The sequence below is a fragment of the Notamacropus eugenii genome, chromosome 6 (genome assembly GCF_028372415.1).
Source record: "Notamacropus eugenii isolate mMacEug1 chromosome 6, mMacEug1.pri_v2, whole genome shotgun sequence".
NCBI lineage: Eukaryota > Metazoa > Chordata > Mammalia > Diprotodontia > Macropodidae > Notamacropus > Notamacropus eugenii.
Window position 1 is genome coordinate 222,809,642 of NC_092877.1, and position 72,089 is coordinate 222,881,730.

The following is a 72,089-nucleotide window of genomic DNA, read 5'->3' on the forward strand; positions in this document are numbered from 1 at the left end:
GGAGACCAATTAGGAGGGTCATATGATCATAGATTTTGAACTAGAAGAGATCTTACAGATCATCTAGTTCCATCTGCTCAATTTACAGATAGAGAAACTGAGGCCTAAAGTCAGAGGCAGTAAACAGCACATCTGGGATTCCAAGTCAGGGATTCTAATTCCAAACTTGATGTTCTTTCCATCACACCATGCAAGTTCAAAGGAAAGGTAATAAGGGCATACACTAGCTTGGGGGAATGAAGAGGAGCAGATGGATGAAAAAGATAATTGTGAAAGTGGAATTTGTGAAGTTGTTGGATTCATGTGATGAGGAAGAGGGAAGAAGAAAATATAACTGAGGTTTTCAGTCTGAGTTGAGTTTAGGAAGATGGTGGTTCCATGAACAAAAATAAGTATGTTGGGAGGAATGAATAAGTTTAGGGGAAGACATTGATTTGAGCTTTGAGCATATTGAATTTGTGGTGGTGACAAGGTATCCAAGCGAAGAGATCTAGGTGGAGTTGTTAATGTGGCCCTGGAGTTTAGGACTGAATTACCTATACTGATGAATTCATAGGTTTAGACCAAAAATATATTATTTATGTAATAGTAATAATTGGTGTTTGGGAGCTGATAAGCTCTCTAGGGGAGAGAAGAGAACCTAGACCAGAGCTCTGGGGAACACCAACAGTTGGTTGTGACTTACTTGGTTTTTGTAAGGTGTATGAGTGTTCAAGGAGCACTAGTACCACTGGTATGAGGACTTCCTGAGGCCTTTTCAGGGTTGCTCATCCAACTTTTGTGCCCAGTTGGCTTTCAACTCTCACCTGTCACTCCAAGAAACTGTAGCATGTGCAGTGGCCCCAACACACCCTACTAAACAGATGGACGAAACCAGGTTGAGGGGTAACTGATGGGTCACAAACCCAAAGAGTTGAGGATTAGGGGGTTCTATCCCAAGCCTGTCAAGACTTCCTTGGTAGAATTGGTGGATGAAAACTAGGTGTTCCAATAGCCATGACACTGAAGCAGATACTATGGAGCAATTAGAGCTTGAGCAGACATCCACTGTATGCCAGTTGTCCTGACTTGCATCTTGCCACTGGACTTCAGTGATTCTAGAAGAGAGAGTGAGGCCGATGACTTTGTGCAACAAATCTAATTCAAGCAAGAGTCAAGAAATCACCCTGTGATGTCATTGATCATTTTCAAAAACAAAGGGCAAACAACTTGTTCCTTGTCCACCTTTCTGCATACGCATGCTTTACATGTTATACTATGAAATGAATTACAAATGGAAACACCTGTGCCAATGCACACCTGGAGAGTGACTCAGGTAGTTTTCATAGAAGCTACTTGGTGATCTTTCTCAGAGATTATAACCTGTTATTATTATTGTTACCATTATTTTACCTTCATGTAGCACCTACTATGTGCCAGACACTGCTAAATACTTTACAGAATGAGCTCATTTGATCTTTGCAACAACCTTGGGAGGTAGGTACCATTATTGTCCCCATTTTATAGTTGAGGAATTTGAGGCAAGCAGAGAGGTTAAATAGCTTGCCCAAGGTCACACAGCTTTTAAGTGTGTAGATTTTCCTGATTCAAGGTCCAGTATTTTATCCATTGCACCACTTAGCTACCCTCAGCATTTCAGTGATCTGTGATAAGCAGCTCATAAAGAATTAGGAAGTCATTCATCAAGGAAACTGTAGGAGGTTGAGAATCCAAGCTGAGAAGATTATGAGGAAATTACTATGGACTACTTCTTATGTTTCTGAAAGGGAGCCACTAGAGAGATTCTGTCCATCAAAACTCTTGATGCTTCATGCCAACAAGTATTGTTTTCTCTTTCTCCTTTGCAAAAAGAATGAGATTACTTTTAACCAATGCCTCAGGTATTCAGTGGACCTTTTCTGGAGCTATACCATGGGCCTCAGTACCCCTGGCCAATCCTCAGTATTGATAAATTCTGTCTTCTTTTTCCTTGCTTCCTACCAAAAGATATTCTAGCAGGAGGAGGAGGGATCATAGGATCATAGATTTAGAGCTGGAAGAGCTCTTAGAGGCCATCTAATTCAATCCCCACATTTTACAGATGAAGAAATTTGAGAAAGGTGAAGGAATCTGTCAAAAGTCATACAACGACAGAGCTGGATGCAAACCCAGGTATAGTGACTCTAAATCTACGCCCTTTTTCTCTGCACAGGTGAAGAGTCCAGCCACAGCTAATAGTGTGGGAAATGCTGGAAGTATTTGGAGACAGAGACTTGTCTCGCTTGATTGTAGCATAGGGTACAGAATGGAGAAAAGTGTGAATAGGATTTGAAAGATAGGACAAAGTCCCCAGATTTGTTTTTAGTACAAGGTTTTGGTCTCTGAAAGGTCTGGTGAGAGAAAGGCAGGATTGCAGTCCCAGAGAACTGGAGAGAATTGGGTGGTATATTTTGAGAGAGATGCGAACAGCAAATGAAGTAGTGACTGAATACTAGAACTTGAGTATGTTTCTGGGGACTTGGTCACCATGTATGAATTGTATTGAGTTGCTAGAATTAAACTACAAATTCAAACTATGACTGCCATCAAGACTGACATGAGCTAGGGAGCCAAGTCCTTATATTTCTCTGGCTTAACAGGCAGATCAGTCATGCTTCATGAGAGAAGACACATTACCTCCTGAGTCACAGGCTGCCAATTCTACTTTGGGATAGCTTTGTTAAGAAGTTTTCCTGTGACATCCTCAGGCAACTTTTCCTTTTCGTAACATTGACCCATTGCTTCTGTTTTTGATTTCTGTTGCCAACATGTGAGGGTGGGGTACTGGGGCCTATGATATAGAAAAATCCCCAGATGGGTTTTATATTGCTCTAGATTGATAGAAACATTTTAAGGGACAAGAATAACTTTTGAGGATATTCTTAGATTACATTTTTTTGGAAGTCACATTAGGTTTCAATTAATGCCAGAGACATTTTGCATCATTTTCAGCTGTCATACTTTCTTTATTATTTACCACACATTTTTATTTTGTATTTTTAAAAAATAATCTAATTCAACATTTCCTATCAGAAGGCCAAATCATAAGTATATATTGTCTCGAAAACCCTCTTCTTATCACACATGGACCTAGGAACTTGAAGGAAAGGTTGGAGCCCTAGTCCTTATTCTTTCCTACTAGCACATTATTGCCTCTACACTTACTAGATTTGCTAATGGTCACCTTGTAAGGCAGAGATAGCCTGGTCCTGTGGTATGGGCCACAAGGAACCAAAGATAGTGTGAAGATGCATATGAAGGGATTTGATTGAAAGGGACAACTACTAATCATAAGAGTCTGAATGAAATGAATCAAACAAGTGAAGTTCACTTTTGTACTTTTAAGAAGCCAGTTTCGTTGGTATGGGTATTTCCTCTACTTGGACAGGTCATGGCCTCTCTACAACTTGGGAGACTGTCTTCAAGAGTTGCTTTGGTGGAAAAGTTTCTTGTCCTGCTGTTAATATGGGGATGAACCTCTCCAAATCTAGCTATCTTGTTCTTTATCAAAGAGACTTACAGGCCTATCACCACGACCATAATAGAAGCCTTTCCAATTTGGAAGAAACTATTGGAATTTACATTCTTCTGGTCATTTCCATTCTGCAATGAGGCATCATTTGGTGAAAAGAATCATGAGTATGAAAGAGTTAGTTATATGGCAGGCTTACCAGCTATTAATCTGAGATAAAATGCCTACCTGGAAAAAACCACGGACATGGACTTTGGTTTATTATTATTATTATTATCATATGTTATATAAATTATACATATATTATAATATATTATTGTGCAATAATGTCTGTTAAGTTATTATACAAAATAACTCTGATTTCAGGGAAAAGCAATTTGCAACACTTTTCCAATGGAGATGAGCAATCCTGCCACTGAGAGGGCTATGGTTGAGAGTGAGTCTGTTATATTATCTCCATGAAACACCAAAAAAAAGGAAAGATATTCTCTTAACAAGGGTATTCTACCCAAATTAACTCAAATGACTGGAACTCAATTGAAAAATTTAAAAAGTTTGCAGTGGCAACTACAGTTCCATCTACTTGGGAGGCTGAAGTTGGTGGACATCTTGAATTCAGAGTTCTACATTGCTACAGTAGGCTATTCGAGTCAGTTACCCTCATTAAGTTCTGTACCAATATGGTAAACATTCTGAGCTAGGGTGGGAGACCCACCAGTTTGCCTAAAGAAGGGTAAATTGGCCTAGATTCGAAAAGGAGAAAGAAGGTCAAAGCTCCTGTGCTGATCAATAATGGGATCAAGCCTGTGGGTAGCATCTCCTGCACTTCCAGTCTGCGTGAGATGGGAATGGAGTGGGTAGGGTGTAACAATAATAATGAAAAAAAAAGAAAATAAGAGAATTTCAAAACAAAGCATGAATTTAACCAGTCAACTTATCATTGCTAAATCTAAAGCCCTGTGTATCCAGTTACAAGTTGCTGATGAAAAAGAACAGATAGAGATACAAACTCCTTATTCTCAACTTAATCCCAACAGGTCACAACTTGAAGCCATGTCCTTTGAATAATGGGGATCTGGGGTCGGGGATGCCTAAGCTGCATGAAATATCTCAAAGACAAGGGGATGCATGGTGTTAAAGGGCAAGAGGACATGGGGGGAGAGAGTAAAGTGGAATCAGTATTAAGTATGATGAGCACAAGCAGAAGCAGCTACCAGATCCAGACCAAGTTCCACAGGCAAAAATCAGAAGTTAAAAGTAGACTTGGTGATGCATTGAAGATAGCTTTGGTTAGAAACTTAGTGTCATTAACCAACTACAGATATTTCCTAGCATCTAAGCTACTCACTGCCACTGCTGCTAGAATTTGGGGCCCCCATTATTAGTCCAAATGCTTGTTGAGGGAGATGTCACATGGGGTAGATGACCAATGTTAGCTAGGTTCAAGTACCATGGGTGGAATGTGAAAGTGGGGGGCAGTAGAGTTTGGGTGAGTCACTACTCAAGGGGAAGTTTCAGGTTTGCATGGGGGTGCCCTTGACACCCTCTCTTCCTTACTGGGACAGTAAGTACTCTTTGTCATTTTTCCTATGTCTGATCCAGTAGAGCCAATGCCTCCATTAGTAGGAGAATGTCCACTTTTGAGAACATAGCAATGATTGAGAGAGGACTCCTTTGTCTGGAGGCAATGGTTTTGGTCTCATTTGGTCTCATTCTGAAGAAGTTCAGTGTCTGGGATTCAATAGCTTTAGACTCAGTGTCAAACAAAACCTCAACCTGGAACCACTTGCTGAAACAATGAAAGACAGAACTGAGACAGCTTCTTCTGATCAGGCTCATACTCCTATGCAACATGGTCTGCTTGGGTATAAAATGGGCCCCTGATACCAGATTTCAGTCCTGGTTCTTAGACTTGCAGTCTACCTGAATGGATCCTTTCTTTTTAATTTTAGTTCAATCTTATTTTATTTTCAGTTCCAATTTTTCTTCCTTCCTCTACTCCTTCTCCACCTTCTGAGAAGGTAATAAAATGCTTAGTATACAATGTCATACAAAACATATTTTTGTATTAGTCATGTTCTAAAAATAAAATAAAAAGATAAAGAAAGGAGAAAAAAGAAATGCTTCCAAGTTCACTCTGAGTGCATCAGTTCATCTGGAGGTAGATAGCATTTTTCATCATGAGACCTTTGAAATTGTGGTAGAGCTGTATTGATCAGTTACTAAATCTTTCATAGTTTGCAGTGTTGCTGTCACTATGTAAATTTTTTCTCCTGAATCTGCCTGCTTCACTTTGTATCAGTGCATATAGGTCTTCTCAGGTTTTTCTGAAATCATACACCATAATTCCTTCAGTCATTTTCCAGTTGATGGGCATCCCCCTTTCCAGTTCTTTGCTACCACAAAAAATAAATATTGCTGTAAATATTTTCATATATATATATGTATATATATGTGTGTATATATATATATATATATATATATATATATATATATATATATATATATATATATATATATATACACACATATATATGTCTTTTTCCTTTAAAAAAAAAAACAGCTCTTTAGGGTATAGAGCTAGTAGCAGTATTTCTGGGTTAAAGGGTATGCACAGTTTTATATCCCTTTGGGCATAGTTCCAACTTGTTCTCTAGAATGGTTGGTCTAATTCATAGTTCCATCAATGTGCATCTGGGTACCTGCTTTCTTACATCCCCTCCAGAATTTGTCAGTTTTCTTTTCTGGCATGTTAGCCAATCTGACGGGTGTGAGGTGGTATAATTTAGAGTTGTTTTCTCCAATTTCTCCAATTATTATTAATGAGAACATTTTCTCATATGAATAATTATAGCTTTGATTTCTTCATCTGAAAACTGCCTGTTCAAATCCTTTGACCATTTATCAATTAAGGAATGGCTCTTATTTTTATAAATTTAGTTCAGTGACCTATATATTTGATATGAGACCTTTAACAGAGAAACTTTCTGTAATGATTATTTCCCAGATTTCTGCTTTCTTTCTAATCTTGTTTGCACTAGTTTTGTTACTGCAGAAAGAAGCTTTTAAATTTAATACAATCAAAATTATCTGTTTTATATTTCATAATGCTCTCTCTTGTTTGGTGATAAATTCTTCCCTTCCCCAGAGATCTGACAGGTAGACTATTGCTTGCACTTCTAATTTGCTTAAGGTATTACCCTTTATGTCTAAATGCTACACATTTTGACTTCATCTTGGTATATGGTGTGAGATGTTTCTCTACCTGTTTTGTGCCCTACTGTTTTGCAGTTTTCTCAACAGTTTCGTCAGATTGTGGGTTCTCATTCCAGAGGCTGGGGTCTTCCGATTTGTCAAACATTATGTAACTATGATCATTTACTACTACGTGTTGCGTGCCTAATCTATTCCACTGATCCACCCCTCTATTTGTTACCAGTACCACATCGTTTTGATTATTACTGCTTTAGAATATTTCATTTGTATTTTTTCATTAATTCCCTTGATATTCTTGACCTTTTGTACTTCTAGATGAATTTTGTTATTTTTTCTATCTTTATTAAATAGATCTTTTGGTAATTTGATTGGTATGGCACTGAACAGGTGAATTAGTTTACACAGAATTTTCATTTTTATTCTATTGGCTCAGCCTATCCATGAGCTATTGATATTTTCCCAATTATTTAGATCTGACTTTATTTGTGTGATAAGTGTTTTGTGTTCCTATAGTTCCTGAGTTTGTCTTGGCAGGTAGAGCCTCAAGTATTCTATATTGTTTACAGTAATTCTAAATGGAATTTTTCTTTCTGTTTCTTGCTTCTGGGTTTTGTTGGTTGTATAAAGAAATGCTGGTGATTTATGTGGGTTTATCTTATACCCTGCAACTGTGTTAAAGTTAATTATTTCGGGTTGTTTTTTTAGTTGATTCTCTAGGATTCTCTAAGTCATTATATCATCTGTAAAGACTGATTGTTTTGTTTCCTCATTGCCTATTCTAATTCCTTTGATTTTTTCTTTTTTTTATTGCTATAGCCAGCATTTCTAGTACTATATTGAATATTAGTGGCAATAAGGGGAATCCTTACTTCACCCCTGATCTTACTGATTGATGATGGTTTTAAATAGATAGTGCTTATTCTTTTAAGGAATATTCACTTTATTCTTATGCTCTCTGGTGTTTTTAATAGAAATGAGTGCTGTATTTTGTAAAAAGTTTTTTCATCATCTATTGAGATATTCATATGAGTTGTATTAGTTTTGCTCTTGATATGGTAAATCATGTTGACAGTTTTCCTAATATTGAACCAAATCTGCATTCCTAGTATAAACCCCATCTGGTCATAGTAGATGATCCCTATGATATATTGCTGTAATTGGCTTGCCAATATTTTATTGAAAAACTTCACATCAATATTAGGTAGGGAAATTGTTTTCTTTCTCTGTTTTAGCTCTTCCTGGTTTGGGTATAAGCACCATATTTGTGTCATAAAAGGTGTAGGACTTCTTCTTCACCTGTTTTCCCAAATAGTTTATATTGGAATTAAAATTAAAATTGGAAAAAAATTAAAATTTTTTGATGTTTGGTAGAATTCACTTGTGAGCCTATTTGGCCCTGGGGATTATTTCTTGGGGAACTCCTTCATGGATTGTTAAATTTCTTTTTCCAAGATGCGGTTATTTCAGCATTTTATTTCTTCATGTGTTAATCTGAGTAATTTATGTATTTTTTAAAAAATATCCATCAATTTCACTTAAATTGTCAATTTATTGGCCTATAATTGAGCAAAATATTTCTTAACGATTGTTTTAATTTTTTCTCCATTTGATAATGATCACACCCTTTTCATTTCTAATATTGGATATTTGACTGTCTTTAAAAAACTAAATTAACCAATGGTTTACCTACCTTATTGTTTTGGGCTTTTTTTTTAGAAAACCAGCTTCTAGTTTTATTTATTAGTTCAATAGTTTTGTTACTTTCAATTTTATTAATCTTACTTTTAGTTTCCAGGATTTCTAATTTGGTGCTCAGTTGCAGATTTTTAATCTGCTCTTTTTCTAGTTTTTTTTAGTTACATGCCCAATTCTCTCTTTCTCTGTTTTGTTGATGTAAGAGTGTAGAGATGAAAATTTCCCCTAAGTATTGCTGTATCCCATAAATTCTGATATGTTGCCTTACTGTTATAATTTTACTCATCAAAATTATTGACTATTTCTATGATTTGTTCTTTGACTCACATTCTTCAGGATTACACTATTTAGTTTCCAATTTAATTTTAACCTATCATTCCACTACCCTTTGTTAAGTGTAATTTTTTATTGTATTATGATCTGAAAAGAATACCTTTAATATTTCTGCCTTTCTACATTTGATTCTGAGATTCTTATACCCTCATACATGAACAATTTTTGTGTAGGTGCTGTGTGCTGCTGAGACAAAGGCTTATTCTTTTTTGTTCCCATTACATTTTCTGCAACATTCTGTCATATGTAAATTTTCTAATGTCCTATTGACCTCCTTAGCTTTTTTCTTATTTATTTTTAGGTTGGATTTATCAAGTTCTGAGAGGGGACAGTCGTGATCCTCCACTTGTATGATTTTGCTATCTATTTCTTCCTGTAGCTCATTTAACTTCTTTAAGAATTTGGATGCTAATCATTCTGTAGAGCAATTTGGAACTTACCTAAAGGTCTATAAAACCAGGTACGACATTTGACCTAGCAATACCACTACTAGCTCTATATCCCAAATGAGATAAAAAGCAAAAAGAAAAAGGACATATTCGTTAAAAAAAAGTGTTTATAGCATCTCTTTTCTGGGGATTAAGAGTTAGAAACTGAGGGGATGCCCATCAATTGGGAAATGGCTAAATAAGTTGTGGTCTGTGATTATGATGCAGTATTATTGAACTATAAGAAACGATGAGCAGGATGCTCTCAGAAAAACCTGGAAAGACTTGTATGGGCTGATGCAAAGTGAAATGTACTGTGTGCAAAGTAACAGCAATATTGTAAGATGATCATCTGTGAATGACTTAGTTATTCTCAGCAATGCAATGATCCAAGACAACTCTGAAGGACTTATGATGAAAAGTGCTATCTATCCCCAGAGAAAGAACTGATGGTGTGTGAATACAAATTGAGGTATAATTTGTTTTTAAAATTATTTTTGGTCCATGTTTTCTTTTACAATGTGACAATTATGCAAATGTTTTGCATGACTACACCTGTATAACCTATATTGGACTGTTTGCCTTCTCAGTGGGGTGGGGGGACTGTGGTGGTAAGGAAGGAAGGGAGATAATTTGGAACTCAAAGTTTTAAAAAATGTTAAAAATTGTTTTTACATGTAACTGGGGAAAAAATAACATTCTAAATAAATTAAAAATAAAAGTAGAAAAAGGAATTTGCTATACCACTTGGTGCATATATATTTACAAATAACATTATTGCATTGTCTCTGGTTTGTTCATGGTAGATATAGTTTCCTTCTTTATCTCTTTTAATTAAATCTGTTTTTGCTTTTGCTTTGTCTGAGATCAGGATTGCTGTCCCTCCTTTTTTTTTCTTACTTCAGCTGAAACATAATAGATTCTGCTCTAGTCTCTTACCTTTACTCTGTGTGTGTGTCTCTGTTTCAAGTGTGTATCTTGTAAACAACATATTGTAGAATTCTGACTTTTGATCCATTCTATTATCCACTTTGGTTTTATGGGAGAGTTCATACCATTCATATTCACAGTCATGATTACTAACTGCATGTTTTCCTTCATCCTATTTTCCCTCCTGTTTATTCTCTCCCCACTTCCTTCCTCACCAATGTTTTGTTTCTAATCTGCCCTCCCCCTGTCAGTGCCCCCCGCTTACTTAGTCTCCTCACTTCCTCAAACAAGATAGATTTCTATATTTAGTTAATTGTGTATATTATTCCCTTTTTGAGCCAATACTGATGGGAGTAAGGTTCAAGAAATGCCCATCACCCACCCACCCATCTTCCCCTCCACTGTAATAGGTCTTTCATGTGACTCTTCATGTCAAATAATTTGCCTCATTTTACCTCTACCTTTCTTCTGCACCCAGTGTATACCTCTCTCTCATCCCTCAATTAATTTTTTATGTAATTCCCTCAAATTCACCTTATACCCATACACTGTCTATGTGTACTTCTTCAAGTTGTACTATTAGTGATACAATTCTTAAGAATGACAAGTATCTTCTTCCCAAATGGGATATATTCAGTTTAGTGCTATTGAATCCCTTATGTTTTCTTTTTCCTTTTTACCTTTTAATGTTTCTCTTGAGTCTTGATGTTAGAGATCAAATTTTTGGTTTAATTCTGATCTTCTCCTTTCAAAAGCTTGAAATCTTTCTATTTCATTGAATAACCATTTTTCCCCTTGAGGTATTATACTTAATGTCACTAGGTAGGTGATTTGTGGTCATAGTCCTAGCTACTTTGCCTTCTAGACTATTACATGCCATGACCCCTGGTCCTTTAAAGCAGTTTCTAAGTCCTGCACAAGTCTGATTGTGGCTCACCAATATTTTAGTTGTTTCTTTCTGGTCCCTTGCACTATTTTTTCCCCTTGATGTGATAGTTCTTAAATTTGTATATAATGTTCCTTGGAGTTTTTGTTTTGGGATCTCTTTCCTGAGGTAATTGGTGGATTCTTTTAACATCTATTTTTCCCTCTAGTTCCAGGACTTTAAGGCAGCTTTCCTTGACAATTTCTTGAAAGATGCAGTACAGGTTCTCATTCTGATTATAGCTTTCAGGAAGTCCAATCATTCTGAGGTTATATCTCCTGGATCTGCTTTCCAGGTCAATTGTTTTTTCAAAAAGATATTTTATATTTTCTTCCATTGTTTTCATTCTTTTGATTTTGTTTCCTTGATTCTTGATGTCTCATAGAGTCATAAGCTTCTGCTTGCCCAATTTTAATTTTTAAAGAGTTGTTTTCCTCAGTTAGCTTTTGTACCTCCGTTTCTACTGGGCCTATTGTACTTTTTAAGGAGCTGTTTTCTTCAGTGGATTTTGTATCTCCTTTTACTTCTGGTCAGTTCTACTTCTTAAGCAGTTCTTTTTTTTTAAAGTTACTTTTTCCAAGGTGTAAGTAGACATCAATGCAGGACCCCACAGCTGTCCAAGCAAACAGTCAGATACCTGTACTTGAAACACATAATATTCTTGCATCATTCTCATTTCCTTTCCTCATTTTTCTCCTGTCTCTCTTATTTCATTTTAAGCTACTTTTTAAAAAGTTCTTTCATGAGTTCTTTGTGGGTTTGAAACCAGTTCTCATTTATCAGTGGTGCTTTACTCATAAGTATTTTGGCATTATCCTTTTCTGAGTTTGTTTCTTGATTATCCCTGTCACCAGAATAACTTTCTCTGGTGAGATTCTTTTTTTGCTGTTTTTTTTCTCATCTTTTCTAGCCTTTCCCCTCTTAAATTTTTACTCTGCTCCTGGAGTGGCACTGTCCCAAGTTTCTAGTGCAAGGGGCTGTTTAGCTGGTGCTGCATTGATGTTGCCCTGAGGGTCCCAGGGGACCCTTTTATGGGACCCTTCTATCTGGTGCTGTGCTGATGGGGTGGAATGGGGAGTGGTTGTCATTGCTGGGTCTGATAACTTACCTGGTACCAATCTGGGGTCCCAGTCCTGATATCTGACATGTGCTGAATCCTACATTGATATCTGCTTCCCCAGGGCTACATTGAAGCATGTGGCAGTCCCTGGGTTGGAGACTTCTTGTTCTTCTGGCTATGCTGGGTTATGTGAGGGTTCCAAGCACAGATATCTTCCTGTTTGGTTGGACATCTGTGGGGTCTTGTGTTGATGTCTACTTGTTTGCTGGAGGCTACCCTGAAGCACTTGACAGTCTAGCTGTTGGAAGCTGCCTGTTTCTCCAGGGTTATGCTATAACACTTGGTGGTTCTATGAGCTGGGGTCTGCTTATTCCCCTGGTTATGCTAAGGCACATGGTCAGGGAGGAGACCAGGGATGGTGTTGTGGTGTTGGCATTTGTCAGCTACATCACACTTTGACTCAGAATCTCCTTCTGGTTTGTTGAGGTGGGGGCTTGCTGCTCAGTTGTTGAGTACTGAACTGTGCTTTCCTTTTACTTCAGTGAGACAGATCGTTCCTTCTGACCTTTCAAGTTTGTGGGCTAAAAGAATTTTTGACATACTCTTTTTCGCTGGTTCTGCTATGCCAGGATTTGTTTTGGGATACTTTTTCTGGTTGTTTGAAGGTAAATATAGGAGAGTTAGGGTGATTTCCTGATTACTCCACCATCTTGGCTCCTAGAAGTCAGCCTCTCCCCACTCCACCCCAGCCCCTGCCCAACACACATTATCTTCTTAAAAGGTATTGTGCTTTCTAAAACAACAAATGACTTTATCTCAATTCAGAATTCTCTCTGTGTCATTCTACCCAAATACTTCAACTAGAAGAGAAAGTCAGTAGATTCTTTTTACCATGTCTCTAGTCTACTCTCTTACTTTAAGTAAAATATCTTGTAAAAGAAGATATTGTTTTTTGTGAATTTAGGCATTGGTTTATATGTCAGGTTCATATATTCTGATTTTTGAGGTTATGGGAACAATGTTATATTTACCTGTGTCCATTATCTTCTTCATTCATTCATCACAAGAAAATGAACTTTGGTAGTGTTAGCTAAGAGGTATAGTAACAGGAATAGGGAGGCTAGAGTATGATCTGAAATTATCTAGATCATTTGTTTATGAGTTTGTAATCACTCACCTAAACAGTCCAAACAGACTGAAGATAGAGTTCTAAAGTTGAGCAAATTAGATGTGGTGAAGGGTGGGTATAGTTTCTACAACTGTGCCCTGGAGGGTCACTGTTCCAAGTGGGTAAAAGAGATACAGCAGCAGGGCAGATGTCAGACATCCTTCAAGTGTTTCTACTTGTGGGAAAAAATAATTTTATGAAGCCTAAGGATGTTATAAAGTCTCATCAGATCTAGTCATCTACTCTAAAGCAACAAAGTGTATGAAAATGCATATTCTCCAGACTTTGATATTTAGGTTAATGAATATTCAATTCATTAATAAGTGAAACTTGAACAAGCAATGCAGATTTTTTAAAAAGCAAGTTAGGCCCAAATTAAGTGATAAGAGGAAATCTGGTTGGATTGTTTAGGAAATGTTGCTCTTTTAATCACTGACTCCAAACTTTTGCTGATAAAATATATCTTTAAAAGCAAAGAATGGTCTGTTTCGGTAGGAATAAAGAAATCAAAGGTTTCCTTGTCTTTGTACTGCCTGTCTCTGAAATGGACTTCATCCTTGCCATCACCTCTTAGAATTCCAACGTTCCTTCAAAACTCAACTTAAGCACTGCTTTCTACATAAAACCACCCAGTCAGTCAACAAGCATTTATTAAGCTAACTGCAGGCCAAACCCTGTGTTAAGTCTGAGAATGTAACTATGAACAACGAGGTGTATGAGGTGTATATATCCTCTAGGAGCTTCTGCATTCTAAAAATTGTCCTTAAGTGAAGGCTCTAGGAAGAGCCATCCAATCACAGCTTGGGCCCTCAGGGACTAAGAGTACTTCTCAGTAGTGAATTTTAGGGCAGAAGTGACCTTCCAGGATGAAGAGGTTTCTGGTGCATGATAGAAGAGCCTGGTACAAAATGAAGGGAATAGAAGTCTCTTCAGACCCTTACTAGTTCCAAGTGCTTTTAGTTCTCTCCATTATCTTGTATTGATTTTTTATATCTATTCATAAATACTTATCTATATACATGTTATGTAACCTCTGAGCTAGATGCAAGACTCCCAGGGGAATGGTTTATTTTTTTGCTTTTCAATCACCTATCCTTAGTACAATGCCAGGCAATATTGCATGCTTGTTGATCAATTGACTTACTACAGTCTTCCTTCCTGGATTTTTGTTCCTGTGAACTTTGAGAGATGTCAAATGAAAATTTTCATACGTTATAAACATTTTTAAGATAGTATATGTAAGAATAAAGTATGAGAGATAGACATTCTCTCTTGTTGCATTTAACAGTATTTTTTAAATTACATATAATGATAATTTGCAACTTTCATTTTTGTAAGATTTTGAGTTCCAGATTTTTCTCCCTACCTTTTCTCCCCTCACCTCAGGATAGCATACAATCTGATATAGGTTATACATGTACAGTCTCTTGTATTTCAGTATTACTCATGTTGTTAAAGAAGAAATAGAACAAAAGGGAAAAAATATGAGAAAAAAATCCCCAAACCATGAAAATAGTATGCTTCGATCTGCTTTCAGATTCCACAGTTCCTTCTCTGAATGTGAATACTTTTCCATCACAAATCTTTGGAATAGTACAGGCATTATTACTGAATGAAATTCACTAGCAAAATTGGAGGAACTCAAATATTGCTTTTCTAAATAGATGAAAACAATAGCTTTGAGCCTAGTAACATTTTAAAAAATTGATATAGTGAAATTGGCATGATATAATAGAAATAGATTGCCTCATCTTTCTTAGACAGCAGACTAAATAATAACCAGAAAACTGCTTCTATAATGTGAAAACAACTTTAGATTGAATTAGATGATTTTTTTTATTATGAGTAATGTTTAATAATTCCTTTATAAATATTCACTGCTAGTAACAATAATGAAATTCATTTCCACATTTGTTTCATTGTCAAGAAAATAGATTATTTTTGAGGACCCCCTGATTCATAGCTCAAACTGATGATGAATCTGAAGTGTATGGAAAGCACATCAAAAGGACTGTGTAAAGTGATGAAAGGGAATCTCTGCCTGTTTGCATGTAAATAGATAGAAGCTCAACCCTTCAGTTCTCACCACTCATGCAAAATCACAGGCTTCAGTGCTAATAAAAGAACACAGTTTCCTCCCAGAAAACCATACATAGGTCAATGTACTTGTAAAGAACAAGGAAATTTTGTGAAAACAATTCTAACCTTGTACAAACATATAGGCAAAAGCTTTCTCTCTGGAGACAGGATGCACAATCAAGGCAGAGAAAAAGAAATGACTGCAAAAGCTCAGTGACCCAGATAAGTCTCTTCAACAACTTAGTTGAAAATTAATCCAAAAGCTGCGCTATTGGACATTGGAGTTTTCTCCCTGCAGACATGTTAGGTGCAATGGAGGCCATCTTTCTAACCATGATAACTGGAGAGTTCATAATGGGAATTTTGGGAAATGGATTCATTGGACTGGTGAACTTGATTGACTGGGTTAAGAAAAAGAAAATCTTCTTACTTGATTTAATTCTCACCAGCCTGGCCATCTCAAGAATTGGCATATTGTTTTTAATGCTATTAAATAGTTTTCTACTACTTCTTTATCCAGAGGCATTTGACTTTGAAAACATTTTGAAAACTATACATAGCTTCTGGACAATTGCCAACCAGTTAAATGTTTGGTTTGCTACCTGCCTTAGCATATTCTACTGTTTGAAGATAGCCAGTTTCTCCCACCCTCTTTTTCTCTGGCTGAAGTGGAGAATTAAAAGAGTGATTCTCATAATCCTACTGGCATCTTTACTCATATCTGTACTCATTAGCCTTCTAATAACGGAGCCTTCTAATAATGAAGATGTTAAGAATTTGGGAAGGAGAGAGAGCAGGAGAAATAATACAAGTAACTCTGCCTACTTTAACACCCTGATTTTCCTCAATCTGGGGACTCTCTTTCCCGTTACTGTGTCCCTGATCTCTTGTTTCCTGTTAATTATCTCTGTGTGGAAGCATACCAGAAAGATGAAGCTCAATGCCATGGATGCTAGAGATCTCAGAACAGAGATCCATTTTAGAGCCATGAAAGCTGTGATCTCTTTCCTCATCCTCTTTGTTATGTACTGTTTGACTTTTCTCATAAACATCCATCAACTTTCTTGAAAAGAGTGAACTAGGCATAAAGTTTGGTGTGATCATTGCTGCCATCTACCCCCCAGGCCACTCATTTATCCTGATTTTGGGGAATATTAAGCAGAGGCAAAAATCCTTGAATTTACTGAAACAGATGAAGTGTTGTCTCAAAGGAGGGATATCCACAAGGCCTTAGATAAACTTGTGCAGAAACAAATATCTTTTAGTGGAAAGAAGGTAACAGGAGTTCTTGTAGAATCTTTCTCACCTTTCCCAATTTTTCCTTTTGTTTTAGTTATTTGATTTTGAACATTATTGAAATAGTTGGGTATTACAGGAAGAAAATTACGTCTGTCTTCAAATACTTGGAAAGTCATCATATGGAAGGATTACACTTGTTCTGTAGAAAGCAAGAAGCAATTTCAGTTCAACCCAAGAAGTAATGTCATAAAAATTTCAAGTGTCAGAGATGGAGCCCAGATGACAGAGTAAAAGCAGGGACTTTCTTGAGCTCTCCCTTAAACATCTTGAAATACCTGTACAAAATGACTCTAAACAAAGTTTTGAGCAGCAGAACCCACAAAATGACAGAATGAAATGAATTTCTAGCCCAAGACACTCTGGAAGATTGACAGGAAAGGTCTGTTGCACTAATCTGAGAGAGGAGCACAGTCCAGTGTGGGCTGTGCAGGCTCACACCAGGCACTAGTAAACCTGAAAAACAACTCATGGGATTGAATAATCAGTAGCTCCGGTGCTTTCCAGACTTCTCAACCCACCAACACCAAAGACAGCTTAGAAAGTCAGTAAGAAAGATATGTTAGACTGACATGAAAAGGAACACAGTCCAACCCCAGCCCTGCGGTGGCAAAGATGGAAGCAGTGGCTACTTTCAGAGCGGTCCACAGATGGTGGGGGTATCAAGTAGTCTAACTAGCACTGAGGCAGGATTTCCTTGCTTTGTCTGTGCTTGGATTTTGTTGGAGGTCCTGGGGTAAGGAGCCATGCTGGTGTAGCAGAGCATGTGGCAGTACTGGGGAGGGAATCCTCTTCACCTTTCCAAACCAATAAAGAATGCTTGTAGTCACTCACAGAGCAGAGCACAGAGCAGGAGAGGAGTAAACACCTCTCATTTGATCATAGAACCTTGGAAGAACTGAAAATTTACAGGTCCCTAGAAGTATCTCTGAGAACAGCTGTCCAAAACCCTGAAGTCTGAGACAGTATACCATCCACACTGCAATCAGGGATCTATCTTAAGAAAGAGTTAAAAAGTCAAATAATTGGGTAGGGAAATGAGCAAATGGGAGAAAAAATCAGATTATAGAACCTTACTTTGGTGACAAGGAAGATCAAAACATACCCCCAGAAAAAGACAACAAAGATAAAGGTCCTACAACAAAGATAAAGTCTCCAAGAAAAATATGAATTGCTCACAGGCCATAGAAGAGCTCAAAAAGAATTTTGATAATCAAGTAAGAGAAGTAGAAGAAAAATTGGGAAGAGAAATAAGAGTGATACAAGAAAATCTTGCAAAATGAGTCAACAGCTTGCTAAAAGAGACCCCCCAAAATGATGAAGAAAATAACACCTTAGAAATAGATTAACCCAAATTACAAAAGATGTCCAAAAAGACAATGAAGAGAAGAATGCCTTAAAATGCAGAGAGGTCCAAAAATTCACTAAGGAAAATAATTCCTTTAAAATTAGAAGGGAGTAAATGGAAGCTAATAAGAAATCAAGAAATTATAAAAGAAAATCAAAAGAATGAAAAAATTGAAGACAATGTAAAATATCTCAATGGAAAAACAACTGACCTGGAAAATAGATCCAAGAGAGATAATTTAAAACTATTGGACTACTGAATGTCATAATCAAAAAAGAGCTTAGACATCATCTTTCAAGAAATTATCAAGGACAACTGCCCTGTGATTCTACAACTGGAGGGTAAAATAGAAATTGAGGGAGTCCACCAATCACTTACTGAAGGAGATCCAAAAGGAAAATTCCTAAGAATATTGTAGCCAAATTCCAGAGCTCCCAGGTCAAGGAGAAAATATTACAAACAGACAGAAAGAAACAATTCAAGTATTGTGTAAACACAATCAGGATAACACAGGATTTAGCAGCTTCTACATTAAGAAACCAGAGGGCTTGGAATATGATATTCCAGAGGTCAAAGGAGCTAGGATTAAAACAAGAATCATCTACTCAACAAAAGTGAGTGTAGTGCTTCATGGCAAAAAATGGATATTCAATGAAATAGAGGAGCTTCAAGCATTCTTGATGAAAAGAGCAGAGCTGAATAGAAAAATTGACTTTCAAATAGAAAAACCAAGAGAAATATGGAAAGGTAAAGAGGAAAGAGAAATGATAAGTGACTTATTAAAGGTGAACTCTTTTCATTCCTATGTGGAAAGGTATTTGTAACTCATGAGATCTTTCTTAGTATTAGGGTAGTTGAAGGGAATCCATCTATCTGGAGAGAGGGCACAAAGTGAATTGAATATGAGGGAATCATATCTAAAAAATAAAATTAAGTATTGAGAGAGTAATGTACTTGGAGAAGGAGAAAGGCAGAGGTAGAATGGGGTAAATTATCCCACATAAAGAAGTCAAGAAAAAAACTTTTACATTGGAGGGGAGTGAAGGAGGTGAAAGAGAATGAGTGAACCTTACTCTCATTGGATTTGGCTTAACAAGGGAATAGCAATCACTCTCAATTGAGTATGGAAATCTATCTTACCCTACAGGAAAATTAGGAGGGAAGGGGATGAGAGAGGAGTGATAGAAGGGAGGGCAAGTAGGATGAGGGTATAATCAGAAGCAAAGACTTTTGGGAGGGACAGAGTCAAAGGAGAGAATAGAATGAATTCGGGGGCTGGAGAGGATGGAGGGAAATATAACTAGTCTTTTTTTTTTAATTTAACTTTTAACATTTATTTTCACACAATTTTGGGTTACAAATTTTCTCCCCTTTTATCCCCTCCCCCCCCCAGACCCAAGCTTTCTAATTGCCCCTGTGACCTATCTGCTCTCTCCTCTATCCTCCCTCCCTGCCCTTGTCTCCGTCTTCTCTTTTGTCCTGTAGGGCCAGATAGCTTTCTTGACCCCTTAACCTGTATTTCTTGTTACCCAGTGGTAAGAACATTACATTTGGTCCTAACACTTTGAGTTCCAACTTCTTTAGCTCCCTCCCTCTCCACCCCTTCCCCTTGGAAGACAGGCAGTTCAATATAGGCCATATTTGTTTAGTTTTGCAAATGATTTCCATACTAGTTGTGTTGTATAGGACTAACTATATTTCCCTCCATCCTATCCTGTCCCCCATTACTTCTATTTTCTTATGGTCCTTTCCCTCCCCATGAGTGTCGACCTCATATTGCATTCTCCTCCCCATGCCCTCCCCTCTATCCTCCCCCCCATCCTGCTTGTGCCCCTGTCCCCCACTCTCCTGTATTATGAGATAGGTTTTCCTATCAAAATGAGTGTGCATTATATTCTTTCCTTTAGTGGAATGTGATGAGAGTAGACCTCATGTTTTTCTCTTGCCTCCCCTCTTTATCCAACCACTAATAAGTCTTTTGCTTGCCTCTTTTATGAGAGATAATTTGCCCCATATAACTTCTCCCTTTCTCCTCCCAATATTTCTCTCTCACTGCTTGATTTCATTTTTTTTTTAAGATATGATCCCATCCTCTTCAATTCACTCTGTGTACTCTGTCTCTATGTATGTGTGCGTGTGTGCATGTGTGTGTGTGTGTACTCCCACCCAGTACCCAGATACTGAAATGTTTCAAGAGTTACAAATATTGTCTTTCCATGTAGGAATGTAAACAGTTCAACTTTAGTAAGTCCCTTATGACTTCTCTTTGCTGTTCACCTTTTCATGGTTCTCTTCATTCTTGTGTTAGAAAGTCAAATTTTCTTTCCAGCTCTGGTCTTTTCATCAGGAAAATTTGAAAGTCCTCTATTTCATTGAAAGACCATTTTTTCTCCTGAAGTATTATACTCAGTTTTGCTGGGTAGGTGATTCTTGGTTTTAGTCCTAGTTCCTTTGACTTCTGGAATATCCTATTCCATTCCCTTCTATCCTTCAATGTAGAGGGTGCCAGATCTTGTGCTATCCTGATTGTGTTTCCACAATACTTAAATTGTTTCTTTCTAGCTGCTTGCAATATTTTCTCTTTCACCTGGGAATTCTGGAATTTGGCCACAATGCTCCTAGGAGTTTCTATTTTTGGATCTCTTTCATGCAGTGTTCTGCAGATTCCTTGAATATTTATTTTGCCTTCTGGTTCTAGAATCTCAGGGCAGTTTTCCTTGATAATTTCATGGAAGATGATGTCTAGGCTCTTCTTTTGATCATGGTTTTCAGGTAGTCCCAGAATTTTTACATTGTCTCTCCTGATTCTATTTTCCAGGTCAGTTGTTTTTCCAATAAGATATTTCACATTATCTTCCATTTTTCGAATCTGTGCGGTATGTTCTGAGATATCTGTCTTTCTCATAAAGTCCTTAGCGTCCATCTGTACCATTCCAGTTTTGAAAGATCTATTTTCTTCAGTGAGCTTTTGAATCTCCTTTTCCATTTGGTTAATTCTGCTTTTGAAAGCATTCTTCTCCTCATTGGTCCCTTGCACCTCCCTTGCCAACTGAGTAAGGCTAGTTCTCAAGGTGCCAATTTCTTCAAGATTTTTTTGGTTCTCCTTTAGCAGGGAGCTGATCTGCTTTTCATGCTTCTCCCTCATCCCTCTCATTTCCCTTCCCAGTCTTTCCTCCACCTCTCTAACTTGATTTTCAAAATTCCTCTTGAGCTCTTCCATGGCCTGAGCTCATTGGGTGGGCTGGGACACAGAATCCTTGATTTCTGTGTCTTTGGTTGATGGCAAGCATTGTTCCTCCCCATCAGAAAGGAAGAGAGGAAGTGTCTTTTCTCCGAGAAAATACCCTTCAATAGTTTTATTTCTTTTCCCTTTTCTGGGCATTCTCCCCAACCAGTGACCTGACCTCTGAATGTTCTCCTCACACCCACCTCGCCTCCTGGTCCTCCCAGCCAGCGTTTGGAGACTGAGATTCAAATGCTGCTTCCTGCCTTAGGGTTTTTGGCAGGGGCAGGGCTGCTATTCAGTGTGAGAATTAAGTTCAGGTGGTCAGGGGCAGGGCCGCCTCTCTGGCTCAGTTCCCTCTGGGGGTTTATGCACAGACCTTCCACAATGGATCCAGGCTCCCGCCCGTTTGGGGAGCCCCTGTCTGTAGCCGCCTCTCAGCTTCTATCTCCTTGGGGGGGCTGAGCCATGGGGGCACCCCACTCCCCTCTCAACCCGCCAAAGAGACTCTCTCACCTACCCCCGTCAGTCACCTGTTGGTGGGGGGGCCCGTGCTGCTGCTGAAGATCCCGCCTCCGGAGCCCTTTCAGATCTGTGCGTCTCGGAGCCTTGGCTGCCGCCGCAGGTCCGGGCTGGGCTCCGCGTCTGCAGCGCGACGGACCTTTTGCGAGAGGTTTGTAGGTCCCTCTGTGGGTGGGGGGACCCGCGTGGCTGCTGGAGATCCCGTCCCCGTAGCCCTGTCAGATCTTTTCCTCACGGTGTCGTGGCCGCGGCAGGGCTGCCCTCTGCTCCCCGTCCCGGCGCCCAGTCCACGGCACGAAAGACCCCCCCGGGAGAGGTTTGCAGGTCTCTCTGGAACAGAAATCTCCCTCGCTCCAATATTCCATGGTCTCTGGGTACAGAATTCTCCCTGGGTTGGTCCCCTCTAGCCGTTCTGTGGTTTGTGGGTTCGGAGCTCTGTGTATGTGCGTCTTTCTACTTCGCCATCTTGGCTCCACCCTTATAACTAGTCTTTTTCAAGATGACTATTATCAAGTGATTTGCATGACTACACATGTATAGCTTAAATCAAATTACTTGCCATCTCAAATAGAATGGGTAGAGATGGAGGAAGGGAGAAAATGTGAATCTCTAAAGTTTTAAAAATGAATGTTAAAAATTGTTTTTATTTGCAACTGAGAAATAAAACACATACACAGTGGAGTGTAGATATCTATCTTGCCCTACAGGAAAATAGAAGGGAAGCAGAAAAGAAAAGGAAGGGTGACAGAAGGGAGGGCAGATTGGGGGAAGGAGTAATCAGAATTCATGCCATCTTGGGTAGGGGAGAGATGGGGAAAAAGTTTGGAACTCAACATTCTGTTGAAGCGAATGTTGAAAACTAAAAGAAATAATTTTAAAAAGTGAAGAATGTTCTAAATCAAGGTATATCAAAAGAAATTCAGGTGTCCAAAAACTGAATGTAGTTCAAGGCAAGTCTTTCTTACCAGAGATGTTGAAACATGATGTAAAATCTCGAGAACATAATGTACTTATTGGACAGGTCATTGAGATTGTTTCTTTACACAGGTGTTTTCCAACTATGACATTTTATAATCTTAGATACATGATCAAGTTGATTATAACAACATTAATTTTCTTGTTATAGTTGGCTGTAAAATAAGACATATATGATAAATTTTCATATTTTTCTTTCCATATCATGCTCTTCTACTGTTGATTATTTGGAACTTTGCTGGAGGAATGATTTAAATATTTGTTGCTAATACTTTGATACAAATAGCAGCTGCTAGCAACTACTAACCCTAAATGCTTTCTCACTTTGTTCCACAATTGTATGAATTTTTAATATCCTTGTAGAGCATTTACCCAATATACTGGAGGCCTTTCCTTAATGCTGTTAATAGACTGGTTATACCAATGTATTACTGTATCAATTGCTTGGCTGTGGTCCTTCATTCTTAAAGAGGACCAAAATGGCATCACTATGCTTGAGTCAAGTTTCATTGTGTCCAACTGAGTCTGATCAGACTCATTCAAACCTGGCATGTTCTACTACAGGTTGGGCACAAATAGTCCATGTGAACATTTAAGGTGGATTCTCCAAATTTGTGCATTGTGAATTTCTTTTGAGCTACTTTAATTCTGCTTTGATCACCGAGTATAGCATATTCTCTAATGAGGGCATGCTATGATGAGCAGTCTTGTGTCAGTGTCTCTCATGTCAGACTACCAATTCCTAAGTTCTTAAGAGAGACCTTGAGAGTGTCCTTGTATCACTTCTTCTGACCACCATGTGAGCATTTGCTCTTTGTGGGTTCTCCATAAAATAGTCTTTTAGGCAAGCGTGCATTTGGTATTTGAATAACATACTCGATTCATCTAGTTGGGACTGTATCTCTTTGTAGGCTACTAAACACTAAGTTGGCATTGATCAATTCATCAGCTACACAAAAAACATTTGTTAGGCACCCAGAGAGTGGTGAGGTTCACTTGGGAAAAGAGTGATTCAGATAGGATTTTATTTTGTAGTAGTCAAATGGGCACACATATATGATTCTTCTGATGCCAGAATGACTAGAAATGTGTGATCATGACTAGATGAACATGATTTGAATTGGTTTTCCCACTGTAGTTCAGTATTCTGCCAGCAGAATTTTGGGTAATGTTTGAGACATGCATTACATTTCTCTTTTTCATGTGTTTATAATGCTGTTATTTTAAAGAACTCATTTTACTTCAATGAAACACTCAATAGTTATAGTACTTCAATAACTATTTGAACTGCTGCAGTGGCTTTCAGCATAGTAAAATCATACATTTCAGGGATCATTCAACGACATAATTAAGTAGAATCAGTCTTACCAAAGATTAAAGGACAAGATAACTGAAATAACAACAATAACAAAGGAAATGATGAAAGAAATGCTCTCAGAAAAACATGTAAATCTTTTCATGTAAGAACTGACAAACTATTGCTTTGAGAATGTCTAATTATTCCTCAGAAAACAAACAATAATCTTCAGGAAGATTTGATGGCTATATAGGCTTCTTCTTAAAGTTGAAAGAACAAGAATAAGACTCATTTAAAAACAGAGTATAATTATTGCCATGAAGGGAAGAAATGTCATATCCAAGACAATGCAAAGACTAGACTACTGAAAATTGGAAAAACGTTGTTTTTGCTGATGAAACTCACTTTTTCATTCAAATCTATACCAAATATATCATCAGAAAGCCAGATCACCCTGTAGGATCTTGGCACCTTCATCACTAATATGACCTCCTCCCAAAGGGATTTTTTTTTTACTTTGAATCGGGTTGGAAGTCTTATATGGAATGATGAATTTTGACAAACATATTGATATACTGAAAAGAAGAATGATTTCTGAATTTTAAAAATTCCCAAGTGAATATGGAGTTACAACATAACCTTGCATCATGCCATATATCATGAAAGATTAAAAAATTTATTTAAGAGATAGAGATACACATACTTCAGTGGGCTGGGAAGTTGCCTCATTTCAACTCCACAGAAAAATTTAGGGGCTCTAATCAATACTTTAAAAAATGATCTGTTAATGAAAGTGACACTTAATATCTAGGATGATTAAAGCATAGCTTCATGATGAATTAAAAAGTACATCACAATCTTGTAAACTCATTTTCAAATCATGTTAAAGCAAGTAATTACAACAACTGGAGGACATATTTCTTTTTCTTTCTTTCTTATTTAATTTTGCTATTTACATGGTCATTTATGATGATAGTTTTTCTAATATTGAATGAAACCTGCATTCCTGGTACAAATGCCATATGGTCATAATGTATGATCCTTATGATATATTGATGTAATTGCGTTGCCAGTATTTCATTGTGATTTTTCGCATCAATATGCATTAGGTAAATTGGTCTACGGTTTTCTTTCTCTGTTTTATCTCTTCCTTGTTTGAGTATAAGCACCACATTTGCGTCATAAAAAGAATAGAATTTAGGAGGACTCCTTTGCCTGTTTTCCCAAATTGTTTGTATAATATTGGAATTAATTTTGCTGATGTTTGGTAGAATTCACTTGTGAACTTATTTGGCCCTGGGAATTATTTCTTAGATAATCCCTTAATGGAATGTTCCTTTTCTTTTTTTAAGGATCAGGTTATTTAGGCATTTTATTTCTTCATGTGTTAATCTAGATAATTTATGTATATATTAAAATATCTTTCAATTTCACTCAGATTATCAGACTTCTTGGCACATCTAACTTTTTTCATATTCTATTTAGCTCTTCAGTTTCTTTCTTATTTATTTTTCTGTTTGGATTTTTCAAGTTCTGATAGAGGATGGTTGAGTTGCCAGTATCTGGCTTGTGCTGAGGCCCATGGTTTATCACTGTATTGATATCTGTCTGGCCAAGGCTACACTGAAGCATGTGGCAGTTCCCATGTTGGAGACTGCTAGTTCACCTGGTTTATGTGGGGAGTCCAAGCACTGGTGTCTGTGTTTCTGCTTTGGCAGTTATTGGGTCCTGTGTTGTTGTCTACTTGTTTGCTGGGTCCACACTCAAGCATGTGACAGCGTAGCTTTTGGTGGTTGCCCATTTCCCCATGGCTATGTCATAACACAAGGTGGTTCTAGGAGCTGGTGTCTGCCTATTCTCCTGGCTATGCTGAGGCATGGGGTAAGGGGAATGGGGAGGGAGAGTGTGTTGTTGGCATTTGCCTGCTCCATCACACTGTGGCTCAGAATCTCCTGATAGTTTTTTGAGGCAGGACTTGCTGCTCAGATACTGGTATGCTTCCTGTCCTGGACTGTGTTTTTTATTTACCTGAGTGAGACAAACCTTTCCTGCTGACCTTCCAAATGTCTAGGACTAAAAGAATGTTTTATCCCATCTTTTTTCTGGTTCTGCTATTCCAGGATTTGTTTTGGGGCACTTTTATCTGGTTGTTTGAAGGTTAATATGGGAGAATTAGGGAGATTTCCTGCTTACTCCACTACCTTGACTCTTAGAAGTCTACCCCTCCCCACCCCAACACACATATTTTCTGTCTTTCATTTTACCCAAATACTTGAACTAGAAGAGAAAGGCAGTAGTTTCTTTGCACCATCTCCCTTATCTACTTCCCTATTTTAAGCACAACTTCTTGTAAAGGAAGATATTATTTTTTGTGAATTTAGGCACTGCCTTATATATTATGTCCATATATTGTGATTTTTGAGGTTATGAGAATAATGTTATATTTATGTGCCTTCATTATCTTCTTCATTCATTCATCACAGGAAAAGGAACTTAGGTAGCTAAGTTTATAGTTAGCTATGATGTATTGTAAGAGAAATAGAGAACCTAAAGTGTTACATGCCATCAGGAATCTTTCTGATAGACTAAGAGTTATTTCAAGATTAAAAAAAAATAGATCAATTAAGTTTGACATAATGATCTGAGAAGAGGTGAATCCTAAGATGCATTTACAAGTATCTGGAAGGATGGACAACAGCTAGACAAAGTACTGTGGGACTGGGGCTAAGAGAATTATGAGCATATACATCAAATTCATCCAAGATTCCTGGACAGATGTAACTGTTGAGATAATTTTACTATATTCACTGAGCATTGGCATGAAGAAAAGAATTATACAGAGAGATATACACTCACCAAAGTAGTTTCCTTTGATGGTATCTTGGAGATGGTCTCAAATACCCAATTAAGGAGGTATTCCTTATTTATTGATGGTGAGGTGAATGAATGAATGAAAGAAATTTGTGTTTACTTTGTGACAGACTGTGCTAGCACTGGGAGATATAAATACAAAACCAAGATTAGCCCTGTCCTCAAGGAGCTTATATTACAATAGGGGAAGTAATAAGGAGAATAGTGGCCAAGGAGGAGAGTTTTGGTCTGAGGAATCATAAGGATTATGTGTAGATGGGACAGTCAGGTATTGCTCCCTTTCTAATATCAATGGTAGTATAAATGTGATGAATGTTGTCAAAGTAAGAGCATCCAGGATGAGATGCCTCAACAACCAGCGATGAGACAGATGACATGTTGCCTAAATAGGCCTTGATCCTGATTTCTATCCTAATGTCTGAAAGACATGTATAGTATGGTCAGGAACTAGCTAGTTGGTTTCTTTGTGAGTTTGTGTTCAACTACCAATGAGTACAGCCCAGAGTTAGAGTTCTAAAGCTGAGCAGATTGGGTCTGGTGAAGGGTGGGTAGTTTTTGCAAGTGTGTCCTGGGAGGGTCACTGTTCCAAGTGAATAGAAGTGAGACAGCAGCAGGTCCTCCAAATCTTTCTACCTGAGGGTAATATTTTTAATTTAATTTAAGTTTTAAAATGTCAGAACATTATAAAATCTCATCAGATCTAGTCATCTACACTAAAGCAACAAAATGTGTGAAAAATGCAAATTCTCCACACTTTGATATTTAGGTGAATGGCTATTTAATTCATCAATAGGAGGAACTTTACCAAACAATACAGTTAAAACAACAAGTTAGGCCTCAGATAAATCAATAAGAGGAAGTCAAGTTGGATTGTACAGAAATATTGCCCAGTGTTTCAATCAATGACTACAAACTTTTGCTGATAAAATCTATCTTTAAAAGCAAAGCATGGTCTGTGTGAGTAGGAATAAGGAAGTGAAAGGTTTCCTTGTCTTTGTGCTGCCTCTCTCTGAAATGGACTTCATCTTCACCATCACCTTGGAATCCCTACTTTCTCCAACCACTGCTTTCTACATAAAGCCACCCAATCAGTCAACAGGCATTTATTAAGCTAGCTGTAGGCCAGACCCTGTGTTAAGCCTGAGAACATAACTATGAACAAGGAGAAAAACAATCTCTACCCTCTAGGAGTTTCCGCATTCTAAAAATTGTCCTTAAGTGGATGCTCTAGGTGGAGCCATCCAGTCACAGGGTGGGCCCTTAGGGACTTAGAGAAATTCCCAGGAATGAATTTTAGAGCAGATGTGACTTTTCAGGATAAGTATATTTGGGCTGGCATGATAGAAGAGCCTAGTGCAAAAGGAAGGGAATGAAAGTCCTTATCTCCCTGGTTTCTAGTGATTTTTCTCCTCCCCATTACCTGTATTGATTTTATATCTATTTGTAAATACTTGCCTATATACATGTTATCTACCCGCCAAGCTAGACTGCGAGATTCCCAAGGGAATGTTTCCTGTTTTCTTTTTGAATCACCTATCCTTAGCACAATGCCATGTACGCTTGTTGATTGATTGATTGATTGAATACAGTCTTCCTTCAAGGATTTTTGTCCCTGTGAACTTTTAGGGATGTCAACTGAAAATTTTTATATATTATAAACTTTTTTTAAACTAGCATATGTCAGAATGAAGTATGAGAGACAGACATTCTTTTTTGCTGCACTTAATAGTACTTTGAAAATTACATGTAAAGATAATTTGCAACATTCATCTTTGTAAGATTTTGAGTTCCAGATTTTTCTCGCTCCCTCCCTTTTCTCCCCTCACCCCAGGATAGCATACAATCTGATATAGGTTATACATTTACAGTATCTCATATTTCAACATTACTCATGTTGTAAAAGATGAGATAGAACAGAAGGGAAAAAATATGAGAAAGGAAAAAAATCCCCGAACAATGAAAATAGTATGCTTCGATCTGCTTTCAGACTCCACAGTTCCTTCTCTGGATGTGAATATTTTTCCATCATAAATCTTTTGGAATAGTACTATGAATGAAATTCACTAACAAAATTGGAGGAGCTTCAAACATTGCTTTTTTAAAAAGATGGAGACAATTGCTTTGAGCCTAGTAACATTAAAAAAAAATTGATATAGTGAAATGACATAATGGAAATCGAGTGCCTCAACTCTCTTAGAAAGCAGATTAAATAATAACCAGAAAACTACTTCCATACTGTGAAAAGAACTTTAAATGCAGTTAAATGATTTGTTTTTTACTGTGAATAGTGTTTAATAAGGCTTTTAGCTTTTAGAAATATTCACTGCTGATGGCCATACTGAAATTCATTTCCACATTCGTTTCATTGTGAAGAATATGGATGATTTTTGAGGGTCACTTGATTCATAGCTCAAACTGATGATGAATTTGAAGTGTATGGAAAGCACATCAAAAGGATTTTGTAAAGTGATGCAAGGTAATCTTTTCCCATTTGCATGTAAACAGAAGCCCAACCCTTCAGTTCTCACTACTCATGCAAAATCACAAGCTGCAGTGCTAATAAAATAACTCGATTTCCTTTTAGAAACCCATACATAGATCAGTGTACTTGCATAGAATAAGCAAATTTTGTGAAAACAATTCTAACCTTGTACAAACATATAGGCAAAAGCTTTCTCTCTGGAGACAGGAGGCACAATCAAGGCAGAGAAAAAGATATGACTGCAAAAGCTCAATGACATAGATAAGTCTCTTCAACAGGTTGGTTGAAAATTAATCCAAAAGCTGCACTACTGGACATTGGAGTTTGCTCCCTGCAGACATGTTAGGTGCAATGGAGGCCATCTTTCTAACCATGATAACTGGAGAGTTCATAATGGGAATTTTGGGAAATGGATTCATTGGACTGGTGAACTTGATTGATTGGGTCAAGAAAAAGAAAATCTGCTTACTTGATTTAATTCTCACCAGCCTGGCCATCTCAAGAATTGGCATATTGTTTTTAATGCTACTAAATAGTTTTCTACTACTTCTTTATCCAGAGGCATTTGCCTATAACAATATTTTGAAAATTATGAATAGCTTCTGGACAATTGCCAACCAGTTAAGCATTTGGTTTGCTACCTGCCTTAGCATATTCTACTGTTTGAAGATAGCCAGTTTCTCCCACCCTCTTTTTCTCTGGCTGAAGTGGAGAATTAAAAGAGTGATTCTCATAATCCTACTGGCATCTTTACTCATATCTGTACTCATTAGCCTTCTAATAACGGAGCCTTCTAATAATGAAGATGTTAAGAATTTGGGAAGGAGAGAGAGCAAGAGAAATAATACAAATAACTCTGCCTATTTTAACATCCTGACTTTCCTTAATCTGGGGACTCTCTTTCCCTTTACTGTGTCTCTCATCTCATGTTTCCTGTTAATCGTCTCTGTGTGGAAGCATACCAGAAAGATGAAGCTCAATGCCATGGATGCTAGAGATCCCAGAACAGAGATCCATTTTAGAGCCATGAAAGCTGTGATCTCTTTCCTCATCCTCTTTCTTATTTACTGTTTGGCTTTTCTCATAGTAGCATCCAACTGCTTTCTTCAACAGAGTGAACTAGCCACAATATTTAGTGTGATCATTGCTGCCATCTACCCTTCAGGCCACTCATTTATCCTGATTTTGGGGAACATTAAGCTGAGGCAGAGATCCCTGACTTCACTGAAGCAGATGAAGTGTTGTCTCAAAGGAGGGATATCCACAGGGCCTTAGATAAACTTGTGCAGAAATAAATATCTTTTAGTGGAAAGAAGGGAATAGGAGTTCTTGTAGAATCTTTCTCACCTTTCCCAATTTTTCCATTTGTTTTATTTATTTAATTTTGAACACTATTGAAATTGTTGGTTGTTGCAGAAAGAACATTACATCTGTCTTCAAATACTTAGAAAGTCATCATATGGAAGGATTATCCTTGTTCTGTAAAAAACAAGAAGCAATTTCAGTTCAACACAAGAAGTAATGTCATAAAAACTTCAAGTGTCAGACATGGAGCCCAGATGACAGAGTAAAAGCAGGGACTTATTTGAGCTCTACTCTGAACATCTCCAAATATCTGATCAAAATGACTCAAACAAATTTTTTAGCAGCAGAACCCACAAAATGACAGAATGAAATGAATTTCTAGCCCAAGACACTGGAAGATTGACAGGAAAGGTCTGTTGCACTAATCTGAGAGTGGAGCACAGTCCAGTGTGGGCTGTGCAGGCTCACACCAGGCACTAGTAAACCTGGAGCATGGCTCAGGGGATTGAACCACCAGCAGCTCTGGTACTTTCCAGACTTCTCAACCCACCAATGCCAAAGAGAGCTTAGAAAATCAGTAAGAAAGATGTGTTACACTGACATAAAAAGGAACACAGTCCAACCCCAGCCCTGGGGTGGCAAAGATGGAAGCAGTGGCTGCTTTCAGAGCTTTTGGCCCACAGATGGTGGGGGATCAAGTAGTCAATCTAGCACCGAGGCAAGATTTTCTTGCTTTGTGTATGCTTGGATCTTGTTGGAGGTTCTGGGATAAAGAGCAATGCTGGTATGGCATAGCATGTGGCAGTAGTGGAGAGGGAATCCTCTTCATAGTTCCAAACCAGAGAAGAGTGCTTGTGGTCATTCACAGACCAGAGCAGAGAGAAGGAGAAGAGTAAACACCCCTCATTTGATCATAGAACCTTGGAAGAACTGAAAATTTGCAAGTCCCTAGCAGTATCTCTCAAAACAGCATCCCAAAACCCTGAAGCTTGGGACAGTACATCCTCCACTCTGTAAGCAGGGCTCTATCATAAGAAAGAGTAAAAAGTCAAATAATTGGCTGGGGAAATGAACAAATGACAGAAAAAAATCAGATTATATAATCTTACTCTGGTGACAAGGAAGATCAAAACATACAACCAGAAAAAGAAAACAAAGATAAAACTCCTACATTCAAAGCCTCCAAGAAAAATATGAATTGCTCACAGGCTATGGAAGAGCTCAAAAAGGATTTTGAAAATCAAGTAAGAGAAGTAAAAGAAAAATTGGGAAGATAAATAAGAATGATACAAGAAAATCCTGCAAAATGAGTCAACAGCTTGCTAAAGGAGATCTCTCAAAATGTTGCAGAAAATAACACCTTAAAAATAGATTAACCCAAATTGCAAAAGAGGTCCAAAAAGACCATGAGGAGAAGAATGTATTAAAAGGCAGAGAGGTCCCAAAGCTCACTAAAGAAAATAATTCCTTAAAAATTAAAATGCAGTAAATATTGAAGTTAATGAAAAACCAAGAAATTATAAAACAAAATGAAAAGAATGCAAAAATAGAGGATAATGTGAAATACCTCAATGGAAAAACAACTGACCTGGAAAATAGATCCAAGAGAGATAATTTAAAAACTATTGGACTACTGAATGTCATAATCAAAAAAGAGCTTAGACATCATCTTTCAAGAAATTATCAAGGAAAATTGCCCTGTGATTCTACAACTGGAGGGTAAAATAGAAATTGAGGGAGTCCACCAATCACTTACTGAAAGAGATCCAAAAGGAAAATTCCAAGGAATATTGTAGCCAAATTCCAGAGCTCCCAGGTCAAGGAGAAAATATTACAAACAGACAGAAAGAAACAATTCGAGTATTGTGTAAACACAATCAGGATAACACAGGATTTAGCAGCTTCTACATTAAGAAACCAGAGGGCTTGGAATATGATATTCCAGAGGTCAAAGGAGCTAGGATTAAAACCAAGAATCACCTACTCAACAAAACTGAGTATAATTCTTCATGATAATAACAGGATATTCAATGAAATAAAGGAGCTTCAAGCATTTTAATGAAAAGAGCAGAGCTGAATAGAAAAACTGATTTTCAAATACAAAAATCAAGAGAAATATGGAAAGGTAAAGAAGAAAGAGAAATGATAAGTGACTTATTAAAGGTGAACTCTTTGCATTCCTATGTGGAAAGATGATATTTGTAACTCATGAGACTTTTCTTAGAATGAGGGTAGTTGGAGGGAATCTATCTATCTAGACAGAGGGTACAAGGTGAACTGAATATGAAGGAATGGTATCTAGAAAATAAAATTAAGTATTGAGAGAGTAAGGTACTTGGAGAAGGAGAAAGGGAGAGGTAGAATGGGGTAAATTATATCACATAAAGGAGGCAAGAAAAAGCTTTTACATTGGAGGGGAGTAAAGAAGGTGATAGGGAATGAGTGAACCTTACTCTCATTGGACTTGGCTTAACAAGGAAATAGCATTCACACTCAATTGGGTGTGGAAATCTATCTTACCCTACAGGAAAATTAGGAGGGAAGGGTATAAGAGGGGAACGATAGAAGGGAGAGCAAGTAGGATGAGGGGGTAATCAGAAGCAAACACTTTTGAGAGGGACTGAGTCAGAGGAGAGAATAGAATGAATTGGGAATCTGGAGAGGATGGAGGGAAATATAATTGGTCTTTCACAAATGACTATTATGGAAGTGATTTGCATGAATACACATGTATAACCTATATCAAATTACTTGCCATCTAAATTAGGATGGGTAGAGATGGAAGAAGGGAGAAAATGTGGAACTCTAAAGTTTAAAAATGAAAATAAAATTGTTTTTACTTGCTATTGAGAAATAAAATACATAAACAATGGGGTATAGAAATCTATGTTGTCCTACAGGAAAATAGAAGGGAAGGGGAAAAGAAAAGGGAGGGTAACAGAAGGGGGGGCAGATTGGGGATGGGGTAATCAGAATGTCTGCCATCTTGGAGGGGAGGAGAGAGGAGAGATGGGGAGAAAATTTGGAGCTCAAAATCATGTGGAAGTGAATGTTGAAACCTAAAACAACCAATTTAAAAGAATGAATAAGTATTTTAAATCAAGGTACATCAAAAAAAATTCAGGTATCCAAAAACTGAATGTACTTCATGGCAAGTCTTGCTTACTTGAGATGTTCAAACATGATGTAAAGTCTGAAGGGAATATAGTGAAAAGGATGTGCTTGTTGGACAGGTGGTTGGGATTGTATCTTTACACAGGTGTTTTCCAACTATGACATTTTATAATTTTAGTACATGATCAACTTGATTATAACAACATTGATTTTTTGTTGTATTTGGTTGTAAAATGAAATATATATGATAAATCTTCATATTTTTGTTTGCATATCTTGCTCTTCTACTGTTGATTATTTGGTACTTTGGTGGAGGAATGATTTAAATATTCTTTGTTAATACTTTGATACAAATAGCAGCTACTAGCAACTACTAACACTAAATGTTTTCTCCCTTTGTCCCACAATTGTCTGAATTTTTAATGCCCTTCTATAGAATTAACCCAATGTACTGTAGGCCTTTGTTTGATCCTGTTAATACATTGGTTATAGCAATGTATTACTACATTAATTGTTTGGTTGTGGTCCTTCATTCTCAAAGAGGACCAAAATGGCATCACTGTGCTAGAGTCAAGTTTCATTGCGTCCAACTGTGGCTGATCAGACCCATTCAAGCCTGGCATGTTCTACTACAGATTGGGCACAAATAGTTCATGTGAACATTTAGGGTGGATTCTCCAAATTTGTGCATCTTCCACTTCTTTTGAGCTATTTTATTTCTGCTTTTCTCACAGAGTGCAGCATGTTCTCTAATGAGAGCATGCTATGCTGACCGGTCCTCTGATAGTGTCTCTCATGTCAGACTACCAGTCCCAAAGTTCTTAAGAGAGACCTTGAGAGTGTCCTTGTATCACTTCTTCTGTCCACGATGTGAGCATTTGCTTTTTGTGGGTTCTCCATAAAATAGTCTTTTAGGCAAGTGTACATTGGGCATTTGAATAACATGCCTGATCCATCTAGGTGGACTGTATCTCTTTGTACTCTATTAAAGACAAACCTGGCATTGATGAATTCATCAGTTACTCAAAAAACATTTATTAGGCACTTAGAGAGTAGTGTGGCTCACTTGGGAAAAGAATTATTTATATATGATTTTATTTTGTCATAGCCAAATGGGCAACATATATGATTCTGCTGATGCCAGAATGACTAGGAATGTGTGATCATGACATAATAGCACAATGTCAGGCAGTAATGCATGCTTGTTGATTGAATGATGGATTGAATACCATGTTCCTTGAAGGATTTTTGTACCTGTGACCTTTGAGGTGTGTTAACTGAAAATTTTCATACATTATAAACTTTTTTAAGCCAGCATATATCTGAATAAAGTATGAGAGATGGACATTCTTTTTTGCTGCACTTAATAGTACTTTTAAAATTACACATAAAGATAATTTGCAACATTCATTTTTATAAGATTTTGAATTCCAGATTTTTCTCCCTCCCTCCCTTTTCTCCCTCCCTCCCTTTTCTCCCTTCACCCCAGGATAGTATGCAATCTGATATAGGTTATATATTTACAGTGTCTCATATTTCAACATTACTCATGTTGTAAAAGATGAAATAAAACAAAAGGGAAAAATATGAGAAAGAAAAAAATTCCCCAAACCATGAAAATAGTATGCTTTGATCTGCTTTCAGACTCCACAATTCCTTCTCTGGATATGAATACGTTTCCATCATAAATCTTTTGTAACAGTACAGGCATTCTTAATTAAATTCACTAGCAAAATTGGAGGAGCTTCAAACGGTGCTTTTCTAAATAGATGGAGACTATAGCTTTGAGCCTAGAAACATTTAAAAAAACAGATATAGTGAAATTGGAATGATATAATGGACATCAATGCCTCATCTTTCTTAGAAAGCAGATTAAATAGTAACCAGAAAATGGCTTCTATCCTGTGACAAGAACTTTAAATGCAGTTAGATGATTTATTTTTTATTGTGACTAGTGTTTAATAAGGCTTTAAGCCTTTATAAATATTCACTACTGATGGCCATACTGAAATTCATTTCCACATTTGTTTCAATGTCAAGAACATGGATGATTTTTGAGGGTCACTTGATTCATAGCTCAAACTGATGATGAATCTGAAGTTTATGGAAAGTAGCATCAAAAGGAATGTGTAAATTGATCAAAGGGAATCTATTCCTATTTGCATGTAAACAGAAGCCCAACCCTTCAGTTCTCACCATGCATTCAAAATGCATGGAAATTTTGTGAAAACAATTCTAACCCTGTACAAACATATAGGCAAAAGCTTTCTCTCTGGAGACAGGAGGCACAATCAAGGCAGAGAAAAAGAAATGACTGCAAAAGCTCAGTGACATAGCTAACTCTCTTTAAAAGGTTGGTTGAAAGTTAATCCAAAAGCTGCACTATTGGACAGTGGAGTTTTCTCTCTGCAAACAAGTTGGATGCAATGGAGGCCATCTTTCTAACCATGGTAACTGAAGATTTCATAATGGGAATTGTGGGGAATGGATTCATTGGACTGGTGAACTTGATTGACTGGGTCAAGAAAAGGAAACTGTGCTTGGTTCATTTAATTCTCACCAGCCTGGCCATCTCAAGAATTGGCCTATTGCTTATGATACTATCAAATAGCTTTATGATAATTCTTTATCTGGAGGCATTTCACTGTGAAACTATTTTGAAAATTGTAGATAGCTTCTGGACAATTACCAGCTAGTTAAGCATTTGCTTTTCTATGTACCTTAGCATATTCTACTGACTGAAGATAGCCAGTTTCTCCCATCTCTTTTTCTCTGGCTGAAGTGGAGAATCAAAAGAGTCATTCTCATAATCCTACTGGCATCTTTACTCATATCTATATTCATTAGCCTCCTAATAACAGAGAAATATAATGAAGATGTTAAGAACTTGGGAAGTAGAGACAACAGAGAAATAATATGAGTAAATCTGGTTACTGTAATACCCTCATTTTTCTCAGCCTGGGGATTCTCTTTCTTTTTACTGTGTCCCTGATCTCATTGATCCTGTTAATCGTCTCTGTGTGGAAGCATACCAGAAAGATGAAGCTCAATGCCATGGATGCTAGAGATCCCAGAACAGAGATCCATTTTAGAGCCATGAAAGCTGTGATCTCTTTCCTCATCCTCTTTGTTATTTACTGTTTGGCCTTTCCCCTAGTAACATCCATCTACTTTTTACAACAGAGTGAACCTGACACAATATTTGATGTGATCATTGCTGCCATCTACCCCTCAGGCCACTCATTTATTCTACTTTTGAGGAATTTAAGCTGAGGCAGAGATCCCTGAATTCACTGAAGCAGATGAAGCATTGTCTCAAAGAAGGGATATCCATAGTGCTCTAGACGAACCTAAGCAGAAATAAATATCTCTTAGTAGACAGAAGACAACAGAAGTTCTTGTAGAATCTTTCTCACATCTCCCAGTTTTTCCATTTGTTTTAGTTATTTGATTTTGAAAATTATTGAAATTGTTGGGCATTACAGGAAGAACATTCCATCTGTCTTCAAATACTTGAAAAGTCATCATATAGTAAGATTGCACTTGTTCTGTAGAAACCAAGAACCAATTTTGGTTCAACCCAAGAAATAATGTCATAAAAATTTCAAGTGTCAGAGGCAGAGCCCAGATGGCAAGAGTAAAAGCAGGGACTTCCTTGAGCTCTCCCCTAAACATCTACAAATACTTATACAAAATGACTCTAAACAAATTTTAGAGCAACAGAACCCACAAAATGACTGAATGCAACTAATTTGAAGCCTAAGGCATTCTTGATGGTTGACAGGAAATATCTGTTTCACTGGTCTGAGAGAGGAGCATAGTCCAGTATGAGCTGTGCTGGCACAGACCAGGCACTAGAAAAACTGAAGCAGGACTAAGGGGATTGAATCACCAGCAACTTTGGTGGTTTCCAGACTTCTCAACCCACAAACGCCAAAGAGAACTTAAGAAGGTCAGTAAGAAAGATATGTCAGATCTACATGAAAAAGGAGCACAGTTCAACCCCAGCTCTGTAACTGGGGTGATGGCAGCAGTGGCTACTTTCAGACCTCTCAGCCCACAGATGGTGGAGGAATCAAGTAGCTGATCTGGCACTGGGGCAGGATTCTCTTTCTTAGGCTGTGCTTGGATCTGGTTGGAGGTCCTGGAGTAAGGAGCAGTGCTGGAGTGGCAGTGGTGAAGAGGGAATCCTCCTCACAGTTTCAAGGCAGAAAAGAGTGTTTGTGGTCACTCACAGATCAGATTACAGACCAGGAAAGGAGTAAACACCTCTCATTTGATCATAGAACTTTGGAAGAACTGAAAATTTGCAGGTCCCTAGAAGTATCTCTGAAAACAGTTGCCCCAAACCCTAAAGATGGAGACAGTACACCCTCCACACTATAAGCAGGTTCTACCATAAAAAAGTTAAAAAGTCAAATAATTGGCTGGGAAAATGAAAAAAAAAATTACAGAAAAGAATCAGATTATATAATCTTACTTCGGTGACAAGGAAGATCAAAACATACAACCAGAAAAAGACAACAAAGATAAAAACCCTACATCCAAAGCCTCCAAGAAAAATATGAATTTATCCCAGGCCAGAGAAGACCTCAGAAACAATTTTGAAAATTAAGTAAGAGAAGTAGAAGAAAAATTGGGAAGAGAAATAAGAATGATACAAGAAAATTCTGCAAAATGAGTCAACAGCTTGGTAAAGGAGACCCTCCAAAATGCTGAAGAAAATAACACCTTAAATATAGATTTACCCAAATTGCAAAAGATGTCCAAAAAGACAATGAGGAGAAGAATGCCTTAAAATGCAGAGAAGTCCCAAAGCTCACTAAGGAAAAGAATTCCTTTAAAATTAGAAGGGATCAAATGGAAGCTAATGAGAAATCAAGAAATTATAAAACAAAATGAAAAGAATGAAAAAATGGAAGACAATGTGAAATATCTCAATAGAAAAACAACTGACCTGGAAAATAGATTCAAGAGAGATAATTTAAAAACTTTCGGACTACCTGAATGTCATAATTAAAAAAAAAAGAGCCTAGACATCATCTTTCAAGAAATTATCAAGGACAACTGTCCTGTGATTCTACAACTGGAGGGTAAAATAGAAATTGAGGGAGTCCACCAATCACTTACTGAAAGAGATCCAAAAGGAAAATTCCAAGGAATATTGTAGCCAAATTCCAGAGCTCTCATGTGAAGGAGAAAATATTACAAACAGACAGACAGAAAAAATTCGAGTATTGTGTAAACACAATCAGGATAACACAGGATTTAGCAGCTTCTACATTAAGAAATCAGAGGGCTTGGAATATGATATTCCAGAGGTCAAAGGAGCTAGGATTAAAACCAAGAATCACCTACTCAACAAAACTGAGTGTAGTGCTTCACGGGAAAAAAAAAGGATATTCAATGAAATAGAGGAGCTTCAAGCATTCTTGATGAAAAGACCAGAGCTGAATAGAAAAACTGACTTTCAAAAACAAGAATCAGGAGAAACATGGAAAGGTAAACTGAAAAGCGAAATGATAAGAGATTAATTAAAGCTGAACTGTTTGCATTCCTATGTGGAAAGATGATATTTGTAACTCATGAGATCTTTCTTAGTATGAGGGTAGTTGGAGGGAATCTATCTATCTGGACAGAAGGCACAAGGTGAATTGAATATGAAGGAATGATATCTAAAAAAATAAAATTAAGTATTGAGAGAGTAAGGTACTTGGAGAAGGAGAAAGGAAGAGGTAGAATGGGGTAAACTGTCTCACATAAAGGAGTCAACAAAAAACTTTTACATTGGAGGGGAGTGAAGGAAGTGAGAGGGAATGAGTGAACCTTATTCTCATTGGATTTGGCTTAACAAGAGAATAGCAATCACACTCAATTGGGTATGGAAACCCATTTTACCCTACAGGAAAATTAAGAGGGAAGGGTATAAGAAGGGAGCAATAGAAGGGAGGGTAAGTAGGATGAGGGGGTAATCAGAAGCAAACACTTTTGAGAGGGACAAAGTCAAAGGAGACGATAGAATGAATTGGGAGCCTAGAGAGGATGGAAGGAAATATAACTAGTCTTTCATAAAATGACTATTATGGAAGTGATTTGCATGACTTCATATGTGTAACCTATATCAAATTACTTGCCATCTCCATTAGGATGGGTAGGGATAGAGGAAGGAAGAGAATGTAGAACTCTTAAAGTTTTTAAAAATGAATGTTAAAAATTGTTTTTATTTGTCATTGAGAAATAAAATACATAAACAATGGGGTATAGACATCTATGTTGCCCTACAGGAAAACAGAAGAGAACGGGAAAAGAAAAGGGAGGGTGACAGAAGGGAGGGCAGATTGGGGGAAGGGAGTAATCAGAATGCATGCCATCTTGGGGTGGCGGGGAGGGGAGAGATGGGGAGACAATTTGGAACTCAAAATCATGTGGAAGTGAAGGTTGAAAACTAAAGAAAATAATTTGAAAAAATGAACAAATATTCTAAATCAAGGTACATCAAAAGAAATTCAAGTGTCCAAAACCTGAATGTATTTCATGGCAAGTCTTGCTTACTTGAGATGTTCAAACATGATGTAAAATCTCAAGGGAGTATAGTGTGCTTATTGGACAGGTGGTTGGGACTGTATCTTTACACAGGTGTTTTTTAGCTATGACATTTTATAATTTTAGATACATGATCAATTTTACTATAATAACATTCTTTCATTTAATATTTAGTTATTACATGAAATACATATGGTAAATCTTCGTATTTTTGTTTCCATATCATGGCCTTCTACTGTTAAATTTTTAGTATTTTGGTAGAGCAATGATTTAAACATTTGTTGTCAATACTTTTATGCAAATAGCAGCTAATGGCAACTCCTAACTCTAAATGCTTTCTTATTTTGTTCCATTGTTGTCTCAATTTTTAATTTCATTCTCTAGCATTTACCCAATATCCTGGAGACCATTATTTAATCCTACTAATATATTTGTTACACCCATGTATTACTGTATCAATTGTTTGGTTGTGGTCCTTCATTCTCAAAGAGGACCAAAATGGTATCATGATGCTAGAGTCAAGTTTCAGTGTGTCCAACTGTGGCTGATCAGACCCATTCAAGCCTGGCATGTTCTACTACAGGTTGTGCACAAATAGTCCATGTGAACATTTAGGGTGGATTCTCCAAATCCGTGCATCTTCCATTTTTTTGAGCTACTTTATTTCTGCTTTTCTCACAGGATATATTGTGTTCTCTAATGATAGCATTCTATGCTGACTGGTCCTGTGTCAGTGTCTCTCATGTCAGACTACCAATTCCAAAGTTCTTAAGAGAGACTTTGAGAGTGTCCTTGTATGACTTCTTCAGACCATCACGTGAGCATTTGCTATTTGTAGGTTCTCCATAAAATAGTCTTTAAGCAAGTGTACATTTGGCATTTGAATAACGTGCCCTATCCATCAAGTTGGGATTGCATCTCTTTGTAGGCTACTAAAAACAAAGTTGGCATTGATCAATTCATCAGTTACACAAAAAACATTTGTTAGGCACCTAGAGAGTGGTGTAGTTCACTTGGGAAAAGAGTGATTCAGATAGGATTTTATTTTGTAATAGTCAAATGGGCACACATATATGTTCTATTGATGCCAGAATGACTAAGAATGTGTGATCATGACTAGATGGACATGATTTGAATTGGTTTTCCCACCTTAGTTCAGTACTCTGCCAAGAGAATTTTGGGTATTGTCTGACACATGCATTACATTTCTCTTTTTCATGTGTTTATAATGCTATTTTAAAGAACTCACTTTACTTCAATGAAACACTCAATAGTTATAATACTTCAATAACTATTTGAACTGCTGCAGTGGCTTTCAGTATAGTAAAATCATGCATTTCAGGGATCATTCAACGATGTAATTAAGTAGAATCAGTCTTACCAAAGATTAAAGGACAGGATAACTGAAATAACAACAGTAACAAAGGAAATGATGAGAAAAAGGTTCTCAGAAAAACATGAAAGATATTCCTGTAAGAACTGACAAAGTATTGCCTTGAGATTGTCTAATTAATCCTCAGGAAACAAGCAATAATCTTCAGTAAGATTTGATGGCTATACAGGCTTCTTCTTAAAGTTGGAAGAACAAGAAAAAGACCTATTTACAAATAGAGTTTAATTATTGCTATGAAGGGAAGAAATGTCATATCCAAGACGATACAAAGACCAGACTACTGAAAATTGGAAAAAAAAGTTGTCTTTGCTGATGAAACTCACTTTTTCATTCAAATCTATACCAAATATATCATCAGAAAGCCAGGTCACCCTGTAGGATCTGGGCACTTCATTACTAACAGAACCTCCTCCCAAAGGGATTTTTTTCTTTACTTTGAATAGGGTTGGAAGTCTTTTATGGAATGATGAACTTTGACTAACATTGATATCCTGAAAAGCAGAATGATTTTGGAATTTTAGAAGTTCCCAAGTGAATATGGCGTAATGGTACAACATAACCTTGCATCATGCCATATAGTATAAAACATTAAGAAATTTATTTAAGAGATAGAGATACACATACTTCAGTGGGCTGGGAATTTCTCTCATTTAAACTCCAAAGAAAAATTTATGGGCTCTAATCAATACTTTAAAAAATGATCTGTTAATGAAAGTGACACTTAATATCCAGTATGATTAAACTATAGTTTCATGGTGAATTAAAGAGTACATTTTAATCTTGTAAGCTCATTTTCAAATCATGTTAAAACAAGTAATTACAACAGCTTGAGGACATATTTCCTTTTCTTTATTTCTTATTTAATATTTTATTTTTTCCCAATTATGTACAAAATCAATTAAAAATTTTTTTTTTCTAGTTTTGAGTTCCAGATGCTTTCCCTTCATCCCCTCAATTGAGAAGCAAACAATTTGATATAGGTTATCCATGTGCAGCCATGCAAAACACATTTCCATGTAAATCATTCTGTGAAAGAAAACACTGACAAAAATCCCCAACAAAAATAAAGTAAAGAAAAAGTACTTTTGATCTGCACTCAGGTTTTATCAGTTATTTCTCTGGAGATAGAAAGTACCTTTCAACATAAATCCTACAGAATTTTCTAATATGGTTGTGCTGTTGAGAATAGCTAAGTTATTCATAGTAGATCATCATTCTACTTTACTGTTACTGTGCAAAATGATCTGGTTCTTCTGATTTCACTTTCCATCAGTTCATGTAAGCCTTTATACGTTTTTCTAAGAGCATCTTTTTCATGATTTCTTAAGGCACAATAGTATTCCATCACAATCATATACAACAACTTGTTCAGTCATTCACCAATTGATGGACAGCTTCACAATTTCCAATTCTTTGCCACCCCTGAAAGAGCTGCTAAAAATATTTTCATATACATAGTTCCTTTTTGTTTTTCATCTCTTTTTGATACAAACATAGTAGTGGTATTGGTTGGTCAAAGGGCATTCTTGGTTTCATAGCCCTTGTGGCATAGGTCAGAATTGCTCTACAGAATGGTTGAATCAGTGTACAACTTCAACAGTAGTATATTAGTGTTTTAATTTTCTGATGTTCTTTCCAACATTTGACATTTCCCTTTTCTGTTGTATTAACCAATCTGATAGGTGTCAGGTAGTAGCTCAGAGTTGTTTTACTTTGCATTTCTCTTATCAATAGTGATTTAGAGCATTTTTTCAAATGAATATATGTAGCTTTGATCACTTTGTCTGAAAACTACCTGTTCATATCTTTGACAATTTATCAGTTGAGGAATGACACTTATTTCTATTAATTTGATTGACTTTTCTATATGTTTGAGAAACTGTCTTTATCAGAGAAACTTACTATAAAAAATTTGGTTGGTAATAATTACCAACTCTGTATTTTCGTCCATCCTATTTCCTCTTGATGCAATCCTAGTAAAGCTACCTCTAGACCTAACACTCTGACTCCCTTATGGGCCTCACTGAACAACAGGTGTGTCCAGATTGAGCCACACAATCTGAGTTTTACCACACCACAATTCACTAGACTCAATCATAGTCCCTACTGAACAGCAGTCCCATTACCCCTATGTAGCCACTGCTCCCCCCACTCCATGACTCAATATCCTAACTTCCTCATATGTGACTCACTGCCTTCCCAGAAAAACAAGTGGTCCCATGAACTCATATTTCTCACAGAAACAGTATGCATGTTCATGTGACGGGATCCCAACCACTGCCTGTAGATATCCACTGACCCCAGAGCCATTCCTCATATTTCTCAAAGAAACAGTAGGTGTGTCTAATCACTCAGCCACAATAACCATCTCCATCTGTTCTCAGACAGGATCGCAGTAGGTAGCTAATCAAAAAGCAGCACCAGGGGCAGAGCCAAGTTTGTGGATTAGAAACAAAGACCTGCTCTAGTTCTCCTCCAAAGCCCTTAAACCTGTAAAAAAAAATGACTGTAAACAAATTCTAGAACAACAGAAACCACAAAATGTCAGAGTGAAATGGATTTCCAGCCCACAACATCCTGAAAGGACATTAGGAACTGTTCAACTGGTCTTGGAGCAGAGCTCAGCCCAGCATGGACAGTGAAGCACATACAGGACTGGAGCAGGCTTCAGGGTCCTGAATCATGGGAAACAGCCACGGTTTTCAGATTTCTGAACCCACAAAAGTCAGACACACCCTCAAAGGTCAGTGAGAAAATTCTTTCACCTGGGTGAAATGGGAGCTCGGTTAGGTCCCAGCCTGAGTCCCAGGGCAGCAGCAGGCACTGCTGCAGCAGTGTCGACTTGTGGAGCTCTTAGTCTATCGACCTCAGAGGAATCAAGCAGCTGATCTGGGTCTCCGTCCTGAATGGCCGTCCTGGAAGGAGGAGGAGCACTGGCTTGGCAGAGCTGGTGGTGGCAGTGGAAAAGGAAATCCTACCTGTAGTTCCACGGCAGAAAAGAATGGTTTTGGTTGCTCACAGACCAGAGCACAGGCCAGGAAAAAAGTAAACACCTCTCTCTTGACTCTGTCACTTTGGAGGAATTGAAACCTGATAGGTCCCTAGAGATATCTCAGAGAACAACTGCACAAAACCTCTGAAACCTAGGGTAATCTACCCTCCAGTTGACATAGGATTCAAAAGTCAAGTAATTGGTTGGAAAAATGAGCAAAGTTAAGAGTATAGAAGGTTACTTTCTTGGTGAAAAGGTATTTCCTTCCACCCTTTTGGAGGAGGAAGAGCAAACTATACAATCAAAGGAAGACAGTAATGTCAAAGCTCCTACATTCAAAGCCTCCAAAAAAAAATTTGCAATGTTCTCAGGTTATGGAAGACCTCAAAAAGAATTTTGAAAATAAAGTAAAAGAAATGAAGGAAAACTTGGGAAGAGAAATGAGAGCAATGCAAGAAAATAATGAAAAATGAGTCAACAGTTTGCTAAAGGAGACTCAAAAAATGCTGAAGAAAATGGCAAAATAGGTCCAAAAAGCCAATGGGGAGAAGAATGCCATATAAAGTAGAATTAGTGACATGGAAAATGGTCCAAAAGCTCACTGAAAAAATAGTTTTTTAAAAATTAGAATGGAGCAGATGGAAGTTAGTGACTTTATGAGAAATCAAGAAATTATAAAACAAAACCAAAAGAATGAAAAAATAGAAGACAATGTGAAATATCTTATTGGAAAAACAATTGACATAGAAAAAAAATCCAGAATAGGTAATTTAAAAATTATTGGTCTACCCAAAAATCAGGATAAAAAAAGAGCCTAGACATCATCTTTCAAGAAATTATCAAGGAAAACTGTTCTGATAATCTAGAACCTGAGAACAAAATAAGAATGAAAAGAATTCACTGATTACCTCCTGAAAGAGACCCCAAAAAGAAAACTCCTAGGAATATTATAGTCAAATTCCAGAGTTCCCAGGAGAAAATATTCCAAGCAGCCAGAAAGAAACAATTCAAGTATTTTGGGAATACAATCAACACAACACAGAATTCAGCAGCTTCTACACTAAGGGATCAAAGGGTTTGGAATATGATATTCCAGAGGTTAAAGGAGATAGGATTGAAACCAATAATCACCTACCTAGCAAAACTGAATAGAATACTTCAAGTGAAAAAAGGAAATTTCAATTGAAGAGAGGACTTCCAAGCATTCTTGTTGAAAAGACCTGAATAAAAAAGCTGAATAGAAAATTTGACTTTCAAATATAAGAATCAAGAGAAACATGAAAAGGTAAACAGTTAAGAGAAGACTTAAGGGACTATTAAAGGTGAACTGTCTACATTCCTACAAGGAAAAATGATATTCGTAACTCATGAGACCTTTGTCAGTATTAGAGTAGTTAGACAGAATATATGTGTGTGTGTGTGTGTGTGTGTGATAGAAGTGCATGCTGTCCTGGGGTAGGGAATGGGGAGAGATGGGGAGAAAATTTTGAATTTAAATTCTTATGGAAGTGAATGTTGAGAACTGAAAAAAAAAAAATTTATTCAAAAAAAAAGAAAAAAACAGCACCACCAGGATGACCAAGCAGGATGTGAACCCCAAAACAATAAAAGGGACTTTTTCTAAGTAGGAATATGCACAGTGGGGCAGCTAAGTGATGCAGTGGATAGAGCACCAGTGCAGGAGTCAGGAGGACTTGAGTTCAAATTTCACCTCAGAGACTTGCCACTCACTAGTTGTGTGACCTTGGTCAAGTCACTTAACCCCAATTGTCTCATCCTGGATCATCTCCAGTCATGCTGATGAATATCTGCTCACTGGATTCAGATGGCTCTGGAGGAGAAGTGAGGCTGGTGACCTGCACAGCCCTCTGTCACTCAAAGCAAAGTCAAGTGCAAGTCATGTTATTATTTCTCTGATGGCATGGTCTTCTTCGGCAACAAAGGACAAACACACACACATATGCATAGTAACAGCAAAAGCTGTCCTTTAAGTGAACTTATGACTTAGAGAGGCTTATTAGAATATTATCATACATACAACCCCCCCACCCCAATTGTGCTTTTCTGTATGCATTGTGGGTAATTGCATGCACAGTTCCACTCAGACTGAGATTCCTCCCCCAATACCTAATCACTTAACAAATTCCTCTTGACTATTAAATATTTATAATTTCTGTTACGCTAATTGCATCTTTCCCCTATAAAAAACCATCTAACTTTCACTGAAGTTGCTGGTTCCTCTTATAACCTAGCCTGCTTCTGAGGGACTTCAGTCCTCAATAAATGCTTGTACTTGTATTTTGAGGTGGTGTGACTCTGAATTCTTTGACATGGTACCTCCACGACACACCATGAAACCGCAACAGTTTTTGGCATCCATGGGTGGCTAGAGTTTCTGACTCTAGCCACTGTTCACATGGAGTAGTCTCTGATTTGGACCCCCTGTAATCCAAAAGTAAGCCTATCTTCTTCCCTTCTCTTAAGTGGGAGGTCCTATAAACATTTAGGAAGGTTTGACTGGATTACTTCAGGCCTAGCAATGATTGGAGATTGAATTCAATAGCTTCAGGCTGTTGTTGTGTTTGTCCTTCATTCTCAAAGAGGACCATGACATCAAGATGATGACATGACTTGCAGGTGATTTTGATTGAGTGAGGGAGGGCTGTGCAAGGTCACCAACCTCACTTTCTCCTCCTGAGCCATCTGGGTCCAGTGGCCAGATATTCATCTGGTCGACTGGAAATGGCCCAGGATGCAATGTGTAAAGATTTAGGCTCAGTGACAAACACAACTCTAACCTGAAACCACTTGTTGGAACACTAAAAGACAGAACTAAGACTGTACTTCTTTTCATCTGTCTCATACTCTCATGCAATATGGTCTCCTTGGGTATAAAGAAGGCCTCTGATGCCAGTTTTCAACCCTGGTTCTTAAATCCTCTAACTTTGCCTCAGTTCATATTAGTTTTCTCAGGTTTTTCTGAAACCATCCCCTTCATTATTTCTTACAGCACAATAGTATCCCAACACAATTACATTCCTTAATTTGTTCAGCCATTTTTCAGTTGATGGACATCCCCTTTTCCAGGTCTTTGACATCACAAAATGAACTGTTGTAAATATTTTCATGCATATGGGCCCTTCTCATTTTAGAAAAAAAAAACTCTTTGAGGTATAGACCTACCTCGTAGTGGTATTTCTGGGTCAAAAGGTATGCACAGTTTTATATCCCTTTGGGCATTGTTCTAACTTGCTGATTGGAATGATTGGTCCAATTCATAGTTTCATCAACATGCATCAGTGTACCTCTTTTCTCAAATTCCCTCCAGAATTTGTCAGTTTTTTTTTTTTTGTCATGTCAGCCAATCTGATGGGTGTGAGGTGGTAAGTTAGAATTGGTTTAATGTGCACTTCTTCAATTATTAATGATTTAGAACATTTTCTTATAAGAGAATGGAGAGCTCTGATTTCTTCATCTGAAAACTGCCTGTTCAAATTCTTTGACCATTTATCAATTAGAGAATCTCCTACTTTTTTTTTTATAAATTTAATGTAGTGACCTATGTATTTGAGATATGAAGCCTTTACTAAAGTAACTTTCTGTAGTGATTGCTTTCCAGATTTCTGCTTTCCTTTTTATCTTGGTTGTACTGATTTTGTTTGTACAGAAAGAAGTTTTTAAATTTAATACAGTCAAAATTATTTATTTTATATTGCATAATGCTCTCTCTTGTTTGGTCACGATTTCTTCCTTTCCCCATAGATCTGACAGGTAGATGATTGCTTGCACTTCTAATTTGCTTGTGGTATTACCCTTTATATCTAAATCCTACCCATTTTGACGTTATCCTGGTATATGGTGTGAGATGTTGTCTCTACCTATTTTGTGCCCTATTGTTTTCCAGCTTTCCCAACAGTTTTATCTAATTGCGAGTTCTCATTCCAAAGGCTGGGGTCTTCGGATTTCTCAAACATTAAGTAACTACGGTCATTGACTACTACATCTTGTGTACCTAATCTATTCCACTGATCTACCACCCTATTTCTTGAAAGTATCAGTTTTGATTACTGCTTTACAATATAGTTTGAGATCTGGTGTTGCTAGGCCCCCTTCATTTGTATTTTTTTCATTAATTCCCTGGATATTCTTAAAGAATTTGTTACTTTTTTCTAGTTCTCTCAAATAGTTTTTTGGGAAGTTTGATGTGGCACTGAATAAATAAATTAGTTTAGGTAGAATTGTCATTTTTATTATATTGTTTAAGTCTATCCATGAGCTATTAATATTTTTCCAATGGTTTGGGTCTGATATTATTTGTGTGAAAAGTGCTTTGTATTCATATAGTTCCTGGTTTTGTCTTAGCAGGTAGAGTCTAAAGTTTTTTACATTGTTTACAACAATTTTAAATGGAATTTTTCTTTCTATCTCTTGCTGCTGGGTTTTCTTGGTAGTATAAAGAAATGCTGATGGCTTAAGTGGGTTTATCTTATATCTTGCAACTGTGCTAAAGTTGTTCATTATTTTAAGTAGTTTTTCTAGTTGATTCTCTAAGATTCTGTTAGTCATCTATAAATCATCATATCATCTGCAAAGACTGATAGTTGTGTTTCTTCCTTCCATATTCTAATTTCTTTAATTTTGTTTTCTTCTTATTGCTATAGCTGACATTTCCATACTATATTGAATTCTTGTGATAATAATGGGAATCCTTGCTTCACCCCTGACCTTATTTCTAGCCTTTCCACATTATAGATAATGATTGGTGATGGTTTTAGACAGATAGTGCTTATCCTTTTAAGGAATACTCACTTTATTCCTATGCTCTCTAGTGTTTGTAATAGAAATGGGTACTATATTTTGTCAAAAGCTTTCCCAACATCTATTGAGATAATCGTATGAATTCTATTGATTTTGTTATTGGCATGGTCATTTACAATGACATTTTTTCTAATATTGAATGAAACCTGCATTCCTGGTATAAACCCCATCTAGGCTTAGGGTATGATCCTTGTGATATGTTGCTGTAATTACATTGCCAGTATTTCATTGTAATTTTTTCATCAATGTTCATTAGGGAAATTGGTCTACAATTTTCTTTCTCTGTTTTGGCTCTTCCTGGTTTGGGTATAAGCACCATACTTGTGTCATAAAAAGAATTTAGTGGACTCCTTCGCCTGTTTTTCCAAATTGTTTATATAATATTGGAACTAAATTTTGTTGATGTTTGGTGGAATTCACTTGGGAACCCATTTGGCCCTGGGGATTATTTGTTAGGGAATTCCTTAGTGGAATGTTCCTTTTCTTTTTTAAAGATCAGGTTATTTAGGCATTTTATTTCTTCATGTGTTAATCTAGATAATTTATACATATATATTAAAATATCTATCAATTTCACTCACATTATCAGACTTATTGACATATCTAATTTTTCTCATGTTCCATTTATCTCTTTAGTTTCTTTCTAGTTTATTCTTTTGTTTGGATTTATCAAGTTCTGAGAGAGGAAGGTCGAATTGCTAATATCTCTCATGTGCTATGGCCCATGAGGGATCTCTGTATTGATATCGGTTTGCCTAGGGCTACACTGAAGCATGTGGCAGTTCCTGTGATGGGGACTGCTAGTTCACCTGGCTTATGTGGAGAGTCCAAACACTGGTGTCTGTGTTTCTGCTTTGGCATCTGTGGGGTCCTGTGTTGATGTCTACTTGTTTGCTGGGGCTACCCTGAAACATGTGACAATCTAGCTCTTAGTGGCTGCCCATTTCCCAGGACTATATCATAATAGGGTGGTTCTAGGATCTGGTGTCTGCCTATTCCCCTGGCCATACTAAGGCACGGGGTCCAGGGAACAAGGAGGGAGGGTGTGTCATTGGCATTTGCCTGATCTACTACACCATGGCTCAGAATCTCCTGATGGCTTGTTGAGGTAGGGTTTGCTGCTCAGTTGCTGGTATGTTTCCTGTCCTGAACTGTGTTCTCCATTTACCTGAATGAGACAAAGCTATCCTGCTAACCTTTCAAGTTTCTGGGACTAAAAAATGTTCTATCCCATCTTTTTTCTGGTTCTGCTGTTCCAGGATTTGTTTTGGGGGCACGTTTATTTCATTGTTTGGAAGTTAATATGGGAGAATTAGGGAGATTCCCTGCTTATTCCACCACCTTGGCTCTTAGAAGTCTGCCCCTCCCCACCCCAACACACATATTTTCTATCTTTCATTTTACCCAAGTACTTCAATTAGAAGAGAAAAGCAGTAGTTTCTTTGCACCATCTCCCTTGTCTACTCTCTTACTTTAAGTAAAACTTATTGTAAAGGAAGATATCATTTTTTGTGAATTTAGGCGTTGGCTTATATGTCAAGTCCATATATTCTGATTTTTGAGGTTATGGGAATAAAGTTATCTTTATCTGCCTTCATTACCTTCTTCATTCATTCATCACAGGAAAAGGAACTTAGATTAGCTAAGTCTATAGTTAACTATGATGTATCGTAAGAGAAATAGAGAACCTAAAGTGTCATATGACATCAGGAAACTTTCTGATGGACTAAGAGCTAGTTTGAGATTAAAAAAAAAATAGATCAATTAAGTTTGACATAATGATCTGAGAAGAGATGAATTCTAAGGTTCATTTACAAGTATCTGGAAGGATGGACAACAGCTAGACAAAGTACTGTGGGACTGGGGCTAAGAGAATTATGAGCATATACATCAAATTCATCCAAGATTCCTGGACAGATGTAACTACTAAGATTACTATATTCACTGAGCATTGGCATGAAGAAAAGAATTATACAGAGAGATATACACTCACCAAAGTGGGTTTCCTTGGCAGTATCTTGGAGATGGTCCCAAATACCCAATTAAGGGGGTATTCCTTATTTATTGATGGTGAGGTGAATGAATGAATGAAAGAAATTTAAGTGTTAACTTTGTGCCAAACTGTGCTAGCACTAGGGGATACAAATACAAAACCAAGATTGGCCCTGTCCTCAAGGAGTTATATTACAATAGGGATAGTAATAAGGAGAATAGTGGCCAAGGAGGAGAGTTTTGGTCTGAGGAATCATAAAGATTATGAGTAGACTCATGGGATGGTCAGGTATTGCTCCCTTTCTAATATCTATGGTAGTATAAATGTGATTAATGTTTGTTTTCCCTCTTGTCTCCTCTCCTCTGTTCTCCTCTCATCTCCTCTCCAGCTTTGAGAATAATAACATTTAAAAAAAAACCATGATAGTGAAATTGGAATGATGTAATGAAAATAGATTTCTTCATCTCTCTCAGAAAGCAGATTAAGTAATAACCAGAAAACTGGTTCTGTGTTATGAAAAGAACTTTAAATTTAGCTAAATGACTAATATTTTTATTGTGAGTAGTGTTTAATGAAAAGTTACTGATGGGGTAATAATCACTGATGGATGAGAATGTGAATTCTCATAATATATTAGAATCTGAATGTTTTCCTTTCTAAATTATAGCTGTAATTGAAGAAAATCTTCCCTTTGGGTTTAAATTCCATAGGTGAATTATGCTCACTGTTCCAATAATTTCTAATCCTGACCTTTGAGCCTTTAGAAGTATTCACTGCTGGTAGCAATAATGGTGATGAATCTGAACTATATGGAAAACAGCATCAAAGGAATGTGCAAAATGATGAAAGGGAATCTTTTCCTATTTGCATGTAAACAGATAGAAGCCCAACCCTTCAGTTCTCACCACTCATGCAAAATCACAGGCTGCAGTGCTAATAAAAGAACACAGTTTCCTCCTAGAAACACACACATAGATCAATGTACTTGCAATGAGTAAGGAAATTTTGTGAAAACAATTCTAACCCTGTACAAACATAGGAAAAAGCTTTCTCTCTGGAGACAGGAGGCACCATCAAGGCAGAGAAAAAGAAATGACTTCAAAAGCTCAATGACGTAGATAACTATCTTCAACAGGTTGGTTGAATATTAATCCAAAAGCTGCACTATTTATTGGACATTGGCATTTTCTCTCTGCAGACATGTTAGCTGCAATGGAGACCACCTCCATGATCATGATAGCTGGAGAGTTCATAATAGGGATTTTGGGGAATGGATTCATTGGACTGGTGAACTTGATTGACTGGGTTAAGAAAGGGAAAATCTACTTGGTTGATTTAATTCTCACCAGCCTGGCCATCTCAAGAATTGGCCTGTTGTTTATGATACTATCAAATAGCTTTGTAACAATTCTTTATCCAGAGGTATTTCACTGTGAAACTATTTTGAAAATTATAGATAGCTTCTGGACAATTGCCAACCAGTTAAGCGTTTGGTTTGCTACCTGCCTTAGCATATTCTACTGTTTGAAGATAGCCAGTTTCTCCCACCCCCTTTTTCTTTGGCTGAAGTGGAGAATTAACAGTGTAATTCTTATAATCCTGCTGGTATCTTTGCTCTTATCTGTATTCATTGGCCTCTTAATAACGGAGAAATATAATGCAGATGTCAAGAGCTGGGGAAAGAGAAAGGACAAAGGAAACAATACAAGTAACTCTCCGTACTATAATACCCTGATTTTCCTCAACCTGGTGACTCTCTTTCCCTTTACTGTATCCCTGATCTCATTTTTCCTGTTAATCGTCTCTGTGTGGAAACATACCAGAAAGATAAAACTCAATGCCATGGATGCTAGAGATCCCAGAACAGAGATCCATTTTAGAGCCATGAAAGCTGTGATCTCTTTCCTCATCCTCTTTGTTATTTACTGCTTGGCTTTTCTCATAGCATCATCCAGCTACTTTTTTCAAGAGAGTGAGCTAGCTGCAATATTTGGTGAGATCATTGCTGCCATCTACCCCTCAGGCCACTCATTTATCCTGATTTTTGGGAATGTTAAGCTGAGGCAGAGATCCCTGAATTCACTGAAGCAGATGAAGCATTGTCTCAAAGGAGGGATATCCATAGTGCCCTAGACCAGTCTGTGCAGAAATAAATATCTCTTTGTGGAAAGAAGGCAATAGAAGTTCTTGTAGAATTTTTCTCACCTCTCCCAGTTTTTTCATTCATTTTAGTTCTTTGATTTTGAATATTATTGAAATTGTTGGGCATTACAGGAAGAACATTGCATCTGTCTTCAAATACTTGGAAAATCATCATATGGAAGGATTACACTTGTTCTGTACAAATCAAGGACAAGTTTTGGTTCAACATAAGGAATAAAGTTATAAAAATTTCAGGTGTCCAAAAACTGAATGGACTTCATGGCAAGTACTGTTTAATTGAGATTTCCAGACATGATATATAATCTCAAGGGAATATTATGAAAAGAATATGCTGTAACTGTGATTCCACAACATTTGAAATTTTTTCTTTTTGACTGTTTTGTTTGCAGTATTTTCTCCTTGATGTGGGAGGTGTGGAATTTGGCTACAACATTTTTGGAAGTTTTCATTTTGGCATGTCTTTCAGGAGATGATAAATGGATTCTTTTCATTTCTATTTTACTCTCTGGTTCTAGAATATCAAGACAGCTTTTCTTGAGAATTTTTTGAAAGATGATGTCTAAGTTCTTTTTTTGATCATGACTTTTAGGAAACCCAATAATTTTTAAATTATCTCTCCTGGATCTATTGTCTAGGTCAGTTGTTTTTCCAATGAGGTATTTCACATTGTCTTCTATTTTTTCATTCTTTTGATTTTATTTGATTGTTTTTGACATCTCATAAAGTCATTAGCTTCCATTTGCCCAGTTGTAATTTTTAAAAAACTTTTCTTCAGTGAGCTTTTGTACATCCTTTTCCATTTGGCTAATTCTGCTTTCGAAGTTCTTCCCTTTTACTGTTTAACCAATTCTGCCTTTCAAGGCATTCTTCTCTTCATTTGAATTTTTGTGCCTCTTTTACCATTTGACCTATTCTGTTTTTTAAGGTGTTATTTTCTTGAGAATTTTTGTGTGTGAATCTTTTACCAAGCTGTTGACTATTTTCTTCATGATTTTGTTGCACCACCCTCATTTCTCTTCCCAATATTTCCTCTACCTCTCTTACTTAAATGATTTTATATTCCTTTTTGAACTCTTCCATGACCTGAAACCAATTCATATTTTTGGAGGCTTTGGTTGTAAGAATTTTGACTTTGTTGTCTTCTTCTGAATGTGTGCTTTGATATTCTTTATCACCATAGCAACTTTCTATGGTCAGAATTTTTTTCTGTTATTTGCTCATTTTTTAGCCTATTTCTTGATTTTTAATGCTATGCTAAAGTGGAGCTCTGCTTCCTAAGTGGAGGAGGCATTGTGCCAAGCTTCAGATTTTTTGTACAGCTGTTTTCAAACGTAATACTAGAGACATATAAATTTTTGGCTCTTCCAAGGTGGTGTGATCTAGGAAGAGATGTGTTTGTTACTCTCCTGTTCTATGCACTTGGCTGTTAGAGATCATGAGCACTCTTTTCAATCCTGTAACTGTGACCAGGGTCCTTGCTCCTGCGTGGTCATAAGCTCTGCTGTTTTAATGCTTCTCCTTGCCCTAGGACTAAGATCCAGGACTATGACTCAGATTCCAATGTAACAATGTAACAGCATCCTACTCCTGGTGCCAGCAAAGGGATCCCTATAAATCTCCCTTGGAATGTTGTCTGATCCCTTTACATTTGTAGACTGAGAGGTCTGGAAACTGCCAATACTGCCACTGATTTAGCCTCCCCAAGGCCTGTTCCTGATTTGCTGGGGCCTGCCCTGTCTATGCTTCCACAGCCTGTGTTGGACTGTGCTCCTCTCTCCCCCTGGTGCAACAGTCTTTTCCTGGTGATCTTCTAAATTGTCTTGGGCTGGAAAATTATTTCACTCTGTCTTTTTTTTTTTTGATTCTACTGCTCTAGAATTTGTTTAGAGTCATTATTTAAAAGTATTCAGAGGGGTCTGGGGGAGAGCTCAGGGGAGTCCCTGCCTTTACCCTTCCACCTTGTCTCTACCCTGGAGGAAATATTTGTAATATTTTTTAAAGATGGAAAAAGTTGTGTTTTTATTGTATGTCAATAAGTTTAAGTTTTTAAAATTTTCCCCATGCTAATTTATACATTCTTATATTTTGTGCTAATCATTATGCTAGATATTTAACCTATGAAAACAAAATAGTCATTGCATTCAAGGAGCTTACATTCTGTCAAACAATATGTACACATATAAGTAAACACAAAGTGCATACAAAGAAAATACAATGTAAGCTTTAGATGGGCGTCAGCAGCTAAGTGGTTTGAAAATGGTTTTATGTTAGTGATGACATTTGAGCTGAACTTGGAAGGGTGCCAGTGACTTTGAGAACCATAGGTGAAGCAAGACAGCATTTGAGGAATCAAGAACAGCCTGGGCAAAGTCATGGAGGTTGAATGGAACATTATGTATGAAGAACAAGAAGCCCCAGTGTAACTGGACCATAGAATGTATGCAAGGTAATAATGTATTATAAGTTTATAAAGGCAGAAAGAACTAGATTGTGAAGGGTTTTAAATTCCATAAAGAAGACTTGATATTTGCTCCTAGATGTCCTAGGGAGCCCCTGGAGCTTCTTGAGAAGGGAATGACATCTATTTGGAAAATGAATTGGAGAAGGGAGACAGGGTAAAGAGAGCAATTGGGAGGCTGTTTCAATAGGATAACCAAAAGGTCCTAAGAACTTAAAGGTAGAGAAAATGATGTCTATTTGAAATATGCTATAGAGGGATACAGAGGGTGAGGGAGAGAGAAGAATCTGAGGGTAGGAATGTAGAACTAGTAGTGTTTTTCATTAGAGTTAGGAAGAAGAGTTATTTGATGGAGGGTAGAGGCTGGATAAATATAATGAGTTTTGCTTTGAACATAATGAGTTTGAGTTGTGTAAGGTATGTGAAATACTCAGTAGGTACTTAGCAAAGCTGGACTAATGCTCAGGAGACTGCTACTGAATATTTGGGAGACTTCTACATTGAGATGATATTTGAATCCATGAATGATGATGAGATTGTCATGAGAAAATGTATAAAGAAGACAAGAAGCATAGGATTGAACTTTCATTATACCAGCTCACAGTGTGAGGAGTGGATGATAATCCAGCAAGAGAGGTTAAGAAGAAATGAGTGACAGGACAAGAAGTAGACATGACAAGCACAGATAGTTGTTTTCAAGATATTTTTAAAAGAAAGGAGTGATAGAGTATAATACCTTAAGAGATTGTAAAGGCCAGGTGATTTTTAAGGATTAAAAATCTCCAACTAAGGGCAAGAAAGTACAAATACAAAGTAATAGAGGTAGTCATGCATTCATGGATGCTGTATTCAAGTGGGATATAGGACAGTCATCCTTTCTCCTACTTGGTTCTCAGAAGTAGGTCAAAGTAATCTTGCCTCCTCACAGACCCAAAAGAAAGAGAATTATAAAGGCAGGAGGTATGTTTTCAGTCAAACAAAAGATAGAGGTAATTACAAAGGATAAAATTGAGATCTTTGATGAAAGTCCATGAAAACTTACATGAAACTACAAAGGCTTATGCAAAAGTAGATTTAGGATAAGAATGGAAAGAGTTGAATGGGAATAAAATCATTTTATTAGAGTTCTCTGATAAGGATTAGGCGTCCATGATTATATAAACAATCGATGACTATACAAAGTATGTTCTGGTACAATGCTTGTTTTGAAGACACTAATTTGTTCCAAAACTATTGAAATACTAGGGAATAGCAACAGCAAAACTTGAATTGTGCCTTTGCTCCTGCATTAGTCAGAGAAATAGTGAGAAAATAGAAAACTATGCCAGAAAGTCTGGCTTCATGTGAAACGTGATGCTTGGATGGAGAATTCTAAGAGATGTGGGTGAGGAGGGGATGCATTGTAAGTATGAAGAACTTCAGTGACTGGAAGGATGACAGTGCCCTCAAAGGAAATAGAGAAATTTGGAAGATGGGTGCACTTGAGAGGGAAGTAAATGAATTCCATTTGGTCCATATTGAGTTCAAGACGTCTATGGAGCAACAACACAGAAATGTTCACTAGGCAGTTAGAGAGAAAGAGAGGGAGGGAGGGAGAGAGAGAAAGAGATACAGCTGTAGATCTGGTGGTCATCAGTATAAACACAATGATCAAACCACAAGGCCTGATGACTTCACCAGGGGAGAGAGAAAAAAAGACATGGTATAATTCATTCCATTACATTTGTGTACCACGATTTCTTCAGTCATTCCTTAATTGATGGGCCCTGTCTTTTCTCAAGGTCTTTACCACAAAAGTGCTATGAATATATTGGTATACACAAGATCTTTATTTTTTTCTTTAACTCTTTGAGGTGTATGCCATGTGATTGCTAAGTCAAAGAGTATGCTGTTTAGTGATTTTTCTCAAATAATTTGAAATTGTTTTGCAGATTATTTTCACAGTACCATTAAGACCATGTTTGTCCACCTGCATTTTCACAAATTCTTTAGATATTATTTCCTAGGCAAAAGGAAACCATTGAAAGAATTTGAGTAGAGCAATGGCATGATTAGACTTGTAGCTAAGGAAGATTAATTTGGCAGATGTGTGAGAGTCAGATTAGAACAGAAAGAAAGATAGTTGTTAATAAGATCCTATAAATGAGTCATCAGTGTCACCGGATCCAAGAGTACATGCTGGTTACTATTACTACTAGGTCTGTATCCTGAAAAGATCAAATAAAAAGGTAAAAAATGACATGCAAAAATATTTCTATTTTTATGGAGACAAGGAATTAGAAATTGAGGAGATGTCCATGAATTGGAGAATGCTGGAACAAGTTGTGGTGTATGATTGTGATGGAATATAATTGTGCTATATGAAATGATAAACAGGATGGTTTTAGAAAAATCTGGGAAGACATATTAACTGATGCAAAGTGAAGTGAGCAGAACCAGAACATTATACATAGTACATAGTAATGACTAGCAAATATGAAGGATTTAGCTACTTTAATCAATACAATGATCCAAGACAATTCCAAAGGACTTATTATGAAAAGTGCTATCCACTCCCAAAGAAAACTGATGAACTCTGAGTGAAGATTGAAGCATATTTTTTTCACTTTTTTTGCAATCAGGCTAATATGGAAATATATTTTGCATCACTTCTTATTATTGTTGATGCTTACCTTTTCAATGGGTGAGTGAGGGTCTAAAGGGAAGGAGAGAATTTAGGACTAAAAAATTTTTTAAAATAAATGAGAAAGAAAGGAAGAAAGGAAAGTAGGAAGAAAGGAGGGAGGGAGAGAAGAATGGAAGGGAAGAAGAAAGAAGAGAGTACTGCTGGGGTATAAAATTTAAGAATTCTATAAACTGGGGAGCCACGCACTTGATTATGAAGGGCTTTGAATGCCCAATAGAGGATTTTGTATTTGACCCTGGAGGTGTGTAGCGGCAAGCGCCTTGACACATCCAAGATGGCCTGCTAGCACAGGTTCTTAGATCTGCTTTTCTAAAAGAAAAGCAGCTTTTGAGGGGTCAACAATCTTCTTTAATTACATTCACCAACAGAGAAAGTACAAGCAGAGAAATAAAGACCAACAGATGGTTTCTAACAGTCTGACCATAAGCAATACATACATCACAGATCAACAGACATATCCAACCATCTGACCATACATACATAGTTAACAGAGAGAGGAGCACCAACATCTGGGTTTTCAAAGTCAAGGGGCTCCTTAGTGGCTACCTAGAGTCTCGCCTAGCATATGAATCTTTTTCCAAAGAGTAATCCCCAAAGCAAAACCTCACCTCAGAGTATATACACATTTTTCAGAGCTGAAAGGCATCATGACGCTTGAGAACCAGTGCATTAGAAATTAACAAAAGATATGGGCCTCCCCTAAAGCTTCCCTTAATGGACTTCACCTGAGAACTAATAATGAGAAGAGAGGATCTTTACATTATAAGGTGATAGCACTTAGTAAGTGCCAGGTACTGTGCTGGGAGCTACAGAAATAAAGACAGAAAAAAAATTAGTCCCTGCTCTTAAGGATCTTATATTGTACTTGGAGTGACTAAACTGCCACAAGTGCGTAAATGCAAAATACATTACAAAGTTGTTTGAAGATGGTAGAGAGAGAAATCTAAAACCGAGGAGTGTGGAGGCAAAGAGTCAGAAGTAGGATCCCCAATTTCCATAGAGGCTCAATTTAACTGCCACTTTTTACATGAAGTCATTCTTAATTGTTCCACTGAAATATTAAATTTTTAAACATTAATAGAATATTTAACATATTATTTTTATAATATTTAATTTAATAATAAAATAATGATATGTTATCAAAAATTAAATATTTAAAAGAATATTTGTGAATATTTAGGAAAAGAGACTGTGATCTCTGAGATATAATAGGCCCATTGAAGCAAAATAGTTCTGGAATAGGCTTATTTCTTTGTATGATAGGACATCCAAATGGCTAGGACAGGGGTATACTATTGAATATAATTAAGTTTCAGCAAAGCATCGGACCTAGTCTCTAATGATATCTATTATACACGTTGATGTTCCCTTAAATGTTCTGACTTTCTAATTCATCAATTTCGTCAGCCTCTATAACCTTTGCCTTCTTTCCAATTTAGACACACATAGGAATGATAACACCTTTCATCTCACCATCACCCACTACTCTTTCATTTGTAAGATTAAGTGCTCTAATGTAACGGAGAAGGCCTGGGCAGCTTATCTCTCTGTCCAGGTGGGAGTCATACCCTTATGTATGGGTGCTCTTTCAGAAAGAATATAAATTTTGATTGCTTATACTTCACAAGTTATCTTTAGATTTGGGGGCTGGATTTTTTTCATTCCTACTTATTCACTTTATCATTGTTAATGTGTTCAAAAAACTGGGACAATTAACTCTTTTGTCTCATGTAGTTTTCATTTATGATTTCTGGAAATATAGCTCTGAAAATCCAGTCTTTCTTAAAGCTCACTGTGATTCAAATGGAGCTACCTGAGTATGATTTTAAAACCAAATAACTCTGGCTTTCACTGATTGGCCAATAATAATTCCAAGCCCAAGCCTTATTTGCTCATTGTTTGTGTTTTGATGGTTCAGAGTGAATGTAAATAGCAACTGTTTTTGTTCCAGCCAGAAACTCTGAGGATCTTCCCCTCCCAGACTGATTCTTTTATGAAGGCAAACTAGGCCATCTTTTGCCTTAATTCTTACCCAACCTTTAATTACTAAAAGGCCAAGGTCCCCCACTGTACCCAGGGCCATTGCCAGTTGAACTGACTTATATCTTGCCGCTAGACTCAGATGACTCTGAGGAAGAGAGTGAGCTGTTGACTTTGCACAGCTCTGCTTCACTTAAATCCAATTCACTTACAAGTCAAGATATTACTCTCCTTACCATAAGCAAATTAGAAGAGCAAGGAATAGTCTACTTGTCAGATCTATGGAGAAAGGAAGAATTTATGACCAACCAAGAAATAAAGAACATTATAAAATGCAAAATGGATAATTTTAATCACATTAAATTAAAAAGGTTTTGCACAAACAAAGCCAATGTGACCCAGATTAGAAGGGAATCTGGGAAACATTTTTTAGAGCAAGTGTCTCTGATAAACGCCTCATTTCTTTTCTTTCTTCAAGCAATCAACAATTGTTTATTTTTTATTAGTTTATTTACTTTTAGTTTTCAACATTCACTTCCATAAGTTTTAAATTTTCTCCCCTTTCCTTCCTTCCCCCTCTTCAAGATGGCATGCAATCTGACATAGGCTCTACACATACATTTCTATTAAACAAATTTTCACATTAGTCATGTTGCATAAAAGAATAAGAGAAACTATGAGAAAGAAAAAAAAACAAAAAAGAAAATAGTTTTGCTCTGCATTCTGATTCCATAGTTCTTTCTCTGGATGTAGATTAAAGTCTCCAGTTCTAAAATATATAGAGAACTGAGTCATATTTATAAAAATACATATCATTCTCCAATTGATAAATGGTAAAAGGATATGAACAAGCAGTTTTCATGTGATGAAATTGAGACTATTTATAGATATTTGAAAAAATGCACTAAATCACTACTGTTTAAAGAAATACATATTGAAACAATTCTTTCCCCAATTGATAAATGGTCAAAGGATATGAACAGGCAATTTTCGGAAGAAGAAATTAAAGATATCTATAATCATATGAAAAAATGCTCTAAATCACTGTTGATTAGAGAGATGCAAATCAAAACAACTCTGAGGTACCACATCACACCTATAAGATTGGCAAACATGACAGAACAAGAAAATGATAAATGCTGGAGAGGATGTGGGAGAGTTGGAACACTAATTCATTGTTGGTGGAGCTGTGAGCTCATCCAACCATTCTGGAGAGCAATTTGGAACTATGCCCAAAGGGCTACAAAAATGTGCACACCTTTTGACCCAGCAATATCACTACTAGGACTATATCCCCAAGAGATCATAAAAATGGGAAAGGGTCCCACATGTACAAAAATATTTATAGCAGCACTCTTTCTAGTTGCCAAAAACTGGAAGTCAAGGGGATGTCCATCAATTGGGGAATGGCTGAATACATTATGGTATATGAATGTAGTGGAGTACTATTGCGCCATAAGAAATGATGAACAAGAAGACTTCAGAGAGGCCTGGAAGGACTTATATGATCTGATGATGAGTGAAAGGAGCAAAACCAGGAGAACTTTGTGCATAGCAACAACCACAGTGTGCAAGAGTTTTTTCTGGTAGACTTGGAATTTTGTAATAATGCAAGAACTTATTAAAAAAAAAAATCCCAATGGTGGATTTCTAAGGCAAAATGCCTTCCACACTCAGAGAAAGAAATATGGAAGTCATTTGCAGAATGTAGAAGATCATGTTTGTGTGTATCAGTGTCTTTGTGTATCATGTTTTGAGTTGTTATATGATTTCTTCCATTTATTTTAGTTTGACTACATAACATGACTATAGTGAAAATGTACTCAATAGGAAAGTGTATGTAGAACCTATACAGAATTGTATGCGGTCGTGGGGGGGAGGGGGGTAGTAGGGGGTAGGTGGGGGGGGATAAAATCTTAATTTTATGGCAGCGATTGTAAACCATTAAAAATAATAATAAAAAAAACAGAGAACTGCCAAAACAAAACAAAACAAAACAATTCTGAGGCACTAGCTCACATCTATCAGATTGGCTAATATGTTAAAAAAAAAAAAGGAAAAAGATAAATACTGGAGAAGATGTGGAAAAATTAGAACAGTAATGCATTGTTGGTGGATTTGTGAACTGATCCAATCATTCTGCAGAGTAATTTGCTCTTCTATGCCCAAAGGGCTACAAAATTGTGTATACCCTTGACCCAGCAATACCACTACTGGGACTGTATCCCAAAAAGATCATAAAAAAGGAAAAAGGACCCACATGTGCAATAATATTTATAGCAACTCTTTTGTGGTGGCAAAAAAATTGGAAATTGAGAGTATGCCCATCAATTGGGAAATGGCTGAACAAATTGTGGTATATTAATGCAATGAAACACTATTGTGCTATAAGAAATGGTGAACAGGATGATTTCAGAAAAACCTGGAAAGACTTACATGAACTGGTGCTGAGTGAAGTGAGCAGAACCAGGAGAACATTGTACATAGTAACAGCAACATTATGCTGTGGCCAACTTTGTTAGACTTAGCTCTTCTCAACAATACACTGACCTAACTCATGGTGAAAAATGCTACCCATATACAGAGAAAAAACTATGGAGTCTGAATGCAGATGGAGGTATACTGTTTTCTCTTTTCTTCTTTCTTGTGGTTTTTCCCTTTTGTTCACAGTCATGGAAGGGGGGTAACATCTGGCTTAAGCAGTCAGGGATCTGCAGATGGAGGTGTTAAGCCTGCAGGAAACAAATTTAGCAAACAAGTTTAACAGACAAAAACCCAAAAAGAAACAAGGAGACAATAACCAGAAGCAGGGTAGGTAGGTTCAGTCGTGCTTCTGGAATCCATGAACCCACTATCATAGTCTCATTCATGGTAGAATACATGAGTTAAAGGTACAATTTGGTTATCATCTTCTCCTGAATAAGCAACAGTTATAGTATGTGCTATAATATCCTCAGCCTTTCGAACATTGTCTGGCTTCTGTTTTACCCATACTTTAGTTCCTAATTTTATTCTGTCAGTAGAACCCAATCCTTCAGTTCCTCTGCTAGCTATTTCAGAAGGAGGGCGGGGGTCAGATTTCACAAGGGGTATTGTTTCACAAGGAATAATCACTTGGACTATTCTATGATTTTTACAAAACTGTATAAATTCTCCACCTAAATTTTGGAATGTCACAATAATTTCTCCTTCATAATTAGAATCGATCACTCCAGCCAATACATGTATTCCTCAAGCTGTTGATTCTGATTTAGGTAATATCTGTCCAAAATGATTTTTAGGGATTTTCATGCATGTTCTAGTAGAGATGTTTTTTATTTCTTTTCCATCTAACCATAAGTCCTCTAAGCTATGTAAATTATATCCTGCCAAACCAGGTGTCCCTGGATATGGTGCGGGGACATCTGGCCTCACAGTCCAATACTCAATATTTGGGATCTTCTATGTTTGTTGTGTTCTAATTTGCAGATTTGGGATCATCATTCTGACCACAGGTGTACTTCCTCCCAATGGTCAAGCATTCAAATTATGTAAAGCAATGAACCAATTATCTTTCCAATGTTGATACGAATTATTACTTAACTTCCTTAACTGTTCTTTCAATAATCCATTCATTCCTTCAATTCACCTAGACACTTGTGGATAATAGGGAATGTGATATATCCATTCTACATTGTTTAATACACAATATCTCTTCATTTCATTACCTTTGAAATGTGACCCACTGTCACTTTGAATCTGCATTGGAATTACATAACATAGACTTATGATAACTAGAGTTTTACAGGTGTTTTTCTGAGTCCATTCTTATAGGGACAAGCCACTAGTACGTGTGAATAGGTATCAGTACAAGTACATATAAATTTTCATCCTTTATCTTGGGGTAGGGTACCAATATAATCCATTTGCCAAACTTAGGCTGGTACTTCTTCCCTTGCCATCTCTCTAGTTACTTCCCAAGGAACAGTCTGTTTTCAATTGACATATATAAAATTCCTCTGCTACTTATTTTAGCAATGAGTGAGAGATATTAATACCTCAGTCTTGTTGTGACCTGGACCTCTAAATGACTGGCTATTTGATGCACCAATTTTGTTAGTACTGAATCATCAGTTGGTGTTAGAGTAGAGAAAATATGTTGAGTAGCAATCTTTGCTAGTCAATTAGTATGTGCATTGTATATATGTTCTGGCATGATGAGGGCCACATGAGCATCTACATGAAAACTGACAAATTAGTAACCAAAGACATGTTCTATATATCTTCCCATAATTCTTTGCCTTATACATGTTTGCTATGAATTTTCCAATTTTGATTTTTCCACATGAGCATCATGTATCTAACCCATTAGCTCCCATCCATGAGTCAGTCAATATATGACTCTGTCCTTCTTGTTCTGTTTTGATAGCTTGATGTACTGCCATAAGTTCAGCATGTTGACTACTTCCACCTATCCCAGTACTTTCCAAAATCCACCTAGTACATGGGTCATAGGCTACTGCTTTCTAGTGTCTTTTGTGGTCCAAATCTTTTGCTGTCCCATTAGTAAACCACACATGTCTCTTTTGTTCTTCAATTAATCCAATCATTCCATTTTACCAAAGATTATACCAAGTGTTACTTTGGTTCAGGGTTCCCTCAGTATCTATGTTTGCTAAAGATTCATATAAAGCAGAAACTCCACTTTCGCCTGCTTTAGATCTATTTTGAATATATCATTTCCATGTAACTATGCTAGCCTCTTGCGCTTGTCCAATTCTGTGAGAAGCTGGGGTACTCATGAACCAAGTCATAACTGGGATTCCAGGCCTTAATATTACCTCATGACCCAAAGTCAGTTGTTCAGTCTCTACCAAAGCCCAAAATGCAGCTAACAACTGCTTTTCAAAAGGGGTATATTGAGTTCCAGATGAAGGGAATTTCCTAGACCAAAATCCTAAGGGTATATTTCGGCTTTGTTGTTTTTGCCATAACCTTCCGTTTGCATATTCATCCTGCACAGCCACTTGTAATTCCACTGGGCCACTTTGCTTAGGCCATAAACCTCAGGTCAATTGTATAGTGGCCTTTGATTCTTCAAAAGCATTACTCTGCTCAAGTCACCAATCAAATTTATATTTTTTCCTAGTAATTTTATAAAGGATTTCAAAATTTGTCCTAGATGCATTATGTAATATCGCCAATATCCAAATAATCCTACAACCTTTTGAGTTTCTTTATTATTGCTGGGGACAGGAAAATTCCGAATCTTTTGTTGGACTTGCAGGAGAATCTCTCATAGCCCCCTTATTCCATTGTATACCCCCAAATTTTACAGGTTTGAACTGGCCCTTGAATATTTGCAAGGTTAATTTCCCACCCTTTGCTTTTCATATGCTCAATTAAGACATCAAACTTTTCTTCACTTATTTTAATATCATCTATGTAGTGGGTAAGCTGCACACAAGATAGCTCTAATTCATCTAAATGTTCAACCACAATCCCATGACAGAGAGTGCAGCTATGCAGATATCCTTGTGGCAAGCATGTAAAAGTGTATTGTAAGCCTTGCCAAGTGAAAGCAAATTGGTCCCATTGTTTCAAATCCATTGGGATAGAAAAGAAAGCTTTGACTAAATCAATAACTGTGTACCAAGTCCCATCATATTTCTGGATCCTCTGTAGTAAGGTAATGGTATCTGGAATAGTAGCATATAAGGAAGCAGTCATCTTATTCAATTGTCTAAAATTCACTGTCTTCCTCCATATCCCATCTGACTTTCATACTGACCAGAGAGGATTATTCCTTTATTTTCTTTTTCATTAGCTTTTTTGTTAGAATTATCCAAATCCAAGAGAGGATTATTAAAGTATCCTAGTATTATTGTGTTATGATCTATGTCTTCATTGAGTTCACCTAAATTTTCCTTTATGAATTTACAGTTTAAGGTATTTTGATCATATAAATTCAATACTGATTGTTTTCAAAATTGATTGTTTCCTATGGCTCCTTTTAACATAATGTAATTTCTTGTCTGTTTCAAGTCATGTTGCAAATTTTTGTTTTTGTTTTGCTATTATTTCAACTCCTGATTTTTTAGGATTTTCCTAATATGTACTAAATTTTGATCAAGCTTCTCATTTTTATTCTCTATATATCATTGTTTTAACAAGCAATGACTTAAAAAGTTTGTTTCTTATAAGCAACAGATCATGGAATTTGTTTCCTTATCCAATCTGTTTCTTTTATTTTATTGGATTTTAAAATTAATTTGTGTTTTAAATTACAAGAGTTAGGTTTATATTTTTCTCCATTTGTTCCTAATATTGTTTTATTCTGAATTAGTATTTATTTTTTCCCATTCCTTTTTAACAGCAGTACTTTTCCCCCAGTTGTTTTTCCTTAATGTAATTTGAGGCATCTCTGTTCTCACAGGCTCTATTCCTATCACCATTAAGTCTCTCCCTGTCATTAATCACCCCTTTTCCTAGTTTTGGAATTTTACTTGTTAGTAATTTCCTTTTGTTTTTTTTTCTCTCTTTCATCTAACAATGTAATTCTTCCCATCTTTTCTCTCAATCCTAAACTAAATAAAATTCCTCTTCCTCACCTCCCCTTCAGCCCCTTTTGTTAATCTTTTTAAGTTTTCTGCACTATTTTTGAAATCATGATTTATTTGCCTTGTTTCCTTCATTCTCTTCTCTGTTCTAAACTTTTATTCTTTGATTCATGAGCCTTGTACTTATTTGGTTCTTTTATCTTTGTTTTCTGAGTGGAATTAAAGCTTGTAAAGTATTTGTTTCTAAACAATTTCTTTGCTATTGCATTGTAGCTATTGCTCCTTCTCAAATCCTGCAGGAGACTAATAACGTAGAAATATTGTTCTATAATAGAAATTCCCCTGTGCCTTTGATTGTGCAGGCCATTTCTGCATACTGTCTTCCTATCATAATTTTGTTTCCCATTTGCCACACGATTTTTTCTCTGGGCCTTCTCCCTTTTCTGCATTCTCATTGCAGGATGCCACCCATGAGACTTCAAGGTAGTGGTATCTCTGAGCAGTACAACCTTGCAAATTTTAACCATTGTCAGATCTCTGAATTACTAATTAATTTATGAAATTATGAAATGAAATAGGAATTCTGGTTCTTTCGATAGTCTCTGGAAATCATCATGATGACAGTGGGAAGAGAGGCTGCAATTACACTTTCTTCTATACCTACTATTCTTTTTTTAAAAATAATATTTTTCCCAATTATATTTAAAATTTTTTATCATTTAAAAAATTGTGTTTTAAATTTTCTTCCTTTTTCCTTTATCTTCTCATGTAGATGGCAAACAATTTGATATGTTTTACATAGCAGGACAAAAAAACCACCAAGAAATATAAAGTTAAAAAAAAAGATTACTTTGATCAGCATTCAGACTCCATCAGTTCTTTCTCTAGAGATGGATAGCATTTTTTTCATCATAAGTATTTTGGAATTGTCCTGGATCATTGTATTCCCAAGAATAACTAAGTCATTTGCAGTTGACCATTGTACAACATTGTTATTAATTATGTACAGTATTCTCCTGGTTCTGCTCACTTCACTCTGCATCAGTTCATGTAAGTCTTCCTAGTTGTTCTGAGATCTGTCTGTTCATCATTTCTTATGGAACAATAGTATTCCATTACATTCATATACCACACCTTGTTCAGCCGTTCCCCAATTGATGAGCATCCCTTCAATTTCTAATTCTTTGAAACCAAAAAAGAGCTGCTATAAATGGTATTGTACATATAGGTCTTTTTTTTGTTTTTCATGTCATTGAGATACAGACTTAGTAGTAGTATTGCTGGTTTATAGTATATGCATACTTTTATAGCCATTTGGACATAGTTCCAAATTACTCTCCAAAATGGTTGAATCAGCTTACAACTCTACCAGCAGTGCATTAGTGTCTTAATTTTCCCACACCACCCCAACCTTTCTAATTTTCCTTTTCTGCCATATCAGCCAATCTGATAGGTGTGAGGACATACCTCAGAATTATTTTAATTTATATGTTTCTAATTTATAGTGATTTTGTAATTTTGTGACTATAGATGGCTTCAATTTCTTCACCTGAAAACTGTTCCTGTTCTTTGACCACTTATCAATTGGGGAATGGTTCTTATTTTTATAAATTTGATTCTGTTCTCTATATATTTGAAAAATGAGACCTTTAGCAGAGAAACTTGCTGTAAAATTTTACTTACAGTTGTGATTGCTAACTACACATTTCCCTCCATCCTGTTCTCCCTCCTCCCCATATTTATCCTATTCTCCCTCTCCTTTTACCCTGTCCATCCTCAAAAGTGTTTTGCTTCTGACTACTGTCTTTCCCAATCTACCCTTCCTTCTACATCTGCCTACCCCTCCTTTCTTATCCCCTCTGTTCCAACTTTCCTGTTGGGCATGCTACATTTCTATACACAACTAAATGTTTATGTTATTCCCTCTGTGAGCCAATACTAATGAGAGTAAGGTTCAAATGTTCCCCTCCCTAACTTCCCCTACTTCACTTTCTACTGTAAAAGCTCTTTTGTGCCTCTTTTATATTAATTTACCCCATTCTCCCTCTCCCTTTCCCCTTCTCTCATTGTACTCCTCTTTCTTCCCCCTTAATGCAATTTTTTAGATATTATCCCATAATAGTCAACTCATACCTGTGCCTTCTATCTGTATGTACTCCTTATAAATGCCCTAATAATGATAAAATTCTTAGTAGTTACAAGTATCATTTTCCTGTGTAGAAATGTAAACAATTTAACCTTATTGAATCCCTTATGATTTTTCTTTCTGTTTACATTTTTATGCTTCTCTTAATTCTTGCATTTGAAAATCACATTTTTTTTTTATCAGGAATGCTTCAGAGAATTTTTTATCAGGTCTTATCAGGAATGCTTCAGAGTACTCTATTTCTTTGAATATTCCTTTTTCCATTGAAAGATTATACTCAAATTTTCTGAATAGGTGATTCTTGGTTGTAATCCTAGTTTTTTTGCCCTCATGTCATATTTGTCATAATCTAAGCACTTTTTGATCCTTTAATATAAAAGCTGCTAAATTTTGTGTTAGCCTGACTGTGGTTTCACTATATCTGATTTTTTTCTTTCCTGACTGCTTCCAATATTTTCTCCTTGATGTGGAAGCTTTGGAGTTTAGCTGTAACAACCCTGGAAGTTTTCATTTTGGGATCTCTTTCAGGAGTGATAGGTGAATTCTTTCCATTTATATTTTTTTATTTAACTATCTGGTTTTAGAATAGTGTTCCTTGATAATTTCTTGAAAGATGATGTCTACACTCTTTTTTTAATCATGGCTTTTAGGTAACCCAATAGTTCTCTAATTAGCTCTCCTGAATCTATTTTTCAGGTTAGTTTTTTTTCCAATAAGATAGTTCACATTTTCTTCTCTTTTTTTATCTTTTGATTTTTAAAAAATTTTTCTTGATGTTTCATGAAGATTAATGACAAATTTCCACTTACTTAATTCTAATTTTTTTTACTTTTAAATGAATTTATTTTTATTAATCATAATAACATTTACATATATTTGAAAATATGAATACATTTATGTGCATAACATCATTCAGTCTACAGAAAATATGGTTCCCAATATCTCATATTATCAAACAGGATATTATTGGAGCTACATAAAAATCAAAATGAAATTCTCAGCACATAGGTTTTCAAATCACTTTGCAATAATTACCAGGCCCATAATGATCCCTGGCCCACAGGTTGGGAATTACTGTTTTAAATAAAGAACAAACCAAGAAAAAGCACTGAATAAAGACAACAAAAAATGCAGATATTATAATAGGGAGTAATATTTGTGCAGAAAACTTGTGTGAAATTATACAGCAAATGACTTAAATAAAAAATTCAGGTACAGAATCCAAAAAATTGCTCATGTGTCCTTGAGAGTATCTTCCAAATAACAGTTTTTATAGGAAAAGGAAATGGAAGCATCAGTATGGTACAGCAAGAGAGAATCAGCCTTAGACACAAAAAATCCTAGCTTCAAGTTCCATCACTAGTATTTACTGATTGTGTGGCCCAGGATAAGTCACTTAACCTCTCAATGCTCTGCTGTCCAAGTGCCAGAGAAGGTATCAAATTGCTTTACTAGGGGGAGTTCCCTGAAATAATTCCTTAGTCCAATGAATTCAGATTCAATCTCTATTCCAATTCTATTCCAACTTTTTAAAAAGGTGTTAAAGGCAACAAGTTACAATGGAAAGAGCCCTGGATCTGGAGCCAAAAGACTTAAGTTCATATCCAACTTAGTACCTACGTAAACTTGGACAAATCATTTAATCTTCTTTCCCCTCAGATTCCTTACCTGTAGAAATGAGGTGGCTTGGCTAGAGGGTCTCTTAAGTCCATTCTGGCTCTTTGGTCTTAATGATCTGATGAACCTAAGGGAATTACCATATGTGATAACAGCTATCAGGACAGACTTGAATAATACCCAGGAAGGATATTATGGTCTCCTTCTGAATCTATCTAACTATTTAGAGCAGAAAAAGAACATAGAGCAATCAAGTCCACCTCCATTTTGGAGCTGAGAGACGTGAAGGTGAATGAAGTTAAGGACTTGACCTTCATCACTCAGCTATTAAGTGTTTAAGGTAAGATTAAATTCTTGGCTATGGGAAAGTGCATTAATAATTGAGCATGTCTCCCACTCTGATCACAGACATCCCTTCTGTTCCCATTCCATCTGTTCTCAATGGATGAAGAAAACTTAATAGAATTTATGCCATTTTTTGATTGATTAAAAATGATGACAAAAAACTGTGAGTAATTATTCCATAGTTTTGCATAATTTTCAGGTAATATACCTTGTTTTTGCTCATTCTATGGTCTTAATGATCCAGTGAACCAAAGTGGCTTACCATATGTGACAACAGCCATCAGGACAATCTAGCTTCATTACAGTGTCAGACTCAGGTCTTGTTGACTTCAAGCCAAGTTCTTTATACACTGTACAAATTTGCCTTCTCAATGGAGTAGAGATTCTTAGGAATAACTTCCTAATTATGAACAAGAATCTTGTGGAAAGACCTTATTACATCAGAGTGTTTAAACGGTAACTAAAATGACTTCTAACATCTTCAATTATATTTGTGAGTCCAATGTGTTTGACAACCTCAAACTATGCATTTAAGAAAAGTTTCTGGAATTCATGATGTTATTGAAAAGCATCCCATTGCCACCTTAATCACTTTATTTCTGAATGTATAGATGACAGGATTCATACAAGGGGTGATAAGTGCATCAAAGATGGCAAGA

General features: G+C 36.7%; 2 protein-coding genes and 3 pseudogenes across 2 annotated transcripts; 4 read left to right on the top strand and 1 right to left on the bottom strand.

Annotated features, from left to right (window-relative positions):
• The first annotated feature begins 15,624 nt into the window (after window positions 1-15,624).
• On the top strand, window positions 15,625-16,558 carry LOC140511243 (taste receptor type 2 member 7-like; annotated as a pseudogene).
• A 13,119-nt stretch (window positions 16,559-29,677) lies between these two features.
• Window positions 29,678-30,613, top strand: LOC140511244 (taste receptor type 2 member 7-like). The gene has a single exon (XM_072620275.1). It carries the CDS (start codon window positions 29,678-29,680, stop codon window positions 30,611-30,613), a length of 936 nt encoding a protein of 311 aa, XP_072476376.1.
• Window positions 30,614-31,135: 522 nt separating this feature from the next.
• Window positions 31,136-37,101, top strand: LOC140512268 (taste receptor type 2 member 7-like; annotated as a pseudogene).
• Window positions 37,102-52,652: 15,551 nt separating this feature from the next.
• LOC140511245 (taste receptor type 2 member 7-like) lies at window positions 52,653-53,629 on the top strand. Its single transcript, XM_072620276.1, has one exon. The coding sequence runs from the start codon at window positions 52,697-52,699 to the stop codon at window positions 53,627-53,629; it is 933 nt and encodes a 310-aa protein (XP_072476377.1). The 5' UTR covers window positions 52,653-52,696.
• Window positions 53,630-71,960: 18,331 nt separating this feature from the next.
• LOC140511246 (olfactory receptor 4F3/4F16/4F29-like) overlaps window positions 71,961-72,089 on the bottom strand; it is a 942-nt pseudogene continuing 813 nt past the window's right edge.

Bases quoted from the DNA above. Each gene is read 5' to 3' on its own strand.
- LOC140511244 (XM_072620275.1), top strand. From the start codon at position 29,678: ATGTTAGGTGCAATGGAGGCCATCTTTCTAACCATGATAACTGGAGAG.
- LOC140511245 (XM_072620276.1), top strand. From the start codon at position 52,697: ATGTTAGCTGCAATGGAGACCACCTCCATGATCATGATAGCTGGAGAG.